This window comes from Silene latifolia, chromosome 6, assembly GCF_048544455.1.
Source record: "Silene latifolia isolate original U9 population chromosome 6, ASM4854445v1, whole genome shotgun sequence".
Classification (NCBI taxonomy): domain Eukaryota; kingdom Viridiplantae; phylum Streptophyta; class Magnoliopsida; order Caryophyllales; family Caryophyllaceae; genus Silene; species Silene latifolia.
In genome coordinates, this window is record NC_133531.1 from 91,095,914 (window position 1) to 91,168,002 (window position 72,089).

Below are 72,089 nucleotides of genomic sequence, written 5' to 3' on the forward strand. Positions count from 1 at the left end.
ATAATAATAATAATAATAATAATAATAATAATAATAATATTTTCATGGGTGTCGGGATGGTTTCGGTAAGGGCCTTACAAAGGCAGCTTGGCAGAAACATTTTCAGGACCGACATTGTCATGACGGAGCGTTGGCCCTTACGCGGCAGACTCTTTCTGATAGTTTGACTGTTTATTCCAATGCCGAGAGTTCTTTGAGACGGATGGGGCTCTGGTTGTGTGGGGTGTGTTTTATGACCCGTACTGTTAGAGCTAGATGTCGGCATAATCGGGGTGATATTGTGGAGCATCCGGGGTGTGTTGATGGCATTTACACCTTCCATATTCATGGTATTCCGAGACCTTTGGCTCCTTCTACTTCGGTTTCTTCTGATGATAGTGTGGAGCTTGTTCAGTGGTCTATATCTTCGCTGGATCGTCTGCTGTCTTTGGGCCTTCTCACTGTGAAATCTATTCCTCCTAAGTGCCGTCTTGGGTTTGCTCGGGCTTTGAAAGGGGCCTTGGATGCGGTGTTTGATGCCCCTAGTGATCTCTCCCGCTGGGTTCGTTTGCTTGCTTTACCTCTTTGTTTGCTCAGGACTTTCGCTCCTCGGAGTAATCATGAGTGTCGGATCGCTATATCGGCGTCAAAGATCGGGAGGAGAGCATTGCCGTGGCTATTCTTGCTTGGGGACACTGGGGGGAGGTTTGCGGTTATTCTGAGGGGGTGCTTTGATGAGGGTCCTTCTTCTTTTTCTCGTCGATGAGGATCTCGATTTGAGTGACCTTAACCTCCGCCAATGCGGAAGATATCGGATGGCCATTATATCACGTACGAGTGCTTTCTTCCTCGGAGTCGCCCCTACTCCGATGCCACTCTCGTGGCCCTGCGTGAGAAGCATCATGTCGCCCCGCCTCCTTCATTGCCTCCTCTGTCCGGGGATCATCATCCTCTGGTTGCCTCTTCCGCGGTGGTCTTGGATATGATTCGGAGCTTCCCTCGTGGTACTTCTTGTGGGAGGGATGGTTTTCGTGCTCAACACCTTATGGACTCTTTGAGTGGCGCGCCGTGGCTATCTCCGATGATTTGATCACTTCTATTACTAGGGTGGTTAATCTTTTTATTGAGGGTCGGTGCCCTCTTCCTGCGGGTGAGTACATTGCAGCGCTCCTCTCACACCACTCGTTAAACCGGGTGGTGGAGTTCGTCTATTCTTTGTCGATGACGGTCTGGGAGACGGCTTGTCTCTAAGGTTGGTGCTTCTATGGTTGGCCCGTCTTTATCTTCTTATTTTGATGGGCTTGATTCGGGGTGGGTGTGTCCGGTGGAGGAGAGGCTATCTTGCATGCCTTGAACCGGCTCATTGAGGCTCGGGGGAACAGGTGGGGCTTTCCATGTTCTTTGGTTGATTTCGCATGCGTTCAACCTTGTTGACCGTTCGACCATGCTTCAGGAGGTCCACCGTCGGTGCCCGGCTCTCTCCCGTTGGGTGGAGTTTTGTTATTCCAGCCCGGCCCGCCTTTTTTATGGGGAGCACAGCTTGTGGTCTTGTCGGAGGGTGTTCAACGGGGTGATCCATTGGGGCCTTTGCTTTTCGCGTTGGTTTTGCATCCCTTGGTTTGCAAGATCCGGGACACTTTTGACCTCACTTTGCAGGCATGGTACTTAGATGATGGCACCATTGTGGGAGATACTTTGGAGGTGGGGAAGGTGTTGGACTTGATTAGGTTGGATGGCCCTTGTTTTGGTTTACACCTAAATGTCTCCAAGACGGAGGTCTTTTGGCCTGTTGAGGATCCACGGAGCCGGCTTCCGGGGGTTTTCCCCACTTCTATTTCTCGGCCATTGCGCGGTGTTAAAAAGATTGGGAGGACACTGTCGATACTTGTCCTGGTTTTAGCAGTGAGATTGTGGCGACGAGAGTAACTAAGACCATTGAGCTGATGGACTTGGTTGCGAGGATTGAGGACCCGCAGTGTGAGTTGCTTCTTCTTCGAGCTTGTACTGGTATATCTAAGCTCTACTTCTCTCTTCGTACTTGCTCCCCTAGTGTTTTTGGGTCTGTCCATCTTCCTTTTGATGCCGCTCTTCGTTCTAGCTTGAAACGTATTGTCACCGCGTCAGGGCCGGGTTTTGGGGATTGGCAGTGGCGCCTTGCTACATTCCCTTTTCATCTGGGTGGCCTTGGTGTTTATGCGGTCGGAGATGTTTTGTTCTATGCTTTTATTGCGTCCCGCTTGCGAGCCTTTGGTTTGCGAGGCTAAGCTCCTCGGCCCTTCTCGTGTTGTAGCCGCTGGCCCTGCTTTTGATGATGCCGCAGGTATTTCTGCGACTACGGGTTACGATATATTAGGTCGCCCTAGTGAAATTCACGCCCCCAAACTTATGAAGAAATTGGCGGATATTTATTTCACGACGGTTGCACGCCTCGTAGTCCTTTTTTCTTTGACACCTCGCCAGATCGCTCTATGGCGAGTCTCAGCGGGTTTCTCACTCCTCCGATTGGTTGCGAGCGGTTCCTATCTCGGGTTGGGGCGGACTATGAACGGGAGGACTTACCGTAGTGTCTTTGGGGTATCGTCTGGGTGTTCCGTTATTCTCGTATCTAGGCCCCGTCCCGCTTGCTCTCGGGTTTTTCTTTGGGATGTTTTTGGGGACCACGCTGTTTCTTGACTGCACCGTGGGCGTTAAACATCGGCATAACCTTGTCCGGGACACTCTCTTCGACATCTGCTATAGATCTGGTATTTCTGCGGGGAAGGAGGTTGATATCGGTTTGGTTGATGGGCATGGTGGCTCTCTTCGTCCTGCGGATTTATTGCTTTATTCTTGGGACGGGGGCGTGATGTGTGCGTCGACCGACGGGTTCTTCACCTTTGACTCGATCGGGTTGGCAGATTTTGTGCCGGGCCGGGTTGTCGTTGATGCTGCTCAGCGAAAGTGTGCTAAGTATGGGGATTTGTGCGCGGTAGCGGGTTATGGTTTCCTACCTTTCTCTTTCTCTTCACTCGGGGAGTTGAGTTCGGATGTTGTTGCCTTGCTCAAGCGGATCCAGAAATTCTCGGTATCTCAGGATGCTGGGGCTCGGGTAGCCGCTTACATTTTTACTCGTATTAGCTTTACTATTGCTAAGGGTGTGGGAGCCCAGATTGTCTTTCGGCTCCCCACCAATTTCATGTAAACCTTTTATTTTTATTATAATGAAAGCTGCGCGCATTTTATAATAATAAAAAAAAAAAAAAAATAATAATAATAATAATAATAATTAATTAATTAATTAATTAATTAATTAATTTTCTAATTACTGATATTCAGAGTTCATTTTTATGTTCTTTCTTTCACAAAACACAGGTAATGTATACTCTTATGATCATCTTATTGTTATCATTCCACCGTAAAGTCGTAAAATATAAACCCATATATGTTTTTGGCCACTATAAGCAAACATACAATTTAGTGACAACAAAATTATAGTTTGTTAAATTTTAAATTTAACCGTTAATAATAGAAATTCTTAAGAGCTATCTATTTCACAATAGTTAAGTAACTCAAAAGATTTTGGGTTGATTCCTAAGTTTCAAGGATGACTTCTATTTATAATCATAAGATCACTCTATCTTATGCTAATCTTTCAATGTGGGACAATTCTACTATTTATACGTAGTATATTCACAACGTCGTCATTATTTTTCAATGTAGGACAAATAATATACTAAGAAATACACCATCTTTTTCACACCTAGCTCGACATTCAACCTGAATCCCGAAATATGGACAATTGCTACTCATTATATCTAATAATAATTATATTTAATAATATGAGCAAACTATATGTTAATATTCGTACGTTAAACATCCAATCCAATTTATAATAAGCAAATACTAACAGATTAATCTTATGTAAAGTCTAAAGTTTTTCGCACATATATAGGTAACATTTGTGCAGTTTTATCTTATTCCAAACAAACTAATCTTATCTAAGTCCAAAGTTTTTCTTGCGTATAAAATTAACATTTTTTTTCTGATAAATATTAAGTAGTTTTTAAGGGTTGGACTCTCTAGATGAAAAAAATGTTAAAACTTGAAAAATTAACATTATGTAACATTATTTTTAAAGTTTCTTATATAATGAGTATACTACTGATGTATGTTCGTTATTTAAAAATTCAGCTTAAAAATTAAAAAATAAATAACTTATTGATAAACTACTAAATTTGAGTAGAGAAAGAGATCATATAACTATATATAATTATATAATTGTGAAACCACCAAAATCAAAAGTATAATACAAATAAATTTTGCTATTGTGGAGGTAATAATACAAACTCTTATAAGAGATATCTAAGACAATACTTAAGAGACTCAAAATTTTTTGGGTTGATATTTAAGCTCGAAGGAGGCAAGGATGACTCATATTTATAATCATAGGATCACCCTACATTATGTTAATCTTTCGATGTGGGACAATTCTACTATTTATAATAATAGGATCACCACACCTTATTTTAATCTTTCAATGTAGGACAATTCTACTGTTTATAATAGGATGACCCCACCTTTTATACTATTTATACGTAGTATGTTCATCACATCTACATTATTTTTCAATGTGTGACAATAACATACTAAGAAGTACATCATCTTAGCTTTTTTGCACCTTGTTCGACATCCAACTCGATTTAATAACGATTTGTTCTTTGGAGTCATGCCTCCTACTCACCCTTAATTGATGTATGAACTATGTTTGTAAGTCTTTTAATTTAAGTACCTATTGAAACCAAAAAAAAGATTGAAGACGGATAGTTCCGTCTCAAATAAAAATTTGTGAGATAAAATAAAAATAAATTTGGAATTAAGACTACATAAGCCGTTATGGCCTATGGGTCTTTTAGGAAAATGTTTTTGTAGCATTTATTTTGAGTGTGTTGGCAGTTCCTAGAGCTAAGATGGTAGTTGAACCATGAGCTCTTTGCTATACTTGGATTTCTTCACCAGTTGTCCGCTTAATTGTTTGACTAATATTCAATGAGTTGGTCCAATTGTAATGAAATCATACCTGTCTCATTTTTATATTCTCATTCTCATTAAATTGAATAATTAAAACTACTAAATTTGAGTAGAGAAAGAGATCATACCCCTAACTGCATCCTATTTTCTCTCTCTTACTCTCTTCACTTTAATTCTTTATACCAACACCGACGAACTAACACAACAACACTACCACCACCGCGCACTTTAGCCTAGCCACTCCTACAACCGACACAATAATGAATAATGGGGATTTAATGACATCCATTTTCTTTTTTAGTCGGTAGAAGAGAGAAAGAGTGAGTGACACAATTTTGGCGGTAGGCCTCATTCTCTTACTAAAACTCTCACTATCAAACTCGTACCATTACTCAGCACCATTACCATTACCATTATCATTACCACCCCGCTTTTCTGGTGCATTTAATACCCTCGTTTATCTTTCTCCCTTGTTTCAAAAATTCTTCTTTCCCACTTCCTTTATTATTAATTAATTAATTAATAATATTCCTTTTCGGAATCATACATATATCAGTAGCTAGTAGATAGTAGATTATTGAATCATTAATCGCAAAAATTTAGAAGCGGAAGGCGGAAGTAAAAGGCACAATCTTGATTTTGGTTCGATTCTTGCTCGAATTTCGATTTGGGTAGCTCCAGAACAGCGTGAGCGGTGGACGTAACTGGTGGCTTCAGGATTGGATGAGCTTGATGGCGAGGTGATTGATTGGTGATGGTGGTCTCGAATTGGGTTGGTGCTGTAACACCCCTAATTTCCATAATATAATTCTTTAATTTTATTTTCCCATATTTCATATTTTATTTTCCAGGAAAATATTTGTCTCTTGTCTTTTGGGCTCGTTGGGCTCGAAAACGGTGAAGACCCGCTCCTTCCTTGGGTCTCACATGTTTCTTGGTGTAGATGGGTAAGTTTTGGGCCTAAGCTTGAAATAAACCCATGAGCTTCTCTATAAATATGAGGGGAAACCAAACCCTTGCTTTTCTTTTCTCATAATTCTCAAAACCCTAAGCCTAATTTCTCTCCTCCTCCTTCCTCCATTGTGCCGTGTTCCTCCACCCTTCCTAGGGTTTCGTGCCGCGCCCCTTCCTTCTTCCTTCATCATCTTTCGTGCTTAGATCGATCCTACTTCTTGGATTTATCTATCTTCTTTGTAAGTTTTTATGTTTTCGCATAGTTTTATAGTTTTTATATATAGTTAGTATATTTATTAGATTCGTTATCTTTGGCACGTGGATGATTCAATGAAGGCGTGGAAGTTGGTCCTGGAGAGGACGTTTATATCGTTGAAGACGATCTCTAGGGTTTAATTGCGTAATAAGGTAACTAGGTGTTTTCCTTTAATTGTGTTTATGCCAATTGATGTAATTAATATGATTTAATGAATGTTTTGTATGATTAGTACGTGTTGGATTGTTTATTATCATGATAATTATGTTTTCTCATGTTTGTATATGTTTTAATGCATTAGTTATATATCGTATGTTGTTTATATGTTTATTATGGGTGTCATGAGCGTAATTAGGGTTTCCGAATCAAACCCTAGTGGCGGCATGATAGGCGGCCAAGAGTTCTCTCCAGAGTTATAACTAAAGCTAGTTTAACCTTGATGATGATTCAAGTGTTATAGCTGAAGTTAGTACAACTTTGGGTAGTTACTCTAATTATGGCTGAAACAGGTATAACCTTGGAAATATGATTCAAGGTTATAGCCGAAGCTACTATAACATCGAAGTACGAGTCAAGGTTATAGCTGAAACTAACGTACCCTGAGATTTATGGCACAAGGTTATAGTTGGAGCTAGTATAACTTTGGGATTCGTATCAAGGTTATAGTTGAGGTAAGTGTAACTTCAAGTCGTATATGTTGAAGTTATAGTCGAGGTTACTATAACCTCGCATCCGGAGTTTATGTTACGGTTAGGGTTACTATAACATTGAATGGTTAATGTTAAAGTTATAGCTAAAGTTACTATAACATTGGTTGCTTATACTTGTTTCATATGTTGCATTGTGTTCAACGTGTTATGTCCTTGTGTTTGCATATATCTTTGGTTACACTTGTTCACATGATAAGTAGGATGGTCAGTTATACTATCTTAATAGTTGAGTCGTGATGTTGTTCACGCATGTTAGTACAATCAGTTATACTGTGCATTTGTTTTGTTGGCTGGTTTGAATAGATGACGGTAGTATCAGTTATATACTATCGGAATGAACAAACGCTACCCTTCGGGGACTGGTGAATGGTCTATGGTCGGGGGGGGGGGGGGTAGCAGAGGCAGTGCGTTATACGTTCTGTTCTCCGAGTGTCGTTCGGTGTACAGTTATTGCACCGAGAGTCTGGCCAGGTCTTAGACATATAGGCAGTGGTTATATGCTATTCATAGTACCTTGGAGGCAGTGCGTTATACGCTCCACACCGATGGAGGCAGTGTGTTATACGCTCTAGCAGTTAGAGGCAGTGCGTTATACGCTCTAACGGCGTTCCCTCTATTCGGCTATGCTTTGATGATAGCTTTGTGCCTTCTGTTGCTGTGAATTGTGTGTCGCTATTTTTGCTATGCTTTAATTCTAGCTTTGTGCCTTTAATTGATGCAGTCGTTTGTTGCTACTAGTCTTGTAAGCGTTCATGGTCTAGTGGTTGCATATGGTCTAGGTTTGCATGATTGCATTCGTCCAAGGTTGATAAGTCATGGTAAGCTTTGTTGGGTTTTCATGAGTATAGATGGTCTCACATGTTTACTGGTTTTACATTTCATTTGTTAATGATTGTTGATTATATTCAATTGTTGTAAACATGACTGGGAGAGCATCTAGTTACTCCCGACTGATTGTCGACCCCCCATTCTCAGGTTGTTTAGATGTTTGCTGTTTGGATGATGCTTGCTTGGGGAATGTGCGAAACGAGCTTAATAATAAATTAGGAGTTTGCCTTATGTTTTAAGAACCTTCGAATAATGTATTAGTTGTTTTGGATTTAGTAGCGAACCGGATTGGTCAGGTGTTTCCGCCACCTCGACCCTTTTATCAGTATCGTACTCTGATATTTACTTTATATAAGTTTTTCCTTTGTTTTATAATCCGGGTTGTTACAGTTGGTATCAGAGCGAACACGCTCCCAACTCTCGCTTAGTTGATGACTAAAATGAATGACCTAGTTAATGAGTGAGAGTAAATGGGGTAGAAACCAATAGGATTGGTTGGTTCTCTTATGCTTGAAAAGTGTATGAGTAGTTGTTTGGAGTGGTACTTAGGTTCTACCACTTATAACGGAATTTCGTTCTTGCATATGGTGCGTAACGCGAATGGTGAGACTGATGTTGACCGCATCAGGAGACTTGAGGCCGCTTTGGCATCTATGGCCGAAGGTTTCACCAACCACCTCAACAACAACAACAACAACAACAACAACAACCATCCGCAACCGACTGTGTTTGATCGCTTTGCTCGTCACCGTCCTCCTACCTATGATGGTGCGAATGATCCTACTGCTTTGGAGGCTTGTATTCGAGAGATCGAGAAGTTGTTCCTCGCTACTGGATGTCCTGAGGATCAGAAGGTGGATATCGCCACCTATTATCTGAAGGACAAGGCCGACAACTGGTGGGCTCTCGCTAGAGCTGGTCTGGAAGTTCAACTAGGATATGGTTGGGCCGTTTTCTCTGAAGCGCTGAAGAAGAGGTTTTATCCCAAGGATATGCGTTGGCAGAAGGAGTAGGAGTTCCTTCGTCTACAGCAAGGCTCCATGACCGTCGAGGAGTACACCAACAAGTTCGTGAAGATGTCACGTTTCGTTACTTCTGTAGCTATGGACGAGGTTTCGAGGACTCGTCGCTATGAGAAGAATCTAGCTCCCAAAGTCCGGACTGCTATGTCTTGTATTCCTTCGACTTCTTTCCAGCAGGCTTATGATCATGCTCTTAGTATCTATGATTCAGTACTTGCTACCGAGGCTGAGGAAGGTGCAAAGAGTAAGTTCGTGAAGAGGCCTTATGTTGCCCCCAGTTCTTCCCAGAAGAAACAGAAGTATGAGGCTCGTGCGTATTCTCCGCGTGATCTAGGTCAAGCTAAGAAGGATTGGACTTGCATCAAGTGTGGAAAGGCGTACCATCCGGGTACGAACTGCGTATCTGGTACCCCGCTTACATGTTATACCTACAAGGCTCTGGGACACAAGTCGATCGATTGTCCCCAGAAACCAAAGACGGAAGCGCCAAAGGTTGATGCTCCGAAGACTGGACGTGTGTTTGTCATGAGTCGTGCTGAGGCAGATGCTAATCCAGACGTGGTTACGGGTACCTTTCTCGTTCATTCTTTATCTGCTTTTGTTCTTTTTGATACGGGTGCATCGATGTCTTTCGTATCTGAATCCTTTTCCGTCGGTGCTGGACTCTCTTCTTCTTCTTCCGTTAATACATCTATATCCCTTCCTACGGGTGAGATTGTTTCTTGCTCCGTTCTTTTCAAGGACGTACCTGTTAGTATTGCAGGGGCGATCCTTCCTGCCGATCTCGTCTAATTCAAACTCGGAGAGTTTGATGTGATTTTTGGTATGGATTGGTTATCTCGCTATGACGCTAGGTTCATGTGTCGTGATCAGAAGATCGTGCTCAAGAGTCCTACAGGCTCGAGGGTTTCTTATCAGGGTGTTAGGGTTACACCTACGGTCAAGTGGGTTTCTGCTATGAAGATGGTTAAAATGGGTAGAAAGGGTTATCAGATCTATCTGTGCAGTGTTCATGGTGTTTCAGTTGAACCTAAGTTAGAGGATATCCCTGTGGTTAGGGAGTTTCCCGATGTCTTTCCTGAGGATCTACCTGGTATTCCTCCTGAGCGAGATGTAGAGTTCTCGATTGAGTTGCTACCTGGAACTGATCCCATTTCCAAAGCTCCTTATCATATGGCACCAGCTGAGTTACAGGAACTTCAGAAACAACTTGAGGAGATGATCGATAAGGGTTTTATCCGACCGAGCGCTTCGCCTTGGGGTGCTCCTGTTTTGTTCGTCAAGAAGAAGGATGGTAGTATGCGGTTGTGCATTGACTATCGTGAGCTGAACAAGGTTACTATCAAGAATATGTATCCCTTGCCGAGAATCGAGGACTTGTTTGATCAGCTCCGTGGTGCTAGTGTGTTCTCTAAGATCGATCTGAGGTCAGGTTACCATCAGATTCCAGTTAGGAATGAGGATATTCCTAAGAGTGCTTTTTAATCGAGGTATGGCCACTATGAGTTCGTGGTGATGCCGTTTGGGTTGACGAATGCACCTGCCGTTTTTATGGATCAGATGAACCGCACTTTCAGCGAGTATTTGGATAAGTGTGTCGTGGTGTTCATAGACGACATACTGATTTACTCGAGAGACGAGGCTGAGCACGAGCGTCATCTTCATGTTATATTGGAGACTCTGCGTAAGTAGAAGTGGTATGCTAAGTTTTCAAAGTGCGAGTTTTGGTTAAAGGAAGTTACCTTCTTGGGTCATCTGATATCTGGCGATGGAGTTATGGTCGATCCGTCGAAGATTCGAGCTGTGGTCGACTGGGAGAGTCTGAGGAATGTGAACGAGGTTCAGAGTTTCCTTGGTCTAGCTGGGTATTATCGTCGATTTGTACATTATTTCTCTAAGATCGCGAGACCGGTGACTCAGTTAATGAAGAAGGAATCCAAGTTCATTTGGACTGAGGCTTGTGAAGCTGCCTTTCAGGAGTTGAAGAAGAGGTTGACTACCGCTCCCGTGTTGACTCTACCAGAAGAGGGTGTTGAGTTCGATGTTTTCTGCGATGCGTCAAAGTTTGGGTTGGGTTGTGTCTTGATGCAGAAGGGTAAAGTGGTGGCTTATGCTTCCCGTCAGTTGAAAGTTCACGAGACGAACTATCCGACTTACGATCTTGAGTTAGCAGCAGTGGTGTTTCCACTTAAGCTGTGGCAACATTACTTGTATGGAGTCTCTTGCACCTTTTATACGGATCATAAGAGCTTGAAGTATATCTTCACTCAGAGAGATCTTAACATACGGCAGAGACGTTGGTTGGAACTGCTTAACGACTATAAGATTGAGCTGCAGTATCATGAGGGTAAGGCAAACGTGTTTGTTGATGCTTTGAGTCGCAAGGTGTGTCATGCTATGAGATCTGTGTTGGTGTTACCTGATGACTTGAGTCGAGAGTTCCAGAAGATGTACCTTGAGGTAGTTCTTCCTGGTACTTTAGATTTGAGTGCGATGGTTGCTGAACCCGAGATCCTTCATGAGATCCGAGTTAAGCAAAGAGAGGATGAATACTTCGAAGGAGTTCGAGTCGCTATAAGCGAGGGACGTGCCAAAGACTTCGACGTTGGACCTGATGATGGTCTGCGATTCCAAGGTCATTGGTGTGTACCTAGTTGTGAGGTCTTAAAATGTAAGATTCTCAAGGAGGCTCATAGTACTCCCTATTCGGTTCATCCTGGTGGTGATAAGATGTATAAGGATCTGAAGCTAAAGTTTTGGTGGCCGGGTATGAAGAAAGAGATCGCTGAGTTTGTGAGTCGTTGCTTGGTTTGTCAGAAGGTCAAGTTCGAACATCAGAGACCTGGTGGTCTACTGCAACCCTTGGAGATTCCCACATGGAAATGGGATTCGATTTCGATGGACTTCGTCATGGGTTTGCCGAGGTTGCCGAGAGGAATGAATGCGATTTGGGTCGTGATTGATCGTTTGACTAAGGTCGCGCATTTCAATCCGATGAAGGAGACTTGGAGTCTCGAGGAACTAGCGAATGCTTATCAGCGAGAGATCATTCGTCTTCATGGGGTTCCTAAGGATATCATCTCTGACCGTGATCCGAGGTTTTGTTCTCAGTTTTGGAAGAAGCTTCAGTTGGCTTTGGGTAGTGAGCTTAAGATGAGTACGGCTTTTCATGCTACAACTGATGGTCAGACTGAGCGTACGATTCAGACGCTTGAGGATATGTTGCGAGCTTGTGCTTTGGAGTTTCAGGTTTGTTGGGAGAAGAGTTTACCGCTTGTGGAGTTCTCCTATAACAACAGTTACCAAGCTAGTATTCGGATGGCTCCGTTTGAGGCACTTTATGGGAGGAAGTGTCGTAGTCCTTTGTGTTGGGACGATTCTAGTGAGGCTGTCGTTCTTGGCCCAGAGTTGGTTCAAGAATCGATTGAGCAAGTGAGGTTGATCCGCGAGAAGCTTAAGGCAGCCCAGGATCGACAGAAGACGTATGCAGACTTGCGGCGTACGACGATTGAGTTTGAGGTTGGTGATAAGGTTTTTGTTAAGGTTTCGCCGGTGAAAGGTGTTAAGAGGTTTGGGCTTAAGGGCAAGCTTAGTCCTAAGTACATTGGACCGTATGAGGTGCTAGAGAGAGTTGGCGAGGTAGCCTATAGGTTGGCTTTACCTCCGAATCTGTCGAAGGTTCATGATGTTTTCCATGTATCGCAGTTGCGCCGCTATCGCAGTGATCCTTCTCATGTTCTACAGGCTGATGTTATCGAGGTCGAGCCTAACCTGACTTATGAGGAACGTCCAGTTCGTATTTTGGAACGTCAGGAGAAGAGGTTAAGGAATAAGGTTGTACCTTTGGTTCGGGTTCTGTGGAGGAGTCAGAAGTTTGAGCAAGAGACTTGGGAAACTGAAGCGTCTATGCGAGAGAAGCATCCACATCTTTTCGAGTGAGGTAGTTCTCTTATCAAGTTTCGAGGACGAAACTTCTTTTTAGGGGGTTAGATTGTAACACCCCTAATTTCCGTAATATAATTCTTTAATTTTATTTTCCCATAATTCATATTTTATTTTCCGGGAAAATATTTGTCTCTTGTCTTTTGGGCTCGTTGGGCTCGAAAACGGTGAAGACCCGCTCCTTCCTTGGGTCTCACGTGTTTCTTGGTGTAGATGGGTAAGTTTTGGGCCTAAGCTTGAAATAAACCCATGAGCTTCTCTATAAATATGAGGGGAAACCAAACCCTTGCTTTTCTTTTCTCATAATTCTCAAAACCCTAAACCTAATTTTTCTCCTCCTTCTTCCTCCTTTGTGTCGTGTGCCTCCACCCTTACTAGGGTTTCGTGCCGCGCCCCTTCCTTCTTCCTTCATCATCTTTCGTGCTTAGATCGATCCTACTTTTTGGATTTATCTATCTTCTTTGTAAGTTTTTATGTTTTCGCATAGTTTTATAGTTTTATAGTTTTTATATATAGTTAGTATATTTATTAGATGCGTTATCTTTGGCACGTGGATGATTCAATGAAGGCGTGGAAGTTGCTCCTGGAGAGGACGTTTATATCGTTGAAGACGATCTCTAGGGTTTAATTGCGTAATAAGGTAACTAGGTGTTTTCCTTTAATTGTGTTTATGCCAATTGATGTAATTAATATGATTTAATGAATGTTTTGTATGATTAGTACGTGTTGGATTGTTTATTATCATGTTAATTATGTTTTCTCATGTTTGTATATGTTTTAATGCATTAATTATATATCGTATGTTGTTTATATGTTTATTATGGGTGTCATGAGCGTAATTAGGGTTTCCGAATCTAACCCTAGTGGCGGCATGATAGGCGGCCAAGAGTTCTCTCCAGAGTTATAGCTAAAGCTAGTTTAACCTTGATGATGATTCAAGTGTTATAGCTGAAGTTAGTACAACTTTGGGTAGTTACTCTAATTATGGCTGAAACAGGTATAACCTTGGAAATATAATTCAAGGTTATAGCCGAAGCTACTATAACATCGAAGTACGAGTCAAGGTTACAGCTGAAACTAACGTACCCAGAGATTTGTGGCTCAAGGTTATAGTTGGAGCTAGTATAACTTTGGGATTCGTATCAAGGTTATAGTTGAGGTAAGTGTAACTTCAAGTCGTATATGTTGAAGTTATAGTCGAGGTTACTATTGTTGGAGTGTCCCCGACAATAATGCGATCACAATTGTCGATCATGATGATCACATGTTTAAATCTCATTTTTAAGAATACGTAAGGGATGATTCATTTTATAGTCAACTGATCAACATTAATCGGTAACGATTGGCTTGCTAGAGTTTGACGTTACTGTCGTGGGACGGTGGTGGTCAGTTGATCCCTTAAGGTCACACATAAAGGATGATGCCCTAATCTGTAAAGTTGATTAATTGTATGACGATACAAGTTAATCAATTCCTTAAAATTGAACAATTCAATTTGTGAGAGTGAATATTGATATCTTATTGTAATGAGATTAAATAAGATTTATTTTAGTAATAAAATGCTTTATTACTAAAATTGTTTATTGTTTGAGAAACAATAGAGATAAGAATGAATGGTTAATTAAAATTACAAGATGTTGTGAATTATAATTATATGACCCATTTTATTTATGTGATCAAGTATCACTAGTCAATTTGTTGTATGTAATTTAATTAATTTATAAAATGATATTTATGTGATAAATATGCATTAAATTAATTAATAACATGTATCATACTACATGTGACATATTGTGTGACAAATGACAAATTGACAAAATAAAATGGTAGTCCATTTTATGTATATGGACCGAAATATTGGTGTGGAAGTAGTTAGTGGGTGAATTATTTTATGAGATAAAATAATGTAATCATGCCTAGCCTAAAACTAGCTTACATACCTACATATTTAGAAAAGAGTGAAAGAAAAAGGAGATGCCATATTTTGGCATATAGCCTCCACTTTCACGGCTCCCCTTACTCTACATGATGAGAAGTTTTCTCATTTTGTCTCTTACCATTCATTAATATTCATATGCATTCATCTCTCTTATTCATTGTTCATCTTTCTCCAAAATTAGAGAAATCATGATCAAATTGTTCAAATCAAATTACTAATATTATTAGTGTAATATATGAGTATTAGTAATCAATTTTAAGGTAAACTACAAAACAAATATCTAGCACATATTATTTAGTGGGGATAAGGGATAATCTTGGGTGCAATCAAGAGGAGAATCTCTACTTTGGAATTTTTGGAGGATCATCCTAATATAACATATGGAAAGCTCAAGATCTAGTAAGAAAGTGAACTTACTAGTGCCCAATTCGGTCCGTTTTATATGGTATGAAAAACCGATTTCTTTAATCTTATTTATTTCTTTTTGCATGCATAAGATCCTTAAGTTTTTATGACTAAAACTTTAAATCAAAATATGTGATATTTAAAATATGATTTCTAACAACTATAACCTCGCATCCCGAGTTTATGTTATGGTTAGGGTTACTATAACATTGAATGGTTAATGTTAAAGTTATAGCTAAAGTTACTATAACATCGGTTGCTTATACTTGTTTCATATGTTGTATTGTGTTCAACGTGTTATGTCCTTGTGTTTGCATATATCTTTGGTTACACTTGTTCACATGATAAGTAGGATGGTCAGTTATACTATCTTATGAGTTGAGTCGTGATGTTGTTCACGCATGTTAGTACAGTCAGTTATACTGTGCATTTGTTTTGTTGGCTGGTTTGAATAGATGACGGTAGTATCAGTTATATACTATCGGAATGAACAAACGCTACCCTTCGGGGATTGGTGAATGGTCTATGGTCGGGGGGGGGGGGTAACAGAGGCAGTGCGTTATACGCTCTGTTCCCCGAGTGTCATTCGGTGTACATTTATTGCACCGAGAGTCTGGCCAGGTCTTAGACATATAGGCGGTGGTTATACGCTATTCATAGTACCTTGGAGGCAGTGCGTTATACGCTCCACACCGATGAAGGCAGTGCGTTATACGCTCCATCAGCTAGAGGCAGTGCGTTATACGCTCTAGCAGTTAGCGGCAGTGCGTTATACGCTCTAACGGCGTTCGCTCTATTCGGCTATGATTTGATAATAGCTTTGTGCCTTCTGTTGTTGTGGATTGTGTGTCGCCATTTTTGCTATGCTTTAATGCTAGCTTTGTGCCTTTCGTTGATGTAGTCATTTGTTGCTACTAGTCTTGTAAGCGTTCATGGTCTAGTGGTTGCATATGGTCTAGGTTTGCATGATTGCATTCGTCCAAGGTTGATAAGTCATGGTAAGCTTTGTTGGGTTTTCATGAGTATAGATGGTCTCACATGTTTACTGGTTTTATATTTCATTTGTTAATGATTGTTGATTATATTCAATTGTTGTAAACATGACTGGGAGAGCATCTAGTTACTCCCGACTGATTGTCGACCCCCCATTCTCAGGTTGTTCAGATGTTTGCTGTTTGGATGATGCTTGCTTCGGGAATGTGCGAAGCGAACTTAATAATAAATTAGGAGTTTGCCTTATGGTTTAAGAACCTTCGAATAATGTATTAGTTGTTTTGGATTTAGTAGCGAACCGGATTGGTCAGGTGTTTCCGCCACCTCGACCCTTTTATCAGAATCGTACTCTGATATTTACTTTATATAAGTTTTTCCTTTGTTTTATAATCCGGGTTGTTACAGTTGGTATCAGAGCGAACACGCTCCCAACTCTCGCTTAGTTTATGACTAAAATGAATGACTTAGTTAATGAGTGAGAGTAAATGGGGTAGAAACCAATATGATTTGTTGGTTCTCTTATGCTTGAAAAGTGTATGAGTAGTTGTTTGGAGTGGTACTTAGGTTCTACCACTTATAACGGAATTTCGTTCTTGCAGATGGTGCGTAACGCGAATGGTGAGACTGATGCTGACCGCATCAGGAGACTTGAGGCCGCTTTGGCATGTATGGCCGAAGGTTTCACCAACCACCTCAACAACAACAACAACAACAACAACAACAACAACAACAACAACAACAACAACAACAACAACAACAACAACAACAACAACAACAACAACAACAACAACAACAACAACAACAACAACAACAACAACAACAACAACCACCATCCGCAACTGACTGTGTTTGATCGCTTTGCTCGTCACCGTCCTCCTACCTATGATGGTGCGAATGATCCTACTACTTTGGAGGCTTGTATTCGAGAGATCGAGAAGTTGTTCCTCGCTACTGGATGTCCTGAGGATCAGAAGGTGGATATCGCCACCTATTATCTGAAGGACGAGGCCGACAACTGGTGGGCTCTTGCTAGAGCTGGTATGGAAGTTCAACCAGGATATGGTTGGGCCGTTTTCTCTGAAGCGCTGAAGAAGAGGTTTTATCCAAAGGTGATGCGTTGGTAGAAGGAGCAGGAGTTCCTTCGTCTACAGCAAGGCTCCATGACCGTCGAGGAGTACACCAACAAGTTCGTGAAGCTGTCACGTTTCGTTACTTCTGTAGCTATGGACGAGGTTTCGAGGACTCGTCGCTATGAGAAGAATCTAGCTCTGAAAGTCCGGACTGCTATGTCTGGTATTCCTTCGACTTCTTTCCAGCAGGCTTATGATCGTGCTCTTAGTATCTATGATTCAGTACTTGCTACCAAGACTGAGGAAGGTGCAAAGAGTAAGTTCGTGAAGAGGCCTTATGTTGCCCCCAGTTCTTCCCGGAAGAAACAGAAGTATGAGGCTCGTTCATATTCTCCGCGTGATCAAGGTCAAGCTAGAAAGGATTGGACTTGCATCAAGTGTGGAAAGGCGTACCATCGGGGTACGAACTGCGTATCTGGTACCCCGCTTACATGTTATACCTGCAAGGCTCCGGGACACAAGTCGATCGATTGTCCCCAGAAACCAAAGACGGGAGCGCCAAAGGTTGATGCTCCGAATACTGGACGTGTGTTTGTCATGAGTCGTGCTGAGGCAGATGCTAATCCAGACGTGGTTACGGGTACCTTTCTCGTTCATTCTTTATCTGCTTTTGTTCTTTTTTATACGAGTGTATCGATGTCTTTCGTATCCGAATCCTTTTCCGTCCGTGCTGGACTCTCTTCTTCTTCATCCGTTAATACCTCTATATCCCTTCCTACGGGTGATATTGTTTCTTGCTCCGTTCTTTTCAAGGACGTACCTGTCAGTATTGCAGGGGCGATCCTTCCTGCCGATCTCGTCCAATTCAAACTTGGAGAGTTTGATGTGATTTTGGGTATGGATTGGTTATCTCGCTATGACGCTAGGTTCCTGTGTCGTGATCAGAAGATCGTGCTCAAGAGTCCTACAGACTCGAGGATTTCTTATCAGGGTGTTAGGGTTACACCTACGGTCAAGTGGGTTTCTGCGATGAAGATGGTTAACATGGGTAGAAAGGGTTATCAAATCTATCTGTGCAGTGTTCATGGTGTTTCAGTTAAGCCTAAGTTAGAGGATATCCATGTGGTTAGGGAGTTTCCCGATGTCTTTCCTGACGATCTACCTGGTATTCCTCTTGAGCGAGATAGAGAGTTCTCGATTGAGTTGCTACCTAGAACTGGTCCCATTTCGAAAGCTCCTTATCGTATGGCACCAGCTGAGTTACAGGAACTTAAGAAGCAACTTGAGGATATGATCGATAAGGGTTTTATCCGACCGAGCGCTTCGCCGTGGGGTGCTCCTGTTTTGTTCGTCAAGAAGAAGGATGGTAGTATGCGGTTGTGCATTGACTATCGTGAGCTGAACAAGGTTACTATCAAGAATAAGTATCCCTTGCCGAGAATCGAGGACTTGTTTGATCAGCTCCGTGGTGCTAGTGTGTTCTCTAAGATCGATCTGAGGTCAGGTTACCATCAGATTCCAGTTAGGAATGAGGATATTCCTAAGACTGCTTTTCGTTCGAGGTATGGCCACTATGAGTTCGTGGTGATGCCGTTTGGGTTGACGAATGCACCTGCCGTTTTTATGGATCAGATGAACCGCACTTTCAGTGAGTATTTGGATAAGTGTGTCGTGGTGTTCATAGACGACATACTGATTTACTCGAGAGACGAGGCTGAGCACGAGCGTCATCTTCATGTTATATTGGAGACTCTGCGTAAGCAGAAGTGGTATGCTAAGTTCTCAAAGTGCGAGTTTTGGTTAAAGGAAGTTACCTTCTTGGGTCATCTGATATCTGGCGATGGAGTTATGGTCGATCCGTCGAAGATTCGAGCTGTGGTCGACTGGGAGAGTCTGAGGAATGTGAACGAGGTTCGGAGTTTCCTTGGTCTAGCTGGGTATTATCGTCGGTTTGTACATGATTTCTCTAATATCGCGAGACCGGTGACTCAGTTAATGAAGAAGGAATCCAAGTTCATTTGGACTGAGGCTTGTGAAGCTTCCTTTCAGGAGTTGAAGAAGAGGTTGACTACCGCTCCTGTGTTGACTCTACCAAAAGAGGGTGTTGAGTTCGATGTTTTCTGCGATGCGTCAAAGTTTGTGTTGGGTTGTGTCTTGATGCAGAAGGGTAAAGTGGTGGCTTATGCTTCCCGTCAGTTGAAAGTTCACGAGACGAACTATCCGACTTACGATCTTGAGTTAGCAGCAGTGGTGTTTCCAATTAAGTTGTGGCGACACTACTTGTATGGAGTCTCTTGCACCTTTTATACGGATCATAAGAGCTTGAAGTATATCTTCACTCAGAGAGATCTTAACATGAGGCAGAGACGTTGGTTGGAACTGCTTAACGACTACAAGATTGAGCTGCAGTATCATGAGGGTAAGGCAAACGTGTTTGCTGATGCTTTGAGTCGCAAGGTGTGTCATGCTATGAGATCTGTGTTGGTGTTACCTAATGACTTGAGTCGAGAGTTCCAGAAGATGAACCTTGAGGTAGTTCTTCCTGGTACTTTAGATTTGAGTGCGATGGTTGCTGAACCCGAGATCCTTCATGAGATCCGACTTAAGCAAAGAGAGGATGAATACTTCGAAGGAGTTCGAGTCGCTATAAGCGAGGGACGTGCCAAAGACTTCGACGTTGGACCTGATGATGGTCTGCGATTCCAAGGTCATTGGTGTGTACCTAGTTGTGAGGTCTTAAAATGTAAGATTCTCAAGGAGGCTCATAGTACTCCCTATTCGGTTCATCCTGGTGGTGATAAGATGTATAAGGATCTGAAGCTAAAGTTTTGGTGGCCGGGTATGAAGAAAGAGATCGCTGAGTTTGTGAGTCGTTGCTTGGTTTGTCAGAAGGTCAAGTTCGAACATCAGAGACCTGGTGGTCTACTGCAACCCTTGGAGATTCCCACATGGAAATGGGATTCGATTTCGATGGACTTCGTCATGGGTTTGCCGAGGTTGCCGAGAGGAATGGATGCGATTTGGGTCGTGATTGATCGTTTGACTAAGGTCGCGCATTTCAATCCGATGAAGGAGACTTTGAGTCTCGAGGAACTAGCGAATGCTTATCAGCGAGAGATCATTCGTCTTCATGGGGTTCCTAAGGATATCATCTCCGACCGTGATCCGAGGTTTTGTTCTCAGTTTTGGAAGAAGCTTCAGTTGGCTTTGGGTAGTAAGCTTAAGATGAGTACGGCTTTTCATGCTACAACGGATGGTCAGACTGATCGTACGATTCAGACGCTTGAGGATATGTTGCGAGCTTGTGCTTTGGAGTTTCAGGTTTGTTGGGAGAAGAGTTTACCGCTTGTGGAGTTCTCCTATAACAACAGTTACCAAGCTAGTATTCGGATGGCTCCGTTTGAGGCACTTTATGGGAGGAAGTGTCGTAGTCCTTTGTGTTGGGGCGATTCTAGTGAGGCTGTTGTTCTTGGCCCAGTGTTTGTTCAAGAATCGATTGAGCAAGTGAGGTTGATCCGCGAGAAGCTTAAGGCAGCCCAGGATCGACAGAAGACGTATGCAGACTTGCGGCGTACGACGATTGAGTTTGAGGTTGGTGATAAGGTTTTTGTTAAGGTTTCGCCGGTGAAAGGTGTTAAGAGGTTTGGGCTTAAGGGCAAGCTTAGTCCTAAGTACATTGGACCGTATGAGGTGCTAGAGAGAGTTGGCGAGGTAGCCTATAGGTTGGCTTTACCTCCGAATCTGTCGAAGGTTCATGATGTTTTCCATGTGTCGCAGTTGCGCCGCTATCGCAGTGATCCTTCTCATGTTCTACAGGCTGATGTTATCGAGGTCGAGCCTAACCTGACTTATGAGGAACGTCCAATTCGTATTTTGGAACGTCAGGAGAAGAGGTTAAGGAATAAGGTTGTACCTTTGGTTCGGGTTCTGTGGAGGAGTCAGAAGTTTGAGCAAGAGACTTGGGAAACTGAAGCGTCTATGCGAGAGAAGCATCCACATCTTTTCGAGTGAGGTAGTTCTCATATCAAGTTTCGAGGACGAAACTTCTTTTTAGGGGGTTATATTGTAACACCACTAATTTCCGTAATATAATTCTTTAATTTTATTTTCCCATATTTCATATTTTATTTTCCGGGAAAATATTTGTCTCTTATCTTTTGGGCTCGTTGGGCTCGAAAACGGTGAAGACCCGCTCCTTCCTTGGGTCTCACGTGTTTCTTGGTGTAGATGGGTAAGTTTTGGGCCTAAGCTTGAAATAAACCCATGAGCTTCTCTATAAATATGAGGGGAAACCAAACCCTTGCTTTTCTTTTCTCATAATTCTCAAAACCCTAAACCTAATTTCTCTCCTCCTCCTTCCTCCTTTGTGCCGTGTGCCTCCACCCCTCCTAGGGTTTCGTGCCGCGCCCCTTCCTTCTTCCTTCATCATCTTTCGTGCTTATATCGATCCTACTTCTTGGATTTATCTATCTTCTTTGTAAGTTTTTATGTTTTCGCATAGTTTTATAGTTTTTATATATAGTTAGTATATTTATTAGATGCGTTATCTTTGGCACGTGGATGATTCAATGAAGGCATGGAAGTTGCTCCTGGAGAGGACGTTTATATCGTTGAAGACAATCTCTAGGGTTTAATTGCGTAATAAGGTAACTATGTGTTTTCCTTTAATTGTGTTTATGCCAATTGATATAATTAATATGATTTAATGAATGTTTTGTATGATTAGTACGTGTTGGATTGTTTATTATCATGTTAATTATGTTTTCTCATGTTTGTATATGTTTTAATGCATTAATTATATATCGTATGTTGTTTATATGTTTATTATGAGTGTCATGAGCGTAATTAGGGTTTCTGAATCAAACCCTAGTGGCGGCATGATAGGCGGCCAAGAGTTCTCTCCAGAGTTATAGGTAAAGCTAGTTTAACCTTGATGATGATTCAAGTGTTATAGCTGAAGTTAGTACAACTTTGGGTAGTTACTCTAATTATGGCGGAAACAGGTATAACCTTGGAAATATGATTCAAGGTTATAGCCGAAGCTACTATAACATCGAAGTACGAGTCAAGGTTATAGCTGAAACTAACGTACCCTGAGATTTATGGCTCAAGGGTATAGTTGGAGCTAGTATAACTTTGGGATTCGTATCAAGGTTATAGTTGAGGTAAGTGTAACTCCAAGTCGTATATGTTGAAGTTATAGTCGAGGTTACTATAACCTCGCATCCAGAGTTTATGTTATGGTTAGGGTTACTATAACATTGAATGGTTAATGTTAAAGTTATAGCTAAAGTTACTATAACATTGGTTGCTTATACTTGTTTCATATGTTGTATTGTGTTCAACATGTTATGTCCTTGTGTTTGCATATATCTTTGGTTACACTTGTTCACATGATAAGTAGGATGGTCAGTTATACTATCTTATGAGTTGAGTCGTGATGTTGTTAACGCATGTTAGTACAGTCAGCTATACTGTCCATTTGTTTTGTTGGCTGGTTTGAATAGATGACGGTAGTATCAGTTATATACTATCGGAATGAACAAACGCTACCCTTCGGGGACTAGTGAATTGTCTATGGTCGGGGGGTAACAGAGGCAGTGCGTTATACGCTCTGTTCCTCGAGTGTCATTAGGTGTACAGTTATTGTACCGAGAGTCTGGCCAGGTCTTAGACATATAGGCAGTGGTTATACGCTATTCATAGTACCTTGGAGGCAGTGCGTTATACGCTCCATCAGCTAGAGGCGGTGCGTTATACGCTCTAGCAGTTAGAGGCAGTGCGTTATACGCTCTAACGGCGTTCGCTCTATTCGGCTATGCTTTGATGATAGCTTTGTGCCTTCTGTTGATGTGGATTGTGTGTCGCCATTTTTGCTATGCTTTAATGCTAGCTTTGTGCCTTTCGTTGATGTAGTCGTTTTTTGCTACTAGTCTTGTAAGCGTTCATGGTCTAGTGGTTGCATATGGTCTAGGTTTTCATGATTGCATTCGTCCAAGGTTGATAAGTCATGGTAAGCTTTGTTGGGTTTTTATGAGTATAGATGGTCTCACATGTTTACTGGTTTTACATTTCATTTGTTAATGATTGTTGATTATATTCAATTGTTGTAAACATGACTGGGAGAGCATCTAGTTACTCCCGGCTGATTGTTGACCCCCCATTCTCAGGTTGTTCAGATGTTTGCTGTTTGGATGATGCTTGCTTGGGGAATCTGCGAAGCGAGCTTAATAATAAATTAGGAGTTCGCCTTATGTTTTAAGAACCTTCGAATAATGTATTAGTTGTTTTGGATTTTGTAGCGAACCGGATTGGTCAGGTGTTTCCGCCACCTCGACCCATTTATCAGTATCGTACTCTGATATTTACTTTATATAAGTTTTTCCTTTGTTTTATAATCCGGGTTGTTACAGGTGCGCTGAGTTGATGGGTAATGCAGTGGTCGATGGTTGGAGAATGGTGGCGGATTTGATGGTGAGAACAATGATGGTGGTTGACGAATGGTGCAATGGTGCCTGAATGAAGTGGTGTCGATTTCGATTCCGAGCTCGAAGGCAGGTAAGGGGCGTGGGAAATGGTGCTGCTGCTCGGAATTAGAGGCTGACATGATGGTGCGGGTGTGACACCTCATGTTTTTAGTTTATTTTGAGAATACATTTCTGTGTTTTGACTTTATTTTGTGATGCATTTTGATAAGTTTAATATTGGTTGATGATAGTACAATGGTTAATCGTGTTTCAGTGGTAATAAGCCGAAATGGTATTCATGGTACGCAGTTATATTGATTGTTGTTGAGGCTCTTAGTAGCATTTCTGGGTGAACTTCGGGATGAAGTTCATTTTAAGGGGGGAAGACTGTAATACCCCGTAATTAATTTAATAGCATTTGTAATAATAATTGCAATTGATACGGTAATTAAATAATAAGTAGATAAGTGAAGATGGGAATTGGATTATGTGATAAGGGCATTGGGTCGGGTGCCATAAAGGTGTTGGGCCAGTTACATGGCTCGAGTTGGTGGAGTATTCGGGAATTTCATCGGGATTTAATTATAATAGTAATACTTGCCTTAAAAACGGATTTCCTAAATTGAAAAGGTATTAACTTAAATTGTCTTATAAAAGGGAAAATAATACATCTAAATTATCATAATAAATCTGGAATTTGAGGAGAGAATTGGGAATCTCGGGAAATGTGACAAGAAACTCAAATCAACAATCGACTCAAGGTAATATTCTAAGACCGTCTTATATATACACCTTTGCTTTCTTATAACTCATAAACTAGACCATCATAAGACTCGTAAACTTGACCTAGGATGACCTTGAACCACCGTGACTCTGACATGACCCTTCATTGACCGTAATTGGCTGTTATGGGTGGGTTTTTGGGCGGTTTATGGTGGCGGTTTTAAGTTATGCGGGTTTGAAGCAAAGGGACTCAAACCCTAAATTGACCCACCAACTGGACGAGTCTTGACCTGGGCATGGTGGGGTTGTGATGTGGATGAGTAGTCGACCACGGTGGAGGCGTCGGGGTGGTGGCAGATGGCAGTTGGTGACGGTGGTGGCGGTAAAACAGGGGAGGGTGTTTGTTTGTGCGTGACCGTCTTAAGACGAATATCGTAGCCGCGTTTGTGACCGTGACCGAGGGTGGATGGTTTTGTTCGAACCGCCTTGGACCACGGGTGTCCATGGTGGTGGTCGGTGGAGGTTTGGGTGCTGGTGTTGGTTGTGGTCTGGTGTTTTAATCACGGTGGTCGAGTCTCGAAAAACAGGGGATCTACCCGTTATGGGGCTGTTTTCGAGGGAGTTTGTGGTGGTTGCTCTGGCCTGACTTAGGGCGTGTTGGGTGGCTCTTGTCGAGGGTGGATTGGTGAGTTTGGTGGTGGTTATAGGTGGCAGACTAGGTGGTGTTAGCTGGTGTTTGTGGTCGGGTTTTGTGGGTGTGTCGAGTAGGTGGTGTTGTTTCGTTGTGTCGGGTTGTGAAGGGGCTATTTAGGGCGAGGGTTTGTAGGTTGCTGGTGGTGGTGGTGGTGTAGCCGGTGGTTAGGGAGTGGTGGTGGATGTTGGGTTGCAGGCTAGTGGTGTCGCGATTGGGTGGAGTTGGTGGTGGCCTTTGGTGTCGTTTCTAGTAGGTGTATGGGGGGATGTGGACACGGTTGTAAAACCGTGTGGATAGGGGTGTTGGTGGTGTTTTTGTGTGACGGGTTTTGGTTGGATGAGTTGGGTGACTCGGGTTTAATGGGTGATCGGGTTTTGACTTAGTAAAACGGGTTTTTATAATTATATTATACGAGATTATAATTAACGTAATTAATTAATTAATAATTAATGGAATTATTTGAGTAAAGTATATAAGTAGTAATTATTATTATTTGTATTAGGTGACGGTTTTATTGAGGAACTTTAATTGTTGTCTGGATTGCATAATTTGAATGCGTAATTGGAGTATTCGCTTGCCAGGCAGGATAACTACTCAACCGACTGTTATTGCTGTATCTCACATGAGTATTGTGGCTGGGAGTATACTTGTTATATTGTCGTGGTTGATTATTGTGGATTATTTCCGGCTGATTATTATTATTTATCGTTGCATTCATATAAGCATGACATTTACATTAGTTATCAGATTTATTCTTGCAGACATTACTTATATTAATGTATAGTGGTTATCAGATTTATTCTGGCAGAAGATATTTATCGTGAATTCTCGAGGCGGCGCGCAGTTGGTCGCAGCCATCCGTGGATATTTATCAACCGTGTGTTGAGGCAGACATTACTTTATAGTAATGTAGTGTGTTTTCTCACCTTCGGGTTGAGGCTGCCTCGGCCAGGGATTGGCGGGATGAATAGTGTTGTGAATGATGAGCTCGGCTGATTGGTTCTATTAAGTCATATCATTCATATTGTTAATGCCATCTACTGTTGTTAGTTATTCCTACTCAACCTCGTAGTTGACTGTGTATTCGTGAACACCTGTGATGAACCATAATGGGGAGCATATTTGACGGGTACCAAAGATTAGCTGACTTGGGAGCATTAGGACGTGAGCTTGACTTGGACCATAGTTGTTGTCTAGATCACTTAGATTAGTAATCACTTTATTTATTCCGCTGCGAGTTGTATCAAGTTTTATTTTATGTCTAAATTGAATAAGTTGTAATAATATGTAATCGCTAAGTTTTAATTAAAGTACTTTGGTATTGTTGTACTTTGTTATTCACTACCTTGGGAAATCAAGATGGTAACAGTCATATTTAGTTGGGAATGTCTAGCTAAAGACTCCTAATTAAATGAGGGTGTTACAGCGGGTGTGGCCGTGTGGGTACCACGGTAGCAACGTGGTTGAGGCAAGACGAAGGTCCGATTTTGAGTTCGCAATTAAAGATGGAGATGGTGGTGTTGAAGAATTGTACGAGAAGTCCAACACCCGTTTTACAAATAGGGGAGCTTGATATGAATTTACACAGGGGCAAAACGGTCATAAAAAAAGATTTTTTACCGGATTGTCAATTTGGGTGCAATTTTTGACCTGGGAACATTTTATGGGAGTAAATTATTAAAAAGTTTTCATAAGGGAGTTATTTTAAAAAAGTGATTTATAAAAGAGAGTAATTGTTAATTTACTCTATTTTTTATGGCATGTTTTGGTTTTTAACTTAGGAAAATGATAACAACAAAGTTGACAGGTACTTTATCAGTTATTATTAGAAGACCATTACTTTCATAGCATAACATAATACTGTCTTTCTTTAATAGCGCAATACAATTTTGAGTACCTATGACCGTCCTTCATGTATTCCTTTAGAAGTACCACGACCTAGAACTTAGGGGCGGATCCAGGAATCGAATCCATCTAGGGCTAAATTTTAAAATTTTATAAATTGATAATAATTTTTTTTTCGAGATTAATATAAAGTAAATGTAATATGATAAGCCAATAGTTTCTAAAAGTTTCAATGGGTATTAAAATTTAACTTTTCGCTTTCGTAATCTTTGAGCGAAAAAAAATATTGTATGTTCACATGCTGTTATTTTGTAGTGATATTATACTATTTATATTGAAGGAAGCTAATTTATAATTGTTCTAACTATTTGAGCGACAAATTATTTAAATTGAACCCCTAAAATTTTTAGCAAAACTCATTTAAATTTTTGTTTTCATAAAAGCAAAATTATGAAAAATATACACACATCGTTGTAACGAAGTACATATTTTTTCATATATAACAAATATAAAGAAAAGAATAATAATTAAAAAAAAAGAAGATTATGAAGATAAGAAGACAAACACCTATAACAAATATAAGAAAGAATAATAATTAAAAAAAATATTTGCTGTAACGTGTACGAATAAACAAAATTAAAAAGGCAAAATATAGAAGTAAAGAAAACCATCACCAGTTCAATAAGGGATTTGAACACAGGATGTTGGTATGAAAAGTAACTAGCAGACCACCAGACCACAAGGAGAATTCTGATTCTCTAGTACTAGATATAGTATATATTTTTTTCCATAAAAACTACTCGGACTGTAGCCCGAGTAGCCTAGCCCTAGATCCGCCCCTGGGCTAGAACCTAACCAAACCTTTTTGTTTGAGGTTTTCAACAGTGTCTTGGATAGATACTTTAATAGGAGTGTATTCTACGCCCAATTTTTTTGATTTCCCCTTCGAAACTTGGTATGTCGACTGTAAAGGGTTGTCATCAGCGCACCTACATAGAAAGATAAAATAATTTGAATAGTGTGTTAATTATTTAAACTTAAAAAAAATACTTCCTCATTTAGCTCATTACTTTTTAAAGTGCTTTTCATAAAATAATAGAGCAAGTAACAAATACATATTTTAGCCATTACATTCATTATATAGGCGAATTAAAGGCTAACGTTTAATACAACATCAAGATACTTTGATCATTCTAATAGATAGAATAATTGATATGGAAAATATACGTGCAAAGTAATTTACGGTGCGAACCTTACAAACTATGTATATACACATATACCCCAGATGCACAAATCAATTTGTTTATCTTAGGGAACCAAATGTGTATAGCTTATGGCATGAACTCTACAAACTCAACCATTGGACTAAGATAAATAAAGACCTAAATTAATTCCAAATCAAACCCAAAATTTCTCTCCCTCCCATCTCCTGGTCTCCCTCCCCTTATTTCCACTTTAGCACCACTGACTCTTGTTATTTTATGGCAAAATCTTCGATAACCTTAGGTGACAACCAACAATCACCCGCTCTGTGGGCGACCACCTACTCCAACGGCCATGTTGGTCTCCAACATAGTCGACCCTTGCTGGTTATATTTACTTTGTCTCCTCTTCACGCCTCCCCTCATTGTTCACCTTGCCGAAGGCATGGAACTCGCTCGCTGAGGAACCCATACAGCGGCTCCTAAAACGTCTCTAAGCTGGCAAATCGGTGACAATCCCGCTAATGTAACTCATTATTCTAAAGCCTATGGTCCCACTTACATTCCCGCTTATACCAATTGGCAATTGCTACTACTTTTATTCTCATGGCGAAAGGTGTGGTGGTCAGGTTCGTCGATGGTGATTAAATGTGGTGGAAAATGGCGGGTGGAAAAAGGTTGTGTGGGAGGTGCAATGGCAGTATTGGGGTGGTGGTTTCATAGTGTGGATAGGGGTGCCTGGCTCGTCGCACTGCGTCGAGGGTGGTCGTGGATGTTGCTAGCGTGGTCTCGGTGGCTCTCATGAGTAATTAGTGGTAGGGTTTATAATTGTATATGTAGGGTTGATGTGGTGGGTGTAAAAGTAGTGGATTTGTGGTTGTATTCGTTGTAGGAGGGTAGGGGTGGGGTTCTCGGGGATGGTGGTGGGAAGTGAGGAATGATAGTTCAAGTTGGGTGTTGCGTGCATAAATTATGATTTATATGTAAATTAGAACTCCGGATACACAAACCGAGATTAAATCAAGATTTGTGTATCTAGAATTATATTATTAAGCGTGTGTGCATGAAAGCGGTGGATTTGTGGTGTTTTATGGTGGTGTTAGTTCCACGACATTGGTGGTGGGCAATGAACGAGGGTAACTCAGGTTCGGTAGCGTATGGATAAAATATAAGAAGTATATTAGATTTATAATATACAGATATCTTATACTCCTTCCGTATCAGACAATTGATAACACTTACCTAATACGGTCGTACCACATTAATGGTAACATTTCTTATTTGGCCCACAACATTACCAAATTATTCTTATACCCATTTGATATTTACATAAAATGTCACTACATATCCCACCTACCAACTCACAATTAAACCCACAATTACATACCCCACCTATTTTCTTCCCTCTTTACCCCTTATTTTACCCTCTTTTCTTAAAAACTCCATTTTTTACTACGTTACTATTTGTATGGTACAGAGGGAGTAACAATTATAGGTACACATCAAACTATTCATGTTTATTTCAATTATTTCTCAACCACCTTTAAAAAAATCATCAGATACATTTAATAACAATTATAGGTACGTATCATGTTTATTTTAATTAGTTATCAAGTACGGTAAAATAAGTCATCATTCTACATTTTATGTATATATAGGAGGTAAATTAAATGTATAATATAAGTACACATATAAAAATTATTATAGGTACATAAAATGTTATTTTCATTAGTTACCAAGTATAGCTCAATAACGTATCAGTTACATTTTGATGTATATAAGAGGTGATAAAAAAAATATAGAATAAATATATATTAATAATACAATCCCAACGGCTCTAAAGAGCCCAAACAAGGCAACAATCTCCTTCCCTTCAATAAACGATATTATGACTGTTGTAAATATTCTAGGAGGCTTTTCCTTATTCTTTCCGTAAATATTAGGATACACCTCTTGTATATAAAGTGAATAGCTCATATTGTATAGACACAATTTCTGGAATGAATAATAATCTATTCCTTACAATTCATATTATGGTATCAGACTAGGTTTTACTCATTTTTCTTTCTCTCTGCCGTCTGTCTTGCTTTACATCTTCATTGTTGTTTTTTTCTTTCTTTTATTCACTCTCTGCTTCTCCCTGTCATCTCAACATGACCAATTCTGAATCAAATCAACTCTCTGATCCCACCAAATCCTCTTTCTCGTTTGTTCCAATTGAACAACCGGGTGTTAGCATCACTCCGATCTCCTTCAATGGCAATAACTATGACGAGTGGTCCCGCTCGTTCCATCTTGCTCTCATGGCCAAAGGGAAACTCGGGTATATTTACGGCTCTATATCCAAACCCGCCACCAATGCCGCCACATTCAAAAACTGGCAATCAACCAACGCCTTGGTGACGATGTGGATTTTTAATACTATCGCACCCGGGCTACGCAATCACATTTCTCTCCGTCCCGAGGCAAAGCAGGTATGGGTAGACATTAAGAACCGTTATTGTCAAACTAATGAGGCTCGAATTTATCAGTTGCAGGCGGATTTGCTAGCCTGTCGTCAAGGTCCGACTGAGACACTGATGTCGTACTATGGCCGCTTAATTACAATCTGGGATGCACTCTCTGAACACGATACTCTCCCGTCATGTTCCTGCAACCCGTGCGCGTGTAACTGGTTAAACATCGTCCACACTCAACGGGAAAAGAAGAAGGTCCGTGATTTTCTCATGGGACTCGATGAACGCTTCGCAAACACTCGCTCTCAGATTATTGGTATTTCTCCTCTCCCCCATTTAGACATTATTTACAATAGACTTTTACAGGATGAGGGAGTGCATAATTTATCGTCTTCCAAAAATGACACTCCTCCTGACACCATGGCCTTTGCTGCCCGTGTCCATCATGGACCACGACAAACAGGGGGGGACATGACCATACATCGTCTGAACCCTCTAAATATTTCTGTCCCGCTTGTCAAAAGTCGGGGCATAGCTTGAAGTTTTGTTTTAAAGTCACTGGCAATTTCCCCGACTGGTGGGGAGATCGTCCCCATGATCGCTATTATTTACCTCCTAATGAAACGGACTGGAGCAAAGCTATACTTTTCCCGGATACCCAAGGTCGTGCTCGATTTGAGCGAAATAAGAAAGCTGCATCCACCCCGAAGGCTCATTTAGCATCGACCCAGAATGCCACGGGGGGTACTTCTGTCCCTGTTTCGGTCCCTGCCTCGAATTCTCGCCCTCCGTTATCGTCCCTTGACAAGCTTGATTTTAACAACTTAACTCCTCAAGAATTGGAGGAAATTACTCATATGTGGCAGACCCGAAAATCTGACACAACCACTGATCGTCATAGCGGTAATTCTTCGTCTTTTCTCTCTTGGATTGTTGATACCGGTGCCTCTCACCACATGTCGGGTTGTTTATCTCTTTACACAAATCTTCGTTCTATTACTCCGTTGTCTGTCGGCTTGCCTAATGGAGATGTTACTATTGTCACTCAAACTGGTGACATTATTTTATCATCTCGATTAGTCTTGCGCGACGTTTTTATACGCATCCAAATTACAATGCAACCTGATTTCTGTTTCAAGTCTATTAATTGATACATCTCTTATAATTCAATTCTCACACCGTCTTTGTTTAATTCAGGACCGTATTTCGAAGATGGTGATTGGTGTGTGTGAGCAACGTGAGGGGCTTTATTACTTAACAGGGGTTCGCAGCAATGAGGTACAAATAAATACCGTGGGGACCATAGACACGGTGGAGCTTTGGCATCGGAGGTTGGGGCATCCTTCCTCGACTATTTCTCGTTTTTTACCATGTTTTCACAATAAAACTATTAGTACTTCCTTTTCATAGCAAACATTGTGAAATTTGTCTTAAGGCCAAACAAACCCGAGCACCTTTTCCTTTAAGCTCGAACATTGCAGACGATATTTTTTCTCTTATTCATTGCGATTTATGGGGCCCTTATTCACAAAATGCATCTTGTGGTTCAAATTATTTTTTAACGATCGTTGACGATTTTTCTCGCTCTACATGGGTCTATTTACTACGCTATAAAAGCGATACCCGCAAAACTTTATTACAATTTTTTAGTATGGTTGAACGCCAATTTAACAAGAAAATAAAAGTTTTACGCTCCGACAATGGGACGGAATTTCGATGTCTTAAACCTTTTTTTCTCGACAACGGTATTTTATTTCAAACCTCACAAGTTGACACCCCACAACAAAACGGACGCGTCGAAAGAAAACATCGCATATTCTTAATGTTGCACGCGCCCTGTTATTTCAAGCAAACCTTCCCATTTCCTTTTGGGGCGAGTCCATTTTGACAGTTGTTTATTTAATTAACCGCACTCTTTCCGCCATTCACAATGGCAAGACACCTTACGAGATACTTTTTCAAAAACCACCACCAATGAATCACATCCGCACTTTTCGGTGCTTATGTTATGCAAAAAATATCAACCGATCACGAGACAAGTTTGCCCCTCGTGGTCGCAAATGTCTTTTCTTTGATTATCCCCTCGGACAAAAAGGATGGCAGGTTTACGATCTTGACACAGGGACTCACTTTTCCTCTCGGGATGTTGTTTTCCTAGAACATGAATTTCCATATCCCTCGTCTGACAACAATAGCGACCACCGTGACACTCCTCCACTCCTCGACGAGACCCTCATACCCATTGAACACGTGATGATCCCATCCACCACACCCCTTACCTCCGACACCTCTACCTCCACCCCGGCAGCCACTCCTACGCCTGACGCACCCACCACCGACGACCCCAACCCCACGCCCGATGCCTCACCGGTCACAGACACTCCTTCTCCTCAACCCGAGCCTACACCTATGGGCAAGGGTCAACGAGAAAAGTTCCCCAACTCTCGCCTTACAGACTTCGTGCGTCCCCCAACTCGTCCCTCAACCCACGTGCTCACAACATCCACATCATCTTCCAGTACACAATATCATATTTCTCATTTTATCAGTTATGCTAAGTTTTCGCCTCACCATCAAAAAAATTTATCGGCCGTGACTAATAATCACGAGCCAAGTACTTTTAACGAAGCTATGCAGGACTCAAACTGGCGCAAAGCAATGGACAGTGAACTTGCAGCTCTCGGAAAAAATAATACATGGACATTGGAGCAACTTCCGCCTCATAAGAAGGCGATTGGTTCTAAATGGGTCTATAAGATCAAATATAATGCCGACGGGACTATTGAACGCTACAAAGCCCGTCTCGTGGTTATGGGTAATCGTCAAGTTGAAGGGGTCGATTACACTGAAACATTTCCCCCAACTGTCAAAATGGTAACAGTCCATACCCTTCTTGCTCTTGACGCCGCCAAAGGTTGGGAACTCCACCAAATGGACGTTCACAATGCATTTCTTCACGGCGACCTCAACGAAGAAGTTTATATGAAGCTTCCTCCGGGCCTATCCTCGCCCAAAGCTGGTATGGTGTGTCGACTCAGAAAATCCTTATACGGACTCAAACAAGCACCCCGATGTTGGTATGCCAAACTTGCTTCCGCTCTCAATACTTATGGGTTCATTCAGTGCCCTTACGACCATTCCTTATTTTCCATGACTAAGTCGGGTACTGAACTTCATGTGCTCGTTTACGTAGATGACCTAGTCATCTGCGGCAACAACTCCTCCCGTCTCACCGCTTTTAAGGACTATCTCAACAAATGCTTTCATATGAAGGACCTGGGTTACTTGAAATATTTTTTGGGGCTCGAAATCGCTCGGAACAAAACGGGCCTCTTCATCTCTCAAAGGAAATATACACTTGATATCCTCACCGAGTCGGGTCTCTTCGGATGCAAACCAGCTGCCATCCCCATGGAGCCTAATCATCTGGACTCTCCAAATCCTTGCCTATACCCGATCCTCAACCTTATCGAAGGCTCGTAGGGCGCCTTGTCTACCTCACGATTACACGTCCCGAGCTCACATACTCCGTCCATATTCTCGCTCAGTTCATGCACGCCCCTCGAATTGACCACTGGAACGCGGCGTTACAGGTAGTCCGCTATCTCAAAAATCAACCGGGTCAAGGACTTCTGTTTCGCTCGGATAATGACCTCGCCCTACATGCATACTGTGATGCCAACTATGCGACTTGTCCCAACAGTCGGCGCTCTCTCTCGGCTTACCTCGTCTTCCTTGGCAGTGCCCCCATATCTTGGAAAACCAAGAAACAAACCACCGTATCTCGCTCATCCGCTGAATCAGAATATCGCGCCATGGCCTATACGGTTTGTGAACTAAAGTGGTTAAAAGGGCTGCTTGCTTTTCTCGGTCTCATTCACAACAAACCCATCGGCCTCATGTGTGATAGTCAATCAGCATTACACATCGCTCGCAATCCCGTTTTTCACGAACGCACTAAACACATTGAAGTGGATTGCCATTTTGTTCGAGACGAAATACTCAACCGCACTATCCAACCTAGCTACGTTCACACAAAGAGTCAGCTAGCTGATATATTCACAAAAGCGCTAGGACAGATACCTTTTGATGATCTCCTTTCCAAGTTGGGCGTCTCCAATATCCCCGCTCCAACTTGAGGGGGGGGGGGGGGGGGTAATACAATCCCAACGGCTCTAAAGAGCCCAAACCAGGCAACAATCTCCTTCCCTTCAATAAACGATATTATGACTGTTGTAAATATTCTAGGAGCCTTTTCCTTATTCTTTCCGTAAATATTAGGATACACCTCTTGTATATAAAGTGAATAGCTCATATTGTATAGACACAATATCTGGAATGAATAATAATCTATTCCTTACCATTCCTATTAATTAATCATAATTATTAATGGATATCATGTTTATTTCAATTATTCATTAGATTTATTTCAATAACTCATCCGGTTTATTATGGTGAGAACCTCTAAATATCTAAAGATTTAGAACCCTACCTTTTTTAGGATTGAGAACCCCTTAAAATAACACACTCTATTCAATACAATAGCACATATCCTTTGATAAATAGCACAAAAAAGGAGAAGGGTAGGCAAAGCCGCAAGGGGTGTGATTTTTTATTTTTATTTTTTTTTTCACCAGGATGTTGTTAGTTTTTTAATTGTTTTTGTGTTATTTCATCAAAGAACCTGTGCTATTTCAAAAGGGACCTCAATCCTCAAATATTTAGGTCTATACACGTGCACAATGGGGGCAAGATCACTTGGGAACTAATTTACTACCAACACCACCCTTAAACTAAGGCAAAAACGAAGCTTCATCCTCACCGTCAGACCCACCAACGACATCACCATCACCCTCTCACCATCGCCATCTTCACCGCACTCCGACAACCCCTCCTTTTCATTTATATATTTAAGAGTAAATGAATAATTACTCCCTTTTATAAACCACTTTTCTAAAATAACTCCCTTATGAAAACTTTTTAATAACTTACTCTCATAAAATGTTCGCAGGTCAAAAATTGCACCCATTGGCACTTTCAGGTGAAAAATCTCTCTTTTTTTCCTGACGAAATTGCTCCTTATGTATTCTTTTATCTTTCTTTAGTCTTTTATTAGAGTAAATTATCAATTACACCCACGTCAAATGCACTTTTTTACATTTACTCCCACGTCAAATTTTTTTTATAAATTACACCCAAGTTAATAGCTCAGTTTATAAATTGCACCCAATATCGGATTTCGACCACATTTCCGTCAAATTTCAAATTTTTTTGATTAAAACATTAAATTTATGACGATTTTAACCTTGTTCTTTTATTAAATAGGTTACCTTTCTTATAATTGTTTTTTCATACTCCATACTAAGTAAACCCACCTTCTTCTCCTTTACTGTACTTTACCTCTCAAAAACACCATTAACGACCTTTATCAAAGCTTGTGATTTCGATTAAATCCAGTACCCATCTTTTTTCATGTGCCATTGATTACTAAATCAGAGTGAACATCTACAAGTCCCACCAAACACACATATATACAGCAAAATTATTATAAACCAATACATTTGCCAAATAAATACCTCTAAATCACATGTTCTACAAAATGGAGTTTGATTTTTACGGTTGCCATTGATTTCAATTATTATTCTCATGTTCTACAAAAAAACAAATCTACAAAATAAAGTATAGCCACTACCCATTCTTGCCATTGATTACAAATCTCCAAAGTGGAGGATAGTTTTGATTTTTACGGTTTTTTGGTGTGCAGATTCAATAAAGACGGGAATTAATGGAAAGAGGGGTACTTTTATTAAGGGGAAATAATTAGAAGTAAAATGGAGGAGATATTAATTAAGGTTGGATCAATGCTTATTGGTTTTAATTTGTGTATGGAGTATAGGTGTTTGGATTTTTTATTTATTTGGTAAGGAAAAAATGATTGAAATCGGGGAAGGTTTCATGGTTATTGTTGTAATGGAGGAGGAGGAAGATGAAGTTGTAATGGAGGAGAAAGATGAAGCTCAAAGGTGGGACCCGTCTGGCTTTGAGGGGAAATTAGGTTGAGAGGAGGAAATAGAGGAAATAACTCAAAAGTCACACAAAATCAGACTAATAGACTCGGGGGCAAAATTGTCATTTCATAATTTTTTTCGCCGGAAAATGGGGTTGGGTGCAATTTATAAACTGAGCTATTAACTTGGGTGTAATTTATAAAAAATATTTGACGTGGGAGTAAATGTAAAAAAGTGCATTTGACGTGGGTGTAATTGATAATTTACTCCTTTTATTATGTCATCCTCTCATTCAACCATTTCATCAATCCTCCTTCTTCATCTTCTTCAACTATCCAAGCAACCCAGATCGAAATCTGTGCTCCACCCAATTTCATCAATTAATCGTTCTTCTTCTTCTTCTTCTACTCTGACACTCATTTATTACTCTTTCTCCCTCTTAAAATCCCCATTTTCCTTAACTTTCTACTTCAAAACATAAAGAGTTTTCAAATTTCTTCTCCAATTGAAAACCCCAATTTTTATTTTTCTTTCTAACCCCCCAATTTTTCTGGGTTTATTCAACCGATTACCGCCTTAGTAATCAAAATAGCAGGTTTTGGGATCATTTTCATTGAAAAATCTGATACAAGCGCCCAAAAATGCGGGTAAACTGCCCCCTTGACCTCGTTTTCCAGGTGGTCTGATTTGTTCAAATCAAGCAAATGAAGCGGATGCGGTCTGATTTGATTGTTTGCGTGGGATAAGTGATGAACTACCCGCGGATTTGAGTGTTCCAGTGATGGGTGAAGGAAATAAAGGGTACTGGTTTAGGATTGAGCATGAAATGAATGTAGTTTCGAGACAGATTCGAATTCCGAAAAATGCTAAGCGAATTGTTATCGAATTGTATGTCTCCTACCTTGTAGATGACAAGTTTTGGTATTCTAATCCTCCAAATGAGTACATTCAATTGATCCCGAACATCAATGCCCAGAGTAAACAAACAGCAAGAACAAACAAACAGCAAGAACAACAAGATGAAGTATATAAAAACATAAAGAAGGGCAGTTTCGTCATAAAATTAGGTATTTAAACAGAAAATTTAAATATTGACGGAATATGTCACCGGATTGTCCAAATGGGCGCAATTTTTGACCTGAGAACATTTTATGGGAGTAAATTATTAAAAAGTTTTCATAAGGGAGTTATTTTAGAAAAGTGGTGTATAAAAGAGAGTAATTGTCAATTAACTCTACATTTAAAAGGTAGATCTAAAAAAACACCCAAAAACTTACAAAATAACTATACTATTCACTTATTCGGAAGATTCCTACCCGGAAATAGTGTTTGAGGGTCGGATATTACAGCACGAATGATTTTTGTGATGGTAAATCGACGTTCGAGAAGGAAATAGGATTTGTGCAAGGTTAGGATGGTCAGCATTGGCACTGCGCGGTGTCAACTACGTCAGAGATGTGCTGATGTAGGGAGTGATGTCTGGTTAAGATACAGTGAAAGTGGTAGATAAGTGGAAGTTAAGGGTTATGGAGTGAAGGTGGAGGGTATATTTCACTATGGAACATGGTGTAGTGCGTTAATTTGTTGAATCCGACCCTTTCAAAATTTGTTCGTAAATTAAAAAGACCCCGCATAACTTCAAATATAATGGTTCGGATGAGGACTCACAACCATTTTTTTTAAGTTCACTCATTTGAACGTGGCTTTACTAGCTAAGCAGCAGGTGAACATGAATTAATATGACAAAAATAAACAATAACTCACTTATTATTGGGAAGTGCAAGAGAAGGATATAGTTCGCGCAATATCTCCATAATATGAGCGAAGTGCGTAACGCTCTCGACTAGGCAGTACCTCCCTTGTGCTGTTGGAACCTCTAATGCAAGTATATGTGCAATCGCCACATCTTTGACATCAACCCAACAAAAAGTTGCATTTGAACATTTTTTTTCCCCTGCAGTTATATTCCAAGTTTTCTATGTTTCAATATTTGAAGATAAAAAAAACAAAATGTAGTAAGAAATAGACAAGGTTGGACTACCATTGATATAATTGGATATTGTAGCTACACTTTCATTAAGAATTGGTTGCAACATTGGTCCTAGAACTGTTCCTGGATTTATTGAGACCAAGTCAATATTATTCTGTTTTGCAAACTTCCATGCAGCTTCTTCAGCCAATGTCTTTGAGAGCGCATACCACTTCTGTTAGCCCAAAAGTTTCAAAAACAAAGATACGTATTACTAGTTAGTATTAATAGAAGTCGTGTTAACTACTTGTGAGTCTATGTCTGACATTTCTAGGTAAAAGAAAAAGATGATAAAGCTATATAAATTCACAAGGCTTGGACCTAAGACTATGTTTATCCACAGACTCAAAATGAATCTTAACAACAGTAAAATATTATTATTTTATCTTTAAGACTCAATTCAGATTCTTTTATTTCTTCTACTTTATCCCTCAGACCCATCAAAAATCTCAACAACAATAAATAGGACCCGCTTTTACCCACACAAAATACTATTTAGAAGTCTTAAGCACCGTCTGGGAAATCAAAGACCCATCTTCAGATTTTGCTACAGTAACCCCCACTTTATTCCTACTTTTTGGTTGAGAAATGGATTTTACTATTGCTCATACCAAACTTGGTAATGCGATAAACACAGCCTAACACTTAAACTATATTTATCCACATACTCAATATATATTTTAACAACAGTAAAATATTATTATTTTATCTTTTAAGATTCAATTCAGACTCTTTTCTTTCTCTCACATTATCTCTCAGACTCATCAAAAATCTCAATAATAATATACTGGTGAATAGTTTACATGCTTTATTTTGTGAGGGAGAAATAAAGAAAATGTAAACTATTGACTGGGATGGAGTAAGTAAATTAAATGTGTGACGATATATGGACATACCGCCCTTTTCTTGCAAAAGTCTTGATCAGAGAACCAGGTTTCGTCGACCACCACATTTGGACCTTTTAGTCTTTCTGAATTTTTAACTGCGGCAATTGAAGATGTCAAAATTACTCTTCTAACAGTAGGTGCTTTGCAACAGGAGGACAAGACATTAAGCGTTCCCTTGATTGCTGGATCAAGAACATCAGCCTGAAAGATTGATCAATGAATAAAGCACACAGTAGCTATATAGTTGTTGTAGCTATAATGATACGGCTTCTACTGCTTTAAATGGCAGTTACCATTTAAGTTTAGTGAATGACAAAACGTGAAGAAAGGAAAGCCAAATAATCGAAGAAAAGCGCATATGTGAAATGTGATAGATTTGGGAAAAATGATACGAGTACTTCGGTATACTAAATGAACTAGTTTTATGCCCGCGTAGAAAATGCACGGTTTTAAGATTATAAGATACGAAATATGTTATATTAATTAATACAAATATAATTAGAAGTAATACAGTTAATACACATACGTGTTCCATATTAGATAATTTCAAATTTCAATAGTTAGGTAAAAGCGTATCGGATAATAATGTTAGTGACATAGGATGATAATAATAATAACTTTTCAGTAGTTATTGCATGAGACGGACGCACACCATAAGACAGTCCCATTGATGAATAGCTACAAATATTGACCGTCTTACTACCTCTTCTTATTCTATAATTTGTGTTTTGATAAACCCGTCTTAATCTTAAGATCCAATAACAAAATATGAGCCCAAATCTAAACAAAATTAGATGAGCCAAAAACAACTCATCCGAAAGGATGTCTTACATGGCACACGTGGTTTGCAGGGTATTGCATGTGCCCGGGGGGATTCAACCCCTGGTCACCAAAAAAAAAAAAAAAAAAAAAAAAAAAAAAAAAAAACTCATCAAACTAACCGATTATTCCATTAAGACTCCAATATGACTCCATGTCCCCAACCTCTTCTATTCTCCTAATACTAACTATTAACTAACCCTATACTTCCGCCTCCTACACTAACATAACCCCTCTCTCTCCCAAACATTAATATCTCATCTAGTCATCTCCCTCATACCACTCCCTCCTGGTATTTTTGTATAAAAATTAAAAGCCACAACTATTGATAAGTAATAACGCGGTACATTAATTTCATGCCTTTCGATCATTAGCCATTTTATAACGGTTAATTTTCATTTACATCTTAAAATTTAATATAAAGTTTTGCATACTTTTTTTTAGAAAATACCCTTCTTATTTTTCTTCTGGATTATTTTTAGTTATTTTATTATATATCCATCTCCTTATTTGCTAACAAAATTATTTTTGTCTTTCTCCTCTTTAATTTTTTAGGTCATTTTCTTTTATTAGCATTCAAGGCATTCATATTTTTTTTCCTCAAATATTCTTGTTAATCATAGTGAGTTTGTTTAAACGACTTTTCATTCTTTTATAATTATTAATTTTTTTTGAAAATGTTTTAAACTAAGTATTATTTTAGTTATTTATCAGAATTAATTTCCAAAAAATTTACACGTTAATAATTATTTTGGGTCTTATTATTTGATGTCGTCTTCTATTTTTTTTAGAATATATTTTTCTTGCGATTTTTACATATCTACAATTTTCCCATTTATTTCCCAATAGTTTCAATATTTGTAGTCTTTTTCTCATTTTTTTGTAATTTATTATTTTTTAATATTTTGAATTATTTTGTATTGTATTGATTACTGTAACTTTTCATAGTTGACGAGACCCTAAATTATAGAGAGAGTAATTAATTCACCAAAATTTCGTAGGGGCCCACTACTCCTGAATATAAGGCACCAATAAAAATCAAAAGAAAAACCTAGCTTTTATACTAGGTAGATAGTATCTATATATATATATATATATATATATATATATATATATATATATATATATATATATATATATATATATATATATATATAAGTTTTTTTTTTCGAGCGATTTTAGAGCGTCCACATCATCAAAAATCAATTTAGGAAAGTATAATTTTTGATGTAAACAATAAAGTGGAAAATCTTTTAATTATTATAATATGTATATTTCCTAAATTATATTCAAGTGATATTTCCAATTTTTATATCAAACTTTTACATTTCATTTGGCAACAAAATATCGTTAAAAAAATTATGAAAATAATATAATTAGCTTTGTGGTAAAAAATGCTATCATTAGATTATAGATTTCATATTATTTGCACATATTAAAGATGGTGTACTTCTTAATACGTAAAATTGTGTACTTTTTAGTATGTTTTGTCCCAAATTGGAAAATAAGTAGGTGTGGTGAATATACTACATATAAATAGTAGAATTGTCCCACATCGAAAGATTAGTATAAGGTGATGTGATCCTATGATTATAAATATGAGGCATATTTGGAACTTATGTATCCACCCAAAATTTTTTGAGTCGTATAAATATTGTTTTAAAGAGCTCTTAAGATTTTCTATCATTATCTACGATATGATATAAAAAATAAAGTGGAAATCGTTGGGAACTACCCGGGAAAGAGTTAAGAACATGAACAAGAAAATCAAAAAATACAAAACTAAAGGTTTTACTAATGGTAGTCTCCTGACACAGTACAAAACTAAAGATTTTACTAATGGTTGTCTTCTAAATGCAGTAATAGAGCGTTAATGAGTCGTTATATTTACGATGTAGAGATCCCTATCTAATGATCGAGACTAAGTGGTTTTACCTTCAAAGAAAAATAATATGTATACAATAGTTGTTTTTTTTAAGAAGAGACATGTATTTCTTGGTATGTTATATCTTTCACATTGAAAAATAATGTAGGCATGATGAACATACTACGTCTAAATAATTAAATTATGTATCTCACATTGAAATAATAGTATACGGTAGGGTGATTCTATAAATATAAATAGGAGGTATCCTTGAAACTTAGGTATTAACCCAAATTTTTTTGATATAAAAGATATGTACTTTTTAGTATGTTATATGTCCCACATTGAAAAATAATGTAGGTGTGGTGAATATATTATGTATAAATAATAGAACTGTCCCATATATATACATTTTCTATATTATATTAAAGCGATGTTTATAATTTTGATATAAAAATTTTATATTTCATTTGACAAAAAAGTATCGTATGAAAATTATATAATTAGATTGTGACAAAAAAATGCTATCATTAGAGTGTAGATTGTATTGTATTGTATTTTCTCATTATTAAATTGGGTTGATGTCAAAGTAGGTGCAAAAAAAATGGTGTACTTAGTATGTTATTTGTCCTACATTGAAAAGTAATGTAAGTGTGGTGAATATACTATGTATAAATATTAGAATTGTCCCACATCGGAAGATTACCATAAGGCAGGGTGATCTTATGATTATAAATAGAAGTCATAACCCAAAATCTTTTGATTCTCTTAAGTATTGTCAGAGAGAGCTTTTAAAAGAGTTTGTATTACTGTCTCTATAATAATGATTTCTAACCTAAGTTAATCTTTGGAAAATCTTTTAGTTATTATAATATATACTCTGTATTTCTTATTTTATATTCAAGTGATGTTTCTAATTTTTATATAAAAACTTACATTTCATTTGGCAAAATAATGTCGGTAAAAAAATTATGAAAATAATATTATTAGATTCATGGTAAGAAATGCTATCATTAGAGTATATATAGATTTCATATAATTTGCACATATTAAAGATGGTGTATTTCATAGTATGTTATATGTCCCACATTGAAAAATAATATAGATGTGATAAATATACTACATATAAAAAATAGAATTTTTTCACATCGAAATATAGCATAAGGTGGGTGATTCTATGATTATAAATATGAGGCATCTTTGGAACTTAGGCATCAACCCAAAATCTTTTGAGTCTCTTAAGTATTGTCTTGGAGAGCTCTTAAAAGTTTATATCATTATATTTTCTACCTATAGATTTTATATGTCACATATTGAAAAATAATGTAGGTGTGGTAAATATACTACGTTTAAATAATATAATTAGAATTGTGTTAAAAAATATTCTATCATTAGAGTATAGGTTCCAATCATTTGCACATATTTTAATTATGATAAAAAAAAAAATAGAAAACAAAAGTCCATGGTAGCATGTGTAATCTATCAAAGTTCAAGGTTACCATGCGAAATTTCCAATATTATAATGATATAGTTAATTAAATTTTCATTTAAAAGAAAGAGATATCCGTACCAATAAAACAATAAAGGGGCTATTATTTTTTAATTGTTATTTTATTGTCACGCTATCAAACTTAACGTCCATTTGACAGCCTTTACATTAGGGGGTACCAATGTCATGGGCAAAAAAAATAGAACCTCAAGGGTACCATAGGCAGATTCTTAAAACTAGGGGTAACATGGAAAATCTGACAAAATTAAGGGGTACTACAGGAAATTTCCGTATCTCAATTATGTTAAATTTTTTTTTGAAGAAAAACAACGTACAAATATTAATGGAGAGTACTTGATCATATTATTAAATTTAAATATAACTATTAGATATAATGAGTAACAATTGTCTGTATTTGGTATTCGGGATCTGTTTAGATGTCGAACTAAGTGCAAAAAAGATGTTGTAATTCTGAGTATGTTATTTGTCCACAATAAAAAACAATGCAGGTTTGATGAATATATACTACGTATAAATAGTAGAATTGTCCCACATCAGAAAAAAATCCAAGTTTGGTGAATATATTACTTATAAATAGTAGAATTGTCCCACATCGAAAGATTAGTATAAGGTGGGGTGATTTTATGATTATAAATGAGAGTTAACCCACGTATATATTAATCTTTTATTTTTTTTTGAAAGAGATATTTTTATAATATGTAAACAAATCATTAGACATATAATGTAAACATTAAACCATTATAACGTTTTTTTTTTTTGCATTATAAATAAATTAATTACCCCGTTGCAACGCACAGGCATTCAAACTAGTTAGTAGTATATTAATCTAAACCACCAATATTTATACACAGAGACAAGTGACAAGTATTATTTCGGGGGTGGACATTAGTGTACAAGTCATACCCACCATCTCTGATAACGAACCGCTCGATGACCACAAGTCCACAACACATATACTCTTTAAACGGTAAATTATACCCTGCACCCAGGAGCATGGTGCATGGTACCCCCTTTTCTTAATTTTTTTCTTATAATAAATAAATTATAAATTTAATAAATTAGAAAATAATAAAAAATATATTATTATTCATAATTTTTATTCCTCTACAAATTGAGATCATATTTGATATATTTTGTTATTTGTTTTATTTTTTCTCACATATTCACATAACGTAATTGACATATTCATATCATATCACATAATTTTTTTTCCTTAAATTATTTTGTATTATGCGATTTTGGTATGAAATTAAACGTTCATGATTATTGTTCAATATATTTGAACAAATAAAGTCATATTCACTAAACTATAATTGTCATATTCACTAAAGTGAAAGTGAATATAATAGAACCATCGGATGAATATCACACCCCATAATACATATTCATCAAACTACACTGTCATATTCACTAAACTGAAAGTGAATATGATAGTGTCATATTGTGAATATCGCACTTTAAAGCACATATTCATAAAAAATATTGTCATATTCACTAAACTTAAAATGAATATAATAGTGTCATATCGTGAATATAACACTACGTAACACTTAAACTAAATATGACCGTGATAACTTTTCTTAAAAATGGAAGTTAATATTTGTTTTAAAATTTTAAAAGAAAAAAAAAAGTAAAAGAAAAAAAAAAAAAAAAAAAAAAAAAAAAAAAAAAGGAGGAAGTTGAGGATGAGTGGCGAGTTGGAGGGAGTATGTAGTATCCTACACATGGGTGTAGGATATAAGAATTGCTTTCTAAGATGAAAAAGGTTTCACTAGAAAATCAATTAAAAATAAAGGGAGTAGCTTTTTTTTTTTTTTTTTTTTTTTTTTTTTTTTTGACAAGTAGAGAGGCAAATCAAGCTCTGGCCCAATTTGCCAATCTATGAGCTAAAACATTACAAGATCTATTAACGTACGAAATTGAAAAACAATGAAACAATGAAGCTAGATCATAGATATCCTTCGTGGTTGTCCATGTAAGGTGATTATTGGAAGTGCCCACTGCAATGTGACTCAACATGGTAATACAGTCGGAGTGGATAGAAATATGGAGCAAATTATTAGCAAGAGCCCATCTCATAGCTTCAATTATAGCCTTACCTTCCGCCTGTTCCGGACATTGTGCATAACCAGAGATCCAATGAGTTGTAATATTATCATTAGAGTTAGAACAAGTCCATCCATATCCCGCCTTTCGCGACATCTCCCAGGAACCATCAACATGAATTGTGACCATATCGCACGAACTCATGGCGCCCACAATCCAAATTGTAGTCCCTACTTTTAATTGGTGAATGTAGTCAGCATGTTCATCAATTGCCCCCAAAAAAGCCGTACCCGGTGGCATCTCCTCCTCTGTTTTCTGGTATGCAGCAGTTGCAACATTAAATTGAGACTCATAGAGCATCATAGCACCCACCAAATTTATTCTTGATTCCCTAAAACAGTTGTTGCTTCTTAAGGGAGTAGCTCTTAACTTAGTTGTAAAGTGTAACTCTCTAATCTTTTACCCATGCATGTGGGACACTCACAACTGGGTACATATCGGTTTCTTCATATTCATCCTCACATGTAAGACCCACTTTAATATGAGCGAAGCCATCAATAGATGGATGTTTTCCGACTCCAAACAAGCTTAAATTGGGCCAAGTTAGAATTAAACAAAGCCTCACCCCACCGGTAAATAAAGGCCCAGTTTAGTTTGTCATCATACTGAGGACTTTAACCATGGATGATACCATATTAGAATTTGAGAGGGAAATGCTCTGTATTATTGAGTTGGGTGTCGGAGCATCCACAATAGAAAGGAGGGAACCTACTCTTAACACTCTCACTCCATTAAAAGGAAGCCCTTTCTATTGTGGAGATGTATGGAACATTCTCTTAGCAAAAGAATGTTCTCTACTTCCTCTACTTTTAGAGGAAGTGTAACATTGACCCTTGTGCCAACTATCTAATACAGTAATATTTTTCCATGTGGATTATTTTCCTTTATTTTTTTCATTTGTAAGAAGTTAAAATTTGCATAAATGGGTAGAGGATGTATAAGAGAATCCTCTCTATTGTGGACAAAAATATAAAGAGGAGGATAAACATAGTTGAAATGAAGACGGGTCATAAAAAAAGTGATATGTCAAAAAATAAGTGGGTGAAAGAACAAATAAGAGGATCATATCATCCTCTCTATTGCTCATGCTCTCAAGTGTCAACAAATTGCGTTAATGTCCTTAGAGCATCCACATTGAAGAGGATTGACCATCCTCTTAGATGAAAGAGGGTGCTAAGAGGATGTCCTCTTCAATGTGGAACTACTATTAAACATCCTCTTTGAAGGAGGAAGAGGAAGTCTTCCTCTATTTTTAGAGGAAGTACAACCTAGGCCCTTGTGCCAACTCTCTTCATTCACCTATAAAAATATAGTATTTGGACATTATTTTATTTGATTTCCAATAGAAAAAATAATTAAAATATGAAAGAGGAAGTAAAGAGGATCCTCTTTGATGTGAGAAAAAAATAGAAGAAGAGAAGGAGGAGGATGGAGATAGTGGAGAATGGGTTGGATGAAAGAGAATGTGATGTGTCAAAAAGATAGAGGGAGAAAGAAAAAATAAGAGGATTGTTACATACTCTTCAATGTCCATGCTCTTATACTCTTTACTCTTTAGTTTAAAAGTAGTCATTCAATGTGCCATTACTAAATAAATAATCACTTGGTTCAGTTATTATGGGTTTAGATATTGAATTCGACCCATATTTCTGCTTTACTATTGCTTAGTAATTGGATTTAAGTGATATTAATTGGTAATTTGAACCATACGACATTAGATTGTTAAGTGACCTTTATTGATAAACATGTTTCTTGGGTTCGTTGAGCTCCTATAAGCAGAAACGTGATGCTGAAATCATATACACGATCAAAGTAAATACCCGGTAATTAAGCTTGACTTATCACACGTACATAAATTCTCATTGAAGACGACACTTTTCTCACCTTAAAAAGACCTCTCATAAGTTACAAGTGAGAGACTGAGAGAGTAGATTGGAGAGCAAGTGGGGGAGAGATTGTGAGAGGTCTTTTTAAAAAGACGATTGTTGGACCTTTAGTCCTAATTAGTTGTTTTGATAATGATAGTAATGATTTGTATGTGGACTTAATATTATAAACATATGCGTGTAATTGTGTGCTTAAGTCTTAATATAGAAAGGAACAATTACAATGACACAAGCTTGAAGTTTAGACCAAGGAGGTACAACTTCAAAGACACTTGATCGTTGTATTCAAGCAAGATCAAGATCAGAAATCAACCACGAGACTCAAGATGAGAGGCTTGTGAAGAGACGATTCGTTTACTGAAGATCTACTGAAGATTAGATAGTATAGGTCGTCATCCGGTAATGGTTTTACTTTGTTTGATTTAAAGGTTAGTGAAGTTATGACCTCATAGCCATAACTTCACTGCTAGACAAAAATGATGCGTTAATTTTTGGAAAATATATTTTTAATGTTTGATAAAAATAAGAGAGTATTTATATAATTGGAATTATTTAATAAGAATTTAAGTTGAATAAACTATTGGTTTGTAACACGATATTTATGTCGTCATGCAACCTAGGGTTTCAACTAAATTCTATCTCGATTTGTTGTGGGCTATGGAGGCCGAATGGACCGAAACCCTAGAGGCCGAAACCCTAGAGGCCGAAATCTCCACACCCTTGCCTCCTACTTGTTCGTCAAGTCATTTAGGGTTTCACACCTTCCAGAATATTCTAAAACCCTAATTCCCTACAACTATAAATACCTCTCTTTATTCAACATTTAAAGAGTGACACATCTACACTTTCAAAGAGAAAAATATTTAAGCAAAAATTATTTGAGCTTTAATTCTTATTTTACAAATTGCTTATACAAAAGTCGCGCATCATATTTGTCAATCACTCAAAGAGAAATCGTTATAGGATACTAAGTACACAAAGATATTATACTCACTCGCGTAACGTGAGATTAGTATTTATCGTTGTGCTTTTCTTATTAACGTAAGAGCAATCTAGAGTATTTAGCGATACTCAATCTGAGTTATAATCATATAGTTGATTATACGAGTGGATTGATAATTTTTGTAATCCGTAGAAAGGTACTAAAAATTATTAATCGAGAATAGTGGACGTAGGTTTCGACTTGTGAAACCGAACCACTTCAAAATCCTGTGTGTCTCTCTCTCTTTCTCTCTCTCTTTATTTTTGTTATTTCGATTTTGTGTTTATTATTAGTAAATTAATTAGTTGATTTTAATCAATAAAATCAAATAATTATTTTACATCATATAGATCGAAAAAGTGGGCATCGTTTTTAATACTCAATTCACCCCCTCTTTCGTATTCGATCAATAGACTCCTCGACGATCATAAGCGAAACTTATTAAAGTACACAAATTCCGATAAAGCGTAAGGATGAATAGAAAGCGAACCTGGGGATCATGGATATTGAAAATAACAGGAGAAGCAGTGTGAAAAACAGCATCACACCCAAATATAGCTGCATCAAAGGAGCCCTCCTCCAATAAATCTGCTTTGAATAAGTTAAGTCTCTCTTTTGCACCCTCTAATTCCATCAAATGTCTTGTTTTTGTTTTCTCATCTGTTTGTTTCCCCAAAAGTAGACATCCTTTAAAATTAAGAAAGTGATTTATAAATAGGTTGTATTCTCTTGTTAATAAAATTTAAGCTTTTCCATAATTCTTATTATGCTCTTATATAACTAGTATAAATCCCGCGCACACGCGGTTTTTTAGATAGGGACATTAGATAATTTATCAATTATCTAATTATATTTAACTTATTTTAACTCCATTTGAAATTTTAGTATAGAATAAAACTTAATATTAGTAATATTTTATATTAAAAGATAGAAAAAAAAGGTTCAACACTGTTACCGTATATACAATTGCTGAAACTATTTTGTGTGTATCTAAGTTGTTATAAATATACTTATGTATATATTAAATCAAAAAAAATAAAAAAATAACCAAAATTTAAATGTTCACGTTGTATACAGTAGAAATAGATAGTATTAAATTAAAGTGTAAAAAAAAAATTATTCGCAATTTTTTCGTTTTAGAAGTAAAAACAATATAATGCTCTTATCTTGTACGGAGTAGTAAGTTAGTTATTGTATGTAATTAATTAGTATTGGCCCAGTTGTAGACATATAAATGTGTAAATGAAATAGAATTATATGTAATTAAGCAGTTTGGCCCAATTGTAGATAAGATATAATGAAGCCCAAATATAGAATTTTCATTTAAGCGGGAAAATATTAGAGCTTTCTTATTCTTTTAGTTTAGTGGGGATGCTTGGTCATTAGCATTCTTACATACAACCGAACAACGATATAATGGGGAGTCTAGACGACACGGGCATAACATTGATAAAATGCTGCCTAATGTTGGATTTATATGTAGTACTCCCTCCGTCCCGGACAATTGTTGTCCTTTGGTTTTGGCACAAAGACCAATGAATGAGGAAAGAGCCAATTATAAGATGACAAGTGGACTAAATTGGATGTCAATGATCAAATTACTCATCAAATGCAATCCTAAAATAGAAAGGACAACAATTGACTGAGACATCCAAAAATGGAGAAGGACAACAAATGACCGGGACGGAAGGAGTATATTATACTTGAAATACATTATGACATGTACTTGAGCTAAAATATCTGTTTGGGCGAGGTATTTATTAGACACAAAGGATCTGTTTGGAGGAGTTCTATAGTTATTAGAGAATTTATCTATATTAATAAAGGAAGCTTTTTTCGAGCGATTTCAAAGAGTCCAACTTTCGTAAACTACCTAAATTAATTATCAATGATTATATTTGGAGATAATCTATCTATATTATTAAAAGAAGCTTTTTTCGGGCGATTACAGAGAGTCCAACTTTTATAAAATTCTTAGACTATAAAAAAAATAAAAAATCACATATAACCATGCTAACGTAAGATTACGTACATTTGGTGTTTGTATTAGAATGGAACTATAAATTCTAAGAGTTATAAAAAAAATAAAAAATACATATATGACCATGCTAATATAAGATTTACGTATACTTGGTGTTTGTATTAGAATTGAACTATAAGTGCAATTTTACGAACCGATGGAGTTTAGTAGAGCTTCAACAACTTTTTCTATTAATTTCTTGCGGAAAAATATATCTAAATCTTAATAATGTTAAAAAATAAAGAATTACAATAAAATTTGAGAGGTTACAAACTGAAATAATATCTGTTCTGTTCTTTTGTTACATTCCGATTTATTAATTGCTTTTATCTGTTTTATACTTTTATTCTTCATATGATTGTCTTTATTGATGGATTGCAGTTATCTGTTTTATTCATCATGTGATTGATGGTTGATATTGTGTTAATGAATCTAATAATTCTCTTTATTCTTGATGCCAGATTAGAAGAATGAGCTGTATATGATCATTGTCTAAAATAGCGTTCATTTGCTCGGCTTGGATTTATGGTAACGAAAGTAAATTTCGACGAAGGCTATGATTACGAATGATGAGAAGTAACCTTCATTGACAAGTACGCGATAGTGTGGTATACGTTGTCCTTCTCTAGAGTAGCTACTAATTTATCTATTAGTTCTTATTTGCTCTATAGTTTCTTAATGACTAGGTTACTTTTGGGTATGCACCAAAATGGCATAATATAAACAAATACAAGTGTGTTTTTCAATATTCTCCACTCCGTCCTAAGTATTTGTTTACCATTTATATTTTTTGTAAATGAGTATTTGAATCAAATGTAGATAAATGAATAAGATAAAGGGAGTATTTCAAAATTTTATCAATAATATCGTGAGATACTTTTAAAAACATATATCACGAGATGATCTCTTAGTATTCTTTAATGTATTTTTCATTATGCTCTTAATTTCTTGTGAACCTTGCTTGTGATTATTATTTAGAGCTGAAATTGTTGAGACCATTTGAGAAAAATTCTCAACATATACTTCGTTGTTTATTGTCAAGTGCGAATAAAGATGTAATATTTCACCCATCCCAATTTTATGGCGGTAATTATGTAAGTATGAGACGGAATTTTTTGTTCGTACGTATCAGTCCGGATCACCTGTCCTGCAATTTTGTCCCACTTCCTGTCCCATCCACAAAAAACTGACATGTGGCAAAAAATAAAATAAAAAGAATACAAGTCACGTGCATTTATTCTTTCATCTTTCACTCTATCTTCTTCCCCCTTACCCCTTCCCAATACTACTCGGAATCAAACCCGAAAAGTTACTACTTAAATTCAACACCATTAAACTGCTCAATAATCCGATTTCTGAAGGAATTTGACCAGAAAATTTTTTATAACTAAGGTTTAAACTGGTCAGATTAGTAAGTTGCAGCATCTCATTTGGGATAATCCCAGTTAAATCATTTTCACTCAAATTCAACACTTCCAAACTCTCCATGTTCCCAAACCCGACCCCAATTGACCCCAAAAATCGATTTTTCCCTAATGACAAAACCCTAAGATTAGTCAATTGGGTAAAATTTTCAGGTAATTTCCCTGTAAATTGATTTCCTTCAAGATCAAGTACTCTCAGCAATCTACATTGTACTATTTCTCCAGGAATATCGCCTTGAAGACGATTATTCGCTACTTAAAACTCTTCTAATTTCTTCAAGTTATTAATTTCAGAAGGTAAATACCCTGTGAATTGTTACCTTGGAGATGGTGGTTGTCGTTGCTGAAGCGATACTCGGGTTTCGATCCCAAGTTCGTGCGTGGTGTTTGATTTATGATGTGAGGTGAGCAATAGTGATGAACGATGATGGAGTGCTGATCGGATTATAAGGTTATTTGGGTTATGATTAGAGCTGGCAAGTCTTACCCGACCCGAGTGACCCGACCCGAACCCGAGCAAACCCGACTCGACCCGAACCCGAAAATATTGTGACCCGAAACCGACCCGACCCGACCCGATGACGACCCGTAACCCGACACGACCCGATTATCAGTGACCCGAACCCGACCTGACCAACCCGATATTGACCCGACCCGACATCAATTCGATTAAATTGATGATCCGACAATTATTAAGCTTAATTTTGATCAAAATGAAAGTGATTTTGTGTTTAGATTGATATGTTTGACTTAGTAATGGATTAATTAAACCAAATAATAGGTTAAAAACTAAATTTAATGGTAAAAAATTATAGTAATGTGATTAAGTTACCGGACCCGATAATGACCCGACCCAAACCCGACCCGACCCGATACATCATTTGACCCGAAATGACCCGACCCGACTCGACCCGAAAGGGTATGCTGACCCGATATGACCCGAACCCGATATGACCCGACCCGACGTGACCCGACCCAAACCCGACCCGACTGACCCGATTGCCACCTCTAGTTATGATGGGGAGAAGAAGATGGAGTGGTAGAGGAGGAATGCACGTGACCTGTATTCTTTTTATTTTATTTTTTGCCACATGTCAGTTTTTTGTGGATGGGACAGGGAGTGGGACAAAATTGCGGGACAGGTGATCCGGACTGCGTACGTATGTGTATCACACACGTTTGTTTTCGCGTTGCAGATTAAGTTGAGTTACTCATCCCAATGTTTTAATGTACTATGTTTATTGGTTATTTATGGCCAAACTCATGGTTCTATATGCAAGATAGCAACTTTTGTGTGTATTCGTATATATCATTATATAGGAATTGTATTACGTCTAGCCGTGTAGGTCTTTTTTTATTGTATTAGTAAAAGCGTCAAAGATGTTAACCTTAACTATTTCTTAGACGGGAAAAAATTATATGCAGCCAATGCACAAGATAGTATCCTTATCATTAATTGATCATTTTGAGTGTTATGGATAATAGTATTTCTTACAAAGAAATTTAAACAAACGAATGAGATACCCACAAATAAAATATGTAAATAAATTACTAGATGGAGGGAGTATAATATAACAATTTGGTTCAAATAGACCGTCCAATAAAGGTGGTGGACATTCAAAGTGGACATGGTAAAAGACAAAAACTAAAGGGGTGAAGAGTTTGCGAAAGTGATTAGAAGGCGAAGCACAGTACATGTAAATTGAACGAAATCAGCAATACTTAGTTTAATCATTTAGTTTAGTCAACTTAGTTATAGAAGCAATGTACTCTTTTACGGTTTTTGACACTTTTACCGTCTGATTTATAAAACCAAACTCTAAATTTTTAGTCAACTTACTTATATAAACTTATCTAACGTTTACTATAAAAGTTAGGGTTAAGAAAGGAGGTTAATTCATAGAACGTTTGTTCATGTTAATAAATGAAATCGTCAAAATTAAAGTGACGGGAATCGATCAAAAGGCAACTCAAATGAAGTTAGAACAGTAATTTTGTACAAAAGCAATTATTCTTATGATATTACAAATTGGTCCGTGCATCGCACGGACATTAAATCTAGTATATTATATACTCCCTCTTATCCAAACCAAAGGTTACATTTGACTTTTTGGCACTATTCATAATTGTAGAGAATCTTTGGTATTATTAGTAATGTATAAGAGAAAATATAGTCATGCGAGATCTTGTTTGATTCATCGTCATGAATGATATAAGAATATCAAGTTTTCGTAATTTTTAATAATGTGTAACTAAAGATATTCACGTTGCAAAACGCGCCTCGGCAAGCGTAATAAAGTCAAATGTAACCTTTGGTTTGGATGAGAGGGAGTATTAGGAAAGATATTATTATGTGTATCATGATAATATCCTATAGAATATTATTTAGGAATATGCTTGGAGTATCCTCCAAGACGGTCTCCTATATATTGTAATATATTCTCTAATAATAGTGTTTAGATAACACAAATAGGAAAAGAAAAAAATAGGAAAAAACTCTTTTTCTCGATTTTCCGTCCTTTTCCTTCCCTTCTCTTGCTTTGCTTTCCCTTTTTCATAGATTGGTAAACGGATCAATTATGTCCCATGTCGGGTGTGGGTTGGATCGGGTTATTTCGCAAATGCTAGAATTCGGGCAGGTTTGGTTATTTTATGTTTCGAGTCAGCTTCCAGCCATTTGTTAGGGTGTGGGTCAAGTTATTTGGGTCAATTTTGCCAGAATTATTACCCACCTTTATTTGTTAAGACTATTTTGAAAAGATACACCAATATTTAGAATAATTTTGAGTTAAGATATTGTTTGGATTCAAATGAGAAGAATGGGTACTCTATATTATTTAAAGGAAAAATAAAAAGAGAGAGATATTACTCCTTACGAGCGAAACGAAGAGCAGCATGAACAGTATAACCACGGATGAGTAAAAGCTTGACTAGCCATGAAGCAATGTAACCTGATGCTCCAGTCACGCAAACCACTTTCCCTCTTCCACTCATTTTATCTGTCTTTTGTTTCTTCATTATCTTTGCTCTTCTTTTTCTTATATTACTCATGCCTATGCCTATGCCTATACCTATTGGATTAGGTGACATTATTTGTTTAATTGTAAACATATAATTAGTGATATATATATACTCCGTAGTTGGTTACTAGAGGAAAGTGACATTGGACCCGCCGAAAGGTTTTCACATTTTAGCTGTCCGACGTCCATTAAAAAACATATTTTTGTTTTCAGTTGTAAATACTTCATTCTATTTATTCATTTTGTCCCCCTTCTATTTTGCACAAGAATTAAGAAAATGATTTTGGACCACACAAAATACTCTATTTCACTCTACCCCACATGTAATTAAATCTGGACCACACAAAAAATACCAAAAAAGGAAAGAGGGACAAAAATCCGATTAGCTTCGATAAGGAAAGAGAGACAAAATGAATGAATAGGAGGGAATATGTATGAATTATTTTTTTATTTCAAATAAAGTTGCCTATAAACAATGTACTTTGTTGTTGTTAATTTAAGTGACCCAGTTACCCACTACACAACTGGTACCCACGATGCGTTTGAGACTTTCAGTGTAGTTGAGATTCGGTCAAGGTATGTATTTTTAGTGAACAAATTTTTAGTTGGTAAATACTCCCTCCTATTCTTAGAGCATCCGCAAAGGTGGGGAGGTGCCTCCCCATATGTCATCTCTCTCCTCATATGGGGCTCCTTATTGTTGCACAAAGCTCCCCAACATTTGGGATTCCACTGTTTTTAGAGGAGCTTCCCAAAAAAAAAAAAAGCAATTTGTATTCTTTTGGGAGGTTCCCAAATTTTGTGTGTGAATTGGGGAACCCCATTGTTGCATAAATGTAATTATGAAATGGGGAGGGTAAATGGAAAAGTTAGTGGAAAATGAGGTGGACGAATAAGAAAAGGAAAGAGAAGATATGGGGAGCCTCACCTTTGCGGATGCTCCTAGAGCATCCGCAAAGGTGGGGAGGTGCCTCCCCATATGTCCTCTCTCTCCTCATATGGGGCTCCTCATTGTTGCACAAAGCTCCCCAACATTTGGGGTTCCACTGTTTTTAGAGGAGCTCCCCAAAGAAAAAGTAAGGCAATTTGTGTTACTTTTGGGGAGGTTCCCAAATTTTTGTGTGTGAATTGGGGAACCCCATTGTTGCATAAATGTAATTATGAAATGGGGAGGGTAAATGGAAAAGTTAGTGGAAAATGAGGTGGACGAATAAGAAAAGGAAAGAGAAGATATGGGGAGCCTCACCTTTGCGGATGCTCTTAATAACCCTCCCCTTTCATGGAGGGCACGTGAATTAAGGGAGGAGAGTATTATATGATAAAGTATTGTAGTGGGATAGGAGATTGGAGAGAGGGAAGGTATTATGTGATTAAAATAAGTATTGTTGTGGGGTAAGGTGATTAAAATAAGATAAAGTATAAGTATTGTGGGGTATTGTTGTGGGGTGGGGTGATTAAAATAAGTATAAAAGTTTGCCAAATAAGGAAATAGGGAGAGTATTGTGAATAGACGAAAAAGAAAATATGGAGAGTTATTTAGAATAGGAGGGAGTATACAAGTTGGTTACCATCTAAATCTACAGTTAGTCTTCCTGAAGACGGGTCGAAGCAAGTGGCGGGTAATGTCACTCACAAAACGGATAGGGGGGACAAGGTGGGGCACCCCATGTGCTTCCTTTTCTCCTCTATTTGGGTCATTTGTGAGAGGAAATGGTATCCGTCACTCAAAGTGACGGATACGTGCCGTTTTCAATGAGATTTTGTACTAAATCTATCATTTGTGGATTATTGATAGGTTTTTTTTATGTATATTTCAACTAGTTTTAAACCCGACCCGTGCAAATTGCACGGGTAGGCTCTTTTAAATATTTTACCTATTTTATTTTTCTGTTTAGTTCTTTCTAAGTGCAAGATCTTCAATAAGATATTATCATTGTCATATGGCTTATATATTCGGCCGTTACATGAACTTGTGAATCTTACCACATATGCGCATGTTATTGTCGCAGATAAGTATCTTTACTCCCTTTCTAAAAGTTTGTATACATATTTGACCCGTCACGTGTGTTTAGGCTTGTTACAAAACGAAAAAATATGGACCTTCCCATTTTATAAGGGTAATAAACCCGTAAATCTTGACCCATGGCTCGAGCTTAATCGAACCTAAAACCACCTTCTAACTTAAGTTCAAGTTAGATAAACCTGTAAATCACATTAATTACTCAAAAATGTGTACTTAAAATATTTAAAAACCAATTTAGAAATAAAATCATAATATATTGTATGTTTTTGTTTGATGTTAAGCTATTCAAAATTAAATATGAATAATTTATATTGTAGAAAATACCTATATTATGTCTTAATTATTTGTTTGTCTTTTTCAATTCTTTGTAAGAAGTATTTTAATTACAACAAATAAAAAGATTGAGACAGAAAAGGTACAACTTGGGCTAATTACAATTTGGGCTAGATAGATAAACATGGTCTCGTAAATATCTATCCAACGGGTTTCACCATCACTTTTTCGGAGGGATCATGTTTTTATTAGCTTAAAAAATGTATAATTGTAATCACCCGTTTATCATCCGATCTACCCATTTTATCCAAGTATTATAGATAGATGGATGACAGATGACAAATTAATATGGATGATAGATGGGTGGGTGAGATTTTTAAGAGACCGGTGGATTATGTATGAGGCTTGACCCAATCCGAATCATTGTCATTCCTAAATGATGTATGATACCATAGAGGTATGGGATTCAAACTCCACTTCCTTCTTAAATTTATTTGAATAGTTCTGTCTGAATAAGTAAGAGGAAGAAATTAGTCTCCCTTATTACAGAATTATCCGTCTTAGCTTTAAAGCGGATCAAATATCAACACATTTGAGTACATGAGACCAATATAATGTTTTTTCATATTCATTTCACTTTTGTCTTATTTAACTACTCCGTATTTGATTTGTCTTAAACTTCAGACAAATACGGAGTAAGAATTTGGAAAACAATAGAACAAAGCAAAATAAAAGCCCGATTGATACAAACCCGTTGACTTTTGCGTTTGCATATAATCCCTTTTGAGATTTTACCCTAATCCTCCTCCTAATATTTCACTGATGAAGCTCCCTATTTTCCCTCCCTCAACAAATCTGCGTCTATAGTCCATAGTATTGAAGATATTTCCGTATCTTAGTGTATATATTTTTACATACCATAATTCTCGTTCATATCTTTTGTATATCTTGTTTCCTTTTATTGTATTAGCTTCTCCGTCAAGTTATGTCTAGGGTTTCGCTCTCTTGTAACTAGTATATATGTACCTCTTGTTCATCGTTTAATAAAGCAAGCAATTACATAACAAACTTCTCTTCTTATATGGTATCAAGACCTTCATCGATCCTAACTCGATTTCCCACAAACAGCCCGACGCTTTACCTCGGTCATCATGACTAACACCTCCCAAACAATCACCAACCCTAATGATCCCAACTCACCTCTCATTCTTGTCAACCTCTCCATGGTGGAGAAACTCACACCCTTAACCTACCTTCCTTGGAAAACCCAGATCGAGTCAATATTTTTCGGCTATGATCTCTGCTCATATCTCAATGGCAAAAACCCTGTCCCACCCGAAACTATCACCTCTGCCGACAAGAAAACTAGCCCTAACCCTGCCTATTCAACTTGGAAGCGCCAAAACCGTCTTCTTTTTGGTGCCCTCCTCGGAACAATACCACCCATCATCACACCTCTTGTCCTTCAAGCTAAAACAACCCATGAAGCCTGGACCATATTAGCCACTACCTATGCCAACCCATCTCGCGGTCATGTTCTCCAAATCAAAGATCGTCTCCGCTCCTTATCCAAAAACGACCAAACCATTACCGACTATATGCATGCCATTAAAGCATGCACCGATCAACTTGCCATTATGGGCAAACCTATGGACCTTGAAGACATTATTGACAAAGCCATTCGTGGTCTCGAGTACGAAACTTACAAACCTATCATTGATGCCATCCGTGCTCGTGATGAACCCATCACTTTTGAGGCCCTTCATGAGAAGTTAATCAACTTCGAACTCACACTTAAACACACGACCACCCCTGCTCCTTACCCTGCCACGGCTAATGCCATGACTTATCGTCCATCCAACCGCACCTATTCCAAACAGCCACCTTCACCCTCCTCTACTGTCGCCTCATCCAACCCTTCTCCTAATCAGTTCAGAGGAAAGTGCCAATTCTGTCGAGCCACGGGTCATGTCATCTCTCAATGCTACAAGTTCAGGGACTTGTACCCTTCTGTCGTTTTCCCACCACCCAACACTTCCTTCCGCAACAACAACAACACCTACACCCCTGCTACCAACCACAACAACAACCGCAATGCTCAACCTGCTGCTCACACCGCCACTGTCTCCCAACCTCCATCTCATCGCCCTTGGCTTCTTGATAGTGGTGCAAGTCATCATATAACCAATGATCTTAAAAACCTCTCCTTTCATTCACCATATGACGGTTCCGACGAACTCATAATTGGTGATGGCTCCACCCTTCCCATCTCGCATATCGGTTCGTTCACTATCACTGTTAATTCATCTAAAATTGTTTTTAATAATGTTTTATATGTTCCGCAAATTTCGCAAAATATAATCTCTATTTCTCAACTTTGTCTTGACAACCCAATTTTTGTTGAATTCTCACAATCTTCCTGTCTTATTAAGGAACTACAGACGACCAAAACCCTTCTCCGAGGAAGCAATAGCCGAGGAACCTATCACCTTACACCAACCGAATTCCATGTCTACGCCGTAGCTGCTCGTGACTCTCTTGCGTGGCATCATAGGCTTGGACATCCATCGGCTCCTATCCTACAATATTTACGCAATACTTTCAATATTTCTGCTTTATCGAATAATTTTAGCTACTGTGACTCTTGTAATGTTAACAAAAGTCACAAACTTCCTTTTAATTCTTCAAGTTTTACTACTACTGCACCATTACAATTGTTATTTTCCGATGTGTGGACATCGCCTATTTACTCTAATGATAATTTCAAATATTATGTTATATTTGTTGATCACTTTACAAAGTATGTTTGGCTTTATCCTTTGAAACGAAAGTCCGACACAATCACTGTCTTCAAACGGTTTTGTGCTTTAGTAGAAAAGTTTTTTAATCGACCAATTTTACAACTCTTTTCCGATAACGGTGGTGAGTATATAAAGCTAAATTTCACGTTATATGACAATGGAATTGGCCAACTCACCTCACCTCCGCACACCCCCGAACATAACGGATATGCGGAACGCCGTCACCATCACATTGTTGAAACCGGTCTCACACTCCTTACACATGCTAAACTTCCTTCCACCTTTTGGCCACATGCCTTCTCCACTGCCGTCTATCTCATTAACCGGCTGCCGACCCCTACCCTCAATAACATGTCACCATACTTAAAACTGTTTGGCACGCCTCCCAACTATATGAAACTTCGTAGCTTCGGTTGCTTATGCTATCATTGGCTTCGACCGTATACCAAGCACAAGCTTGAACCTCGCTCTAAACCGTGTGTCTTTATTGGCTACTCTCCTACCCAAAGTGCCTATTATTGCCTTGAACCCGTGTCTAACAAAACCTATGTATCTCGCCATGTCAAATTCGTTGAATCCCAATTCCCGTATCCTCACCTCACATCTACCTTGTCAACTTCGCCTATCCTTGATTCCACTTCGTGGTGCACCTATGCTGGTCCTACCCTCATCCCTTCTCCCACCAGTGTTGACAACCCATCTCCCTCCCCTACACAAACACCCCCACGCACTAATCCCACACCTTCCCCTGCCTCTTCCCCTGCCACCACACACTCTGCCACAACGTCCCCTGTTCTGCCCAACACCACGCCTCCCAGCTCCTCCCCTTCCCCACCACCACCACCACCACCACCCCCACCCCCCATCTCGCCATGTTGTCACTCGCCTCACCAACAATATTGTTAAACCCAACCCCAAGTATGCTAAACTTGCCATTGTCAATCAACCTGCCATACCCACAACCACGAAACAAGCTCTCTTAAATCCTCTTTGGCGTGATGCTATGATGGATGAACACCGTGCTCTTCTTAAAAATCAAACCTGGACTCTCTTTCCACCCAACCCGAGTTATAACGTCGTCGGCTGCAAGTGGGTATATCGTGTGAAATACAAACCTGACAACTCTATTAAAAAGTATAAAGCTCGATTAGTCGCCAAAGGCTTTCATCAACGGCCTGGGGTTGACTACTCGGACACGTTCAGTCCCGATATTAAACCAACTACGGTACGTTTGGTTCTTTCTCTTGCTATTACTCGCGGCTGGAGTTTTCGCCAACTAGATGTTAACAACGCATTTCTCCAAGGTTCTCTCACTGACACCATTTATATATCTCAACCACCGGGTTTTATTGACCCACAATTTCCGTCCTTTGTTTGCAAATTATCGAAACCGATTTACGGTTTAAAACAGGCTCCCCGAGCTTGGTTTACCACGCTCAAGTCTTTTTTAATCTCGTATGGTTTTACACAGTCCATTGCCGACCCCTCACTATTTTTGTTTACCAAACCCGACACCACTATTTATGCCTTAATTTATGTCGATGATATTATTGTTACGGGTCCTCACACCTCGACTGTCAACAAATTTATCTCTGTTTTATCCAACAAAATTTCCCTCAATGACCTAGGTTCACTGTCTTATTTCCTAGGTGTTAAGGTTACACCCAACTCACATGGATTAATCCTCACACAGTCTAAATACATTTACGATATTCTTGACAAATTTAAGATGTTGGAGTCTAAACCTTCCACCACGCCTATGGCCACATACCTAACACTCAACTCCACAGACGGCTCTCCTTTGCCAAATCCCACTGACTATCGTGCACTTATTGGAAGCCTTCAATACATGTCCTTCACTCGCCCTGATGTCGCGTTCTCTGTCAATAGATTAGCTCAGTTTATCCAAAACCCGACTGACATCCATTGGGCTGCTGCCAAACGTGTGCTTCGCTACCTGCGTGGCACTCAAAACCATGGTCTGCAACTGTTTCGTACTTCCCCACTTCGTCTGCACGCCTTTTGTGATGCGGATTTGGGTGGCGACACCGATTCATATACTTCCATGACTGGTTACTTTACCTTTCTCGGTCGCAATCCACTCTCGTGGTCTTCCAGAAAACAACGAGCTTTAACTCGCTCTACCACTGAAGCGGAGTTTCGTGCTGTCGCAGATACCACGGCCGAATTGTTGTGGTTGAAATCATTACTACAGGAACTCGGTCTTCACCTCTCGCCACAACCTGTCATCTATTGTGACAACCTGGGTGCTACCCATTACTCTACCAACCCGATTTTTCATTCGCGTATGAAGCATGTTGCGCTTGCATTCCACTTTGTGCGCGAGCAAGTTCAGTCTGGTCACTTGCGTGTTCAACATATTACGGGTGATGACCAACTAGATGACGTTCTCACCAAGGCTTTGCCCAAACCTCGTTATCAGTTTCTGCTCTCCAAGATTGGCCTCAGTTCCGGATCGTCCATCTTGCGGGGCGTATTGAAGATATTTCCGTATCTTAGTGTATATATTTTTACATACCATAATTCTCGTTCATATCTTTTGTATATCTTGTTTCCTTTTATTGTATTAGCTTCTCCGTCAAGTTATGTCTAGGGTTTCGCTCTCTTGTAACTAGTATATATGTACCTCTTGTTCATCGTTTAATAAAGCAAGCAATTACATAACAAACTTCTCTTCTTATACATAGTTACTCTTTTCATCCTTCAACCACCCACTCAATCGAACCTATTTTCCCATTTGATTCCATAAATTTGGCTCTAATGCAATCGGTCCATAGAATCGTGTATTACCGCCGTATTAACAATAAAATTGTAGATTTGCCCAATTTTTTCAAAGGTAATATTAAAACAATTATTTTATGTCGTATTTTTTCGTTTTTTAATCATATTTCCACTCTTTAATCATCACTTTTATATCTTTTTAAGTAAGTTTTCACTTTTTTTAAGATTATTTTTATTGATATATTCTTTTAACTTTGTGGATTTTGTTAAAAAAAAATTAAAAACGGATTTTGTTAATTTCTTTATCATTAGAAAGTTAGTATAAAGATTATTGATAATTAATTTAGTGATCTTAATGAAGTTAATAATCAGCATTGAAGTTTGAATAAAAAGGATGGGGTGGAGTTTGAATAAAAAGGATGCGTACTTTTTTTAAACAAAATAATTAATGGTACTTTCAATCACATGCTGACACATCAGCTCTCTGGTTGTTCTTTTATAATAAAGAGGATTAGTCTTTTTTGTGACATAGAGTATCCGTCACAAGGAAGAGACAAGCAAGTTTCATACCATATTGTGTTCATATGGGTAAAAATTGACTCATCTTGTATATTAATTGATTTGGCAATACAAAATAAACAAATAATAAAAAGAGAAGAGAAGAGAGCTTCCCCATACAAGGACGACTGCTTCCTATTCTTTTTTCTTTTGCTCAGTAATCACCATCATGAAGGATAGTATAGATGCGAAAGTGAAATTTCATGAAACAATTTCCTAACATCTATCCTATGATCACTTGCATAAGATAATATGAATCATAATAAAAATCGAAAAGAATATTTACCTCTTGAAGCGTAAATTCCACAAATAATTTATAGGAGAGATCGGGCAGCTCCACTTGTTGCCCCTCTATTCGGTCCCCAAGCATAACCCGGAAACCCACGTCTGCTAGAACGGAAGAGATGGCTTATTATCGCTCTCTTACTTTTATGGGTGTTTGAGTCAGACGGTCTATAAGAAGAACAATATGTTTTCTCCCTTGTGATTTCTTATGGAAAAAATTCATCGTCTTTTTCCATCATTATATAACCCTGTATATATAATATCACATACCATAATAGAGTCTAGGTGGAATAAGGAAAGAGCACCTATTCATTTCCTAAAACCGGTGCCTCATATATGTTTCTTTATAGGACTGATATTATTTCCTGATTGTGCTTATATATGTGGCCTTTAAGAATATTTGGCTAGACTTGTTGTGAGTCTCCAAATTAGTATTTTTATCCACTACAAATTAAACTCAAACTAGTAGCAAGTGTAAGTAGGGGTCGATCCCACAAGGAAAGTCTTTTTGTCAATTAAATGTGTGCAAAAGTTAAGTAACCAAATGGGGGGTTTTGATATGTTGATTGGGCTAATATACTAAAGCAGTAATCTAATGCAATAAAATGTAAAACGATATAAATAATTGGCTGTGTAAACAAATCTTATATATATATATATATATATATATATATATATATATATATATATATATATATATATATATATATATATATATATAGATAAGATCTAATGAGTCCAACATGGACCATTGAGTCCATAAGTCCCTCTAAGGGCCATTGGATGGACTAAATGGAAGGTTGAGATGAATTTGATTAAAGGCCATTAAAAAGAAAAGGAAAAAAATGTGGATGGTTGGATTGAGATGGATGGTTGAGATTGAAAATTACCAAACAAAATTACCACTAATCAAATTTCTACACACTAATTAATTTTTCTTTCTCTCTCTAGCCCCTAATTAATCAGTTTTGAGTTTTAGATTTCAGAAGTGTAAATGTAATTGATGGGGCATATTCTGCACCGCTGACCAAGTCAACATATTGAGCAAGGTCAAGGGTATCCACAGCAAAGTCAACGACTTAGACAGCCTAGCCGATGCATCCCATCTGTCACACGGGTCTCGGCGGACAACTAGCTACCGGGACACATATTCGCGTACTCATATCCAAGACCCCTCGGCCAGCCTGCCATAGGTCCATCGGCCGAGGGTAGAACGGTCTTTCCACCTGCTAGCCACTTGGCCACTTGGCCACTACGTGACAAAAGGTGAAAGTCTATAAATACTCCCCAACCTTCATTGAGGAAAGGATCCACAAATTGACCTAATAACCACTATTCATCTGGTAATATCTTCCTTATCTCTCTACAATACACTCTTAGCCAAGTTACAACAACTTCTCTCTAAGTTTACTGACTTGAGCGTCGGAGTGAGTACGCTCGGCCAAAGCCGAGCCCTCAGTTTGTTCATCGTTTCAGGAGACCGCAAGGAGGATTCAAGCAAGGACATCATTCTACGAGCTACGAGTGGTAACAAATATCTGCTCTGGAATTACACCCGGAACAATTGGCGCCGTCTGTGGGGAAGACACTAGAAGCTAGTCACATTAATTCCCAAACAACAAAAACAAAAACACAAAAAACCCACCCAAAAAGCTAAGAAGATGTCGAAACAACAAGAGGTAGTAGTGACCGACGAAACCGCACTCTGCCAAGATGATACTTTTCACAAATCTGGAGTCGTGCAGCCCTCCACCGGCGGAGTAATCCAACCGGAATTCGGAATGCCGATGATACCAGACACGCCGCTGCCCGCCAACCAGGTCACCATCATGGGACAGGTGGTTGACATAGAGAAACTGAAGATGCTCCTGGACCTAATTGGGAGTACGCCAGCTCAAACTGTCACGCCGACAAGAGCAGCGGAAACCGTCCAAGAGACCAGGGCCCAAAACGTGACTCCGAGAAATTTGAACGAAGCACTAAGAGAAGCCGGCCCTCCAGCAGAGGAGCCCAAAGTGGTCGTGGTAAACATATGTCCTTCTCGCACTCGGGAGAGGACAGCGTCGCCGCAGCGCCGACGAGGCACGCCCCGGAGGAACCAGAGAAGTCCGACTCAGGAGAGTCGGAGAAGAAGCCCGAGTCGAAGGAGGAGTCCTTCCCGCTACGAGGAGAGGAGCCGGACTAGGAATGCGAGGAGCCGATCGCCGCGTGTCATTCGACACGTGGTCAGACAGCCCCTCAGTACTTATGTCCTTGACACCGCCGTGCCAACTAAGCTGAAGTTGCCGGCGATCACATACAAAGGAGATAGTGACCCAACCGACCACGCCGAGGCCTTCGAGTCTTACATGTCGGTATGGGAGCAGCCCGATGAGGTCTGGTGCCGAGTCTTCCCAACAACTCTGCATGGGATGGCTCAAAATTGGTACAAGGGGCTTCCCGACGGCTCGATAGATTGTTTCGCCGACCTAAGGGACGCCTTCGTAGCCCAATACTCTTGCAACAAAAGAAAGGCCGTGGAGACGTCGGACCTCCTAACTATCAAACAGGAGGAGGGCGAGTCTCTACGAAGCTATGTGAAGAGGTTCGACGGCAAGGTTCAGCAGATTCGGGAGATCAACCCCGAACTGGCGGCTTTCGCACTGATGAAAGGCCTCCCAAAGGGAAACTTAAAGGACGAGCTCATCAAGCACGGGGGTTTGGGCCTAGATGCCGCTAGGAGAATGGTCGATCAGGCCATCAAGGTAGAAGACTACCACAAAACCTGGGTAGGCCACAGCGAGACTGGGCACTCAGAGAAGAGGAGCCACCGGGAGGACAGCCCGGATGAAAGGCACCGTGACGACAATAGGTCGCGGTCCGACAAGTCCGATCCGCCAGGAAACAGAACTCGGCGGGCGCCGGGGGGAGTTCGGCACCATACTACCGAAAGCAGTACAATGATCACACCCCCCTGGTCGTATCCGCCGCAGAGGTCTTCGCCCTGAGCAAAAGCGAAGGTCAGAAGTGGGAAAGGCCCCCTAAGCCGAGGGGCGACGGTGACACAAGCCAGTACTGCGAGTACCACGGCTACACCGGCCACTTAACGAACGATTGCCGACATCTGAAAAATGCCATTGAGGAACTGATCCGGAAGGGGAGCCTAGGCAAATACATTGCCGGAGGCCAAAAAACAGACGCCGGCGGATCAAATAAGAAATCCGTCTTAGAACGGAAAGGAGTAATCAATGTTGTCATCGGGGGCAATGAGAACGGTGAGTCCACTCGTGGGTACAAACGGCACCTGAATGAGCTATATCAGGCCATCAACTTCGTGCCCAACACAGCAACCCCCGCTTCCAACATCCCCGACATAACCATCGGGAAGAAGGACTACGATGGAGTCGTCGCTCCTCACAGCGATCCACTTACAGTCCACCTGGACATAGCCAACCACTTGGTGAAGAGGTGCCTAATTGACACAAGGGCCTACACGAACATTATGTATGGAGAATGCTTTCTCAGCCTCGGTCTGAAGGTTGAAGACTTGACCCCCTGCACCGGCCCGTTGTACAGCTTTTCTGGGGCCGGCCTGGTACCCCTGGGGTCAATCAGGCTGCCAGTAATGTTTGGGGAACGAGGTGCAGCCAGGAACGTTATGTCGGAGTTCGTGGTCATTGACGGTTCATCCGCCTACAACGTCCTCATAGGACGAGTCACTCTGAGTGAGGCCGACGCAGAATGTCCATTCGGCTCGGCGTTAATGTATGTCTCGGACCGGGGGGAAGCGCATAAGCTCGTCTCGAAGAATGAGAACGATGAGGTAGTCAACGTCCAAGTATCCGCCAGAGGGTGCAACTCGCAATCCTTCGAAGTGGCGAAGAAATCAGAGAAGGGGAAGAGCCCATCCTTGCAACAGAAGGGCGAACGCATGGATACCACCGTCGGTATGGTCGAAGGAGCGGAGACCGAGGAGGTAGAGATTGACCCAGGCCGCACCGTAACTATCGGTGTCAACCTGGAACCAAAATTCAGGGCCGCTCTCCTAGACCTGCTAAGGAAGAACAAAGACGTCTTCGCCTACTCAGCGGCCGAGATGCCAGGCGTGAGCCGGGAGGTAATTATTCACAAGCTAAACGTACTCCCCACCGCTCGCCCTGTCAAGCAAAGGATGAGGAACTCCTCAGCCGAGAAGGATGAGGCCATCAAAGCCGAGGTAGATAAATTACTTGCGGCGGGCTTTATTATGCCTTGTACTTATCCTGAGTGGTTAGCCAATGTTGTGATGGTGAAGAAGTCGTCGGGGGCATGGAGAATGTGCGTAGATTTTACCAACCTTAATAAAGCATGCCCCAAAGATTGTTACCCTTTGCCTCGGATAGACAGCTTAATCGACGCCACGGCAGGCTACACCATGCTGAGCCTGCTGGACGCCTTCTCGGGGTATCACCAGGTATTCATGGCTGAGGAAGACATGCCTAAATGCGCATTCATCACCGCGAATGGCACATACATGTACAAAATGATGCCGTTTGGTTTGAAGAACGCCGGAGCAACATATACAAGACTGGTGGACAAAGTGTTCCAGAGCCAAAAAGGGCAAAACATTGAGGCTTACGTCGACGATGCTATTGTGAAAAGCAAGTCTGACAGCGAGCACCTGGCCGACCTACACGAGACATTTTGTTCACTAAGGAAATACAAGATGAAGCTCAACCCAATGAAGTGCAACTTCGGTGTCCGGGCAGGTAAATTCCTCGGTGTACTCGTCAGTGCCAGAGGCATTGATGCCAATCCAGACAAAGTTCGAGCAATCCTAGACCTGCCGGAACCGAGGAATCGAAAAGAGGTTATGATACTAACCGGGAGAATGGCGGCTCTCGCCCGTTTCATCTCTCGGTCAGCCGACAAGAGCACCCCATTCTTCAAAGTGTTGAAGGGGAATAAAGACTTCAGCTGGGGGGAGGAACAGAGCACAGCTTTCAAGCAACTAAAAGCTCATCTTCAGACTCTCCCAACTCGTCTGTGCCGATACTAGGGGAGACGCTATACCTATACATAGCAAGATTACCTCGGCCACGGTCGGTCGTGATCATCGTGGGAAGAAGACAAACAAAGCAACACCCAATATACTTTGTCACCATACACTTATTCGGCCGAGAGGAATTACCCACTAATTGAAAAAGCGACTTTCGCCGTCGTCGTTTGCCGCAAGGAAGTTAAAACCCTACTTCGACGCACACCCCGTGACGGTCCTAACCGACCAACCATTGGAAAAAGCTTTGGAGAAATTCGAACAATCCGGTAGGCTTATCAAATGGGCAGTGGAACTCTCTGGCTTCGGCATTCAGTACAAACCGAGGCCCTCGATAAAGGGACAAGCACTTGCAGATTTCCTGGCCGAGTGCACATATCAAGAAGAGCCAAACCCAGGTGTATGGGAGGTTTACACCGACGGCTCCTCCACGACGAACAGCTCGGGAGCCGGCATCCGATCATCCCCAAACGGAGACGAGTTTGAGTACGCCTTGAAATTTACCTTCTCGGCCTCGAACAACGAGTCCGAGTACGAAGCGGTGATAACCGGAGTCGAGATGGCCAGAGCCGCCGGGGCAGAACACATTGTGTTGAAGACAGACTCACTGTTGGTTACTAACCAAATCAGAGGAGAGTTTGAGGCTCGGGACGACGGGATGGTGAGATACCTGGAAAGGGTAAAAGCTGACATGCGTTCCCAGATCTGAGAACAACCGGGCCGACGCTCTCTCAAAACTTGCCAGCTCAACCATCAAGAATGTCAGCCGAACCGTGCTGGTAGATATCAGGAATACGAAGAGCATCACCGAGGATGTCGGCATGGTAGGCAACGTAGAGGCCGAGACAACGTGGATGACTCCGATAATAAAATTCAAAGTTACAAGTGAGTTGCCGGAGGACCGCAATCTCTCGGCCAAGATAAAAAGGATCGCCGCCAGGTACTTGGTGTTCGAAGGGGAACTGTACAGAAGGTCCGTAATAAGACCACTCTTGAAATGTGTCGGACCAGCCGACGCAGAGCTAATACTAACAGAGATTCACGAGGGCATATGTGGACACCACATGGGGGCAAGAACACTGGCCCACAAGGCTCTCCGAGCCGGCTACTTCTGGCCCACCATGCTTCAAGACTCCAGAACAAAGACCAAGAAATGCACGAACTGCCAGATGCATGCCCCGGTGATACATGCTCCCTCCCGAGACCTACAACCGGTGCTTAACCCACTTCCTTTCGCACAATGGGGGATGGATATGCTAGGACCGTTTCCAACGGCCTCCGGAGGAAGGAAGTTCTTGATCGTCGCCGTTGATTACTTCACCAAATGGGTTGAAGCTGTAGCAAGCGACTCGCGAAGACCACAAGCCGCCGTCGTAAAGGTAACGGGAAAATGTTATAACCCGTTTTGGATTGCCCCAAGTCATGGTATTTGACCACGGCCGAGAATTTTGGAGTGACCTGATAATGAACTGGTTAGAAGAGCTTGGCATCAAGTATGCATACTCCTCCGTCTGCCACCCACAAAGCAACGGACAGGCGGAGGCAGCCAATAAAACAATCCTCAACGGTTTGAAGAAGACGGTGGAAGACCTTAAAGGAAGATGGGCCGATGAACTACCCGGCGTCCTGTGGTCCCTACGGACCACGGAGAAAGAAGCAACGGGGTACACTCCTTTCCACTTAGTCTACGGATCCGAAGCTGTCCTACCAATTGAAGCAACGGTGCCAACATTCAGAACGGCTACCTTTAACCCAGTCGAAAATGAGGAAGGCCTGAAAGCCTCCCTCGATCTGGTCGAAGAAAGCCGAAATACAGCACGCCTCAACTTGGTAGTATACCAAAACCGGATGAGGAGAGCCTACAACCGAAGAGTCCACAAGAGGGACTTAAAAGTAGGAGATCTAGTCCTAAGAAAGTCGGCCGCCACCAACAAAGGAAATATTCATGGTAAACTAACGGCCAACTGGGAGGGTCCCTACAAGGTGGTTGAAGAAATGAGGCCGGGTACATACCGGCTGACAGACATGGAGGGTGTGCCTTTGATGAGCCATTGGAACACCGACAACTTAAGAAAGTACTTTGTATAGCGGCGGAGGTGTCCAAACCCAATGTAGACACCCCAACGCGTGATCATAAATGAAGAAACAACCAAGTTTTCCATCCAAGTGCTTGTCCCCTCCATAATTGCCACCCAAAGAGAAGAATTGCTATCGAGCCGTAACCCCGATTACCTCGGCAACTTGCCGAGAGCGACGGGGACACAACGACCGGTATGCTAGAAGAATTGCTATCGAGCCGTAACCCCGATTACCTCGGCAACTTGCCGAGAGCGACGGGGACACAACGACCGGTATGCTAGAAGAATTGCTATCGAGCCGTAACCCCGATTACCTCGGCAACTTGCCGAGAGCGACGGGGACACAACGACCGGTATGCTAGAAGAATTGCTATCGAGCCGTAACCCCGATTACCTCGGCAACTTGCCGAGAGCGACGGGGACACAACGGCCGGTATGTTAGAAGAATTGCTATCGAGCCGTAACCCCGATTACCTCGGCAACTTGCCGAGAGCGACGGGGACACAACGACCGATACGCCAGAAGAAATGCTATCGAGCCGTAACCCCGATTACCTCGGCTACTTGCCGAGAGCGACGGGGACACATCGGTCAACACATCAAAGATGTTACGCAGTTGAGATATGCATTCAAACTGCCTCGGCCGTACCAAAGGTAAAAACGAAGGCACTCAATTAATAACGCAAGAAGACAAACAAAGAATTGTGATCAAAGCCTCGGCCAGGCCAAAGGCCAATAGGACAAACTTTGTTAAAAGTGATTGAAAGAAGAATACAGACGACGGCCGTCCCCATAGGGGTAAGCCTAAACACAACCTACCAAGAAAGTTTTTACAAAACAAGGGAAAGAAAAGCAAAAGGTTACAAGCATATCAATTGAAGCGCCAAAAGATGGCAGGGAGGAAAGGCTCAATAGTTGGCCCCCGAACAGCTAAAGCTATCCGAGATGCCGGGTGAGTCTGGTGACGACCGCCCGTCTCCCTATGCCTGTTGCTGCCCTCCATCAGAGGCAGCAGCATCTTCGGTGGCCGGCTCAAGAGAAGGCTCGACATTTTCAAGCGCCTTTAGCCTCTCAGCCTCCTTTTCGGCCTCCTTTGCATCATAGGCCGCCTTGGCCAACGCTATCTGAGCCACCTTCGCCGCCTCCGCCTTCTCAGCAGCCGCGCTTCGCTCCGCAAAGATCGACCATCTCATCCAGGAGTGGTCAAATTTATCCCACGGGAAGGAGCCGTCGGGGATGAGTGTCCGATTGCCTCCCGGTCGCCTCCTC

The 72,089-nt window shown here is 39.6% G+C and overlaps 1 protein-coding gene across 2 annotated transcripts; it reads right to left on the reverse strand.

Annotated features, from left to right (window-relative positions):
• Nucleotides 1-26,789: 26,789 nt before the first annotated feature.
• LOC141586981 (phenylacetaldehyde reductase-like) lies at nucleotides 26,790-55,189 on the reverse strand. 2 transcript variants are annotated; one of them, XM_074408388.1, is made up of 7 exons: nucleotides 54,904-55,189; nucleotides 49,074-49,243; nucleotides 39,426-39,617; nucleotides 38,542-38,704; nucleotides 38,265-38,454; nucleotides 27,680-27,823; nucleotides 26,790-26,927 (listed from the first exon to the last, which is right to left on the reverse strand). In XM_074408388.1, coding segments are annotated over exons 1-7 (1,095 nt in total). In that variant the 5' UTR covers nucleotides 55,139-55,189; the 3' UTR covers nucleotides 26,790-26,926. The 2 variants fall into 2 exon arrangements, with proteins under 2 accessions (XP_074264489.1, XP_074264490.1); XM_074408389.1 differs by lacking the exon at nucleotides 26,790-26,927 and having other exon boundaries at nucleotides 27,664-27,823; nucleotides 54,897-55,038.
• Between the last annotated feature and the right edge of the window lie 16,900 nt (nucleotides 55,190-72,089).

What these genes read in the sequence shown, in the direction of transcription:
- LOC141586981 (XM_074408388.1), bottom strand. Translation starts at nt 55,138, where the DNA reads ATGTTTACAATTAAACAAATAATGTCACCTAATCCAATAGGTATAGGC. An exon ending in AATATCCAATTATATCAATG is followed by an intron (nt 38,455 to 38,541) that starts GTAGTCCAACCT and finishes ATATAACTGCAG; the next exon opens with GGGAAAAAAAATGTTCAAAT. An exon ending in CTTGCACTTCCCAATAATAA is followed by an intron (nt 27,824 to 38,264) that starts GTGAGTTATTGT and finishes CTTTCTATGTAG; the next exon opens with GTGCGCTGATGACAACCCTT.